The following is a 72,089-nucleotide window of genomic DNA, read 5'->3' on the forward strand; positions in this document are numbered from 1 at the left end:
ATTCATTGTCATTAGCTGGTCTTATCGTCACGGACTGTATCTGCTGGTCATGGCACATGGATAGATGCATCTGTCTAGGCTATAGGGCCGTGTCCACACATGCTGGATAACACGACCACATTCATTGTCATTAGCTGGTCTTATCGTCAAGGACTGTATCTGCTGGTCATGGCACATGGATAGATGCATCTGCCTAGGCTATAGGGCCGTGTCCACACGTGCTGGATCATAACACGACCACATTCATTGTCATTAGCTGGTCTTATCGTCACGGACTGTATCTGCTGGTCATGGCACATGGATAGATGCATCTGTCTAGGCTATAGGGCCGTGTCCACACGTGCTGGATAACACAACCACATTCATTGTCATTAGCTGGTCTTATCGTCACGGACTGTATCTGCTGGTCATGGCACATGGATAGATGCATCTGTCTAGGCTATAGGGCCGTGTCCACACATGCAGGATCATAACACGACCACATTCATTGTCATTAATTGGTCCTATCGTCACGGACTGTATCTGCTGGTCATGGCACATGGATAGATGCATCTGTCTAGGCTATAGGGCCGTGTCCACACATGCAGGATCATAACACGACCACATTCATTGTCATTAGCTGGTCCTATCGTCACGGACTGTATCTGCTGGTCATGGCACATGGATAGATGCATCTGTCTAGGCTATAGGGCCGAGTCCACACGTGCTGGATAACACGACCACATTCATTGTCATTAGCTGGTCTTATCGTCACGGACTGTATCTGCTGGTCATGGCACATGGATAGATGCATCTGCCTAGGCTATAGGGCCGTGTCTACATGTGCTGGATAACATGACCACATTCATTGTCATTAGCTGGTCTTATCGTCACGGACTGTATCTGCTGGTCATGGCACATGGATAGATGCATCTGTCTAGGCTATAGGGCCGTGTCCACACATGCTGGATAACACGACCACATTCATTGTCATTAGCTGGTCTTATCGTCACGGACTGTATCTTCTGGTCATGGCACATGGATAGATGCATCTGTCTAGGCTATAGGGCCGTGTCCACACGTGCTGGATAACACGAGCACATTCATTGTCATTAGCTGGTCTTATCGTCACGGACTGTATCTTCTGGTCATGGCACATGGATAGATGCATCTGTCTAGGCTATAGGGCCGTGTCCACACGTGCTGGATAACACGACCACATTCATTGTCATTAGCTGGTCTTATCATCACGGACTGTATCTGCTGGTCATGGCACATGGATAGATGCATCTGCCTAGGCTATAGGGCCGTGTCCACACGTGCTGGATAACACGACCACATTCATTGTCATTAGCTGGTCTTATTGTCATGGACTGTATCTGCTGGTCATGGCACATGGATAGATGCATCTGTCTAGGCTATAGGGCCGTGTCTACACGTGCTGGATAACACGACCACATTCATTGTCATTAGCTGGTCTTATCGTCACGGACTGTATCTGCTGGTCATGGCACATGGATAGATGCATCTGTCTAGGCTATAGGGCCGTGTCCACACGTGCTGGATAACACGACCACATTCATTGTCATTAGCTGGTCTTATCGTCATGGACTGTATCTGCTGGTCATGGCACATGGATAGATGCATCTGTCTAGGCTATAGGGCCGTGTCTACACGTGCTGGATAACACGAGCACATTCATTGTCATTAGCTGGTCTTATCGTCACGGACTGTATCTGCTGGTCATGGCACATGGATAGATGCATCTGTCTAGGCTATAGGGCCGTGTCCACACATGCTGGATAACACGAGCACATTCATTGTCATTAGCTGGTCTTATCGTCATGGACTGTATCTGCTGGTCATGGCACATGGATAGATGCATCTGTCTAGGCTATAGGGCCGTGTCCACACGTGCTGGATAACACGACCACATTCATTGTCATTAGCTGGTCTTATCGTCATGGACTGTATCTGCTGGTCATGGCACATGGATAGATGCATCTGTCTAGGCTATAGGGCCGTGTCCAAACGTGCTGGATAACACGACCACATTCATTGTCATTAGCTGGTCTTATCGTCATGGACTGTATCTGCTGGTCATGGCACATGGATAGATGCATCTGTCTAGGCTATAGGGCCGTGTCCACACATGCTGGATAACACGAGCACATTCATTGTCATTAGCTGGTCTTATCGTCACGGACTGTATCTGCTGGTCATGGCACATGGATAGATGCATCTGTCTAGGCTATAGGGCCGTGTCCACACATGCTGGATAACACGAGCACATTCATTGTCATTAGCTGGTCTTATCGTCATGGACTGTATCTGCTGGTCATGGCACATGGATAGATGCATCTGTCTAGGCTATAGGGCCGTGTCTACACGTGCTGGATAACACGAGCACATTCATTGTCATTAGCTGGTCTTATCGTCACGGACTGTATCTGCTGGTCATGGCACATGGATAGATGCATCTGTCTAGGCTATAGGGCCGTGTCCACACATGCTGGATAACACGAGCACATTCATTGTCATTAGCTGGTCTTATCGTCATGGACTGTATCTGCTGGTCATGGCACATGGATAGATGCATCTGTCTAGGCTATAGGGCCGTGTCCACACGTGCTGGATAACACGACCACATTCATTGTCATTAGCTGGTCTTATCGTCATGGACTGTATCTGCTGGTCATGGCACATGGATAGATGCATCTGTCTAGGCTATAGGGCCGTGTCCAAACGTGCTGGATAACACGACCACATTCATTGTCATTAGCTGGTCTTATCGTCATGGACTGTATCTGCTGGTCATGGCACATGGATAGATGCATCTGTCTAGGCTATAGGGCCGTGTCCACACGTGCTGGATAACACAACCACATTCATTGTCATTAGCTGGTCTTATCGTCACGGACTGTATCTGCTGGTCATGGCACATGGATAGATGCATCTGTCTAGGCTATAGGGCCGTGTCCACACATGCAGGATCATAACACGACCACATTCATTGTCATTAATTGGTCCTATCGTCACGGACTGTATCTGCTGGTCATGGCACATGGATAGATGCATCTGTCTAGGCTATAGGGCCGTGTCTACACATGCTGGATAACACGAGCACATTCATTGTCATTAGCTGGTCTTATCGTCATGGACTGTATCTGCTGGTCATGGCACATGGATAGATGCATCTGTCTAGGCTATAGGGCCGTGTCCACACATGCTGGATAACACGAGCACATTCATTGTCATTAGCTGGTCTTATCGTCATGGACTGTATCTGCTGGTCATGGCACATGGATAGATGCATCTGTCTAGGCTATAGGGCCGTGTCCACACATGCTGGATAACACGAGCACATTCATTGTCATTAGCTGGTCTTATCGTCACGGACTGTATCTTCTGGTCATGGCACATGGATAGATGCATGTGGAGCATGGGGCGGTCAGGACTGGAGGTGTGTGTGTGCGGCTCTCTATTCATTTCTATGGCAGCTCAGACCATTGCAGAGCTGCCATAAGCATGAATGGTGGCGGCCTATTCCTGGGCCAGATGTGTGCCATGCATTTTCACCCATTGGTGGTAAGACATAACCTCCCCACACAGAACACTCCCTTTACTGTTCAGGACCAATGTGGCTGCCCAGCCCTAAGACTACACAGCCTCTTGCTAGCCCGCCCTGCATAATGGCGCACGAGTGTTTCCATTTCCGGCCAGGCAGGCTACGCCACTCCGCGCCACAGGGCGCAGACACAAGAGCGAGCGCCGCTTGGCTGCAAGAGACAATGCCGGGACTACAACTCCCAGAAGGCGCAGCGGTCTCGCGAGCTTTGGTCGGCGGCCGGGGGAGTGGCCAGGCCTTGTTGTTGGTGTCAGTGATGGCGGCTGCGGCGGTGGTCGCTCCGCAGGCTGAGGCCTCGGAGTCCTGGTACTTGGCATTGTTGGGGTTTGCAGAGCACTTTCGCACCTCTAGTCCTCCGAAGATCCGCCTGTGTGTGCACTGCCTGCAGGCCGTCTTCCAGTTCAAGCCGCCGCAGCGCATCGAGGCCCGGACCCATCTGCAGCTCGGCTCGGTCCTGTACCATCACACGAAGAACAGCGAGCTGGCCCGGCAGCACCTGGAGAAGGCGGTGAGTCCCGCGCAGGGCAGTAGAGGGGGCTGCAGGCCATCCGTGCTTGCCACCCAGCGGGGCTGCAGCTGAGAGCATAGTCAGCAGTGGGCGCCCAGCTCCCCCACACCACTGATGGCCTGGATGGACTCCTCCCTCACCCAGACATGGTGGCTGCTGGGCTCCCTCATGTATTACCACTGTTAGGGGCAAGGTGGAGACGTGGGAGGGCTAAACTTGGCGGAGGGAAGGTACGGCGGCTGCGGCCCTAACGCCGGGCGTCCTTTATGTATTACCACTGTTAGGAGAGGGTTAAACTTGGCTGGTGGCGAACCTGCGGCGTAGAGAAGGCATGGCGGCGGACATAGTAAATTACTTTTTATTACAGATTTGCATCATGCAGGTTGGAATTCCATATGAAAATCTGCAGAAAGATTTGACATGTTGTAGATTTTGACCTGTGGGTCAATTTACTCACTGAGGCTGTGTGCCCACAATGCGTTTTTTAAGCGTTTCTGCAGCGGCAAAATCGCATGTTAGAAGGCCTGCCATGTTCCCCAATGATAATCCGCATGTGCTGTGCACATGCTGCGGAAATTTCCGCTGCAGATTATCATTGCTGAAAAAAACGCAGCACTACCAATTATTTTGCGGAAGTGCTGCGTTTTCGCCGCCATTGACTTGCATTAGAACGCGCCAATTCCGCAAGACTGCATCTGTACTTGCGTAATTGGCGCGTTCTAATGTGCGGATGGTACCCGGGTGGAGAGGAGAGGAGAGTCTCATCCACACCCAGGTACCATTAAAAAAAATCTGTAAAAAAAAATATATATATTTACCTTCCGGCGGCCCGCGGTGCGCTCCTCCTTGCTTCCCGGCACTTCGCGGTGGATGGAAGGACCTGCGCTGACGTCAGTCATGTGACGAGTCACGCGACGCTGACGTCGGCAGGTCCTTCAGTTACCGCAGCCGGGACGGTGAAGCATGACTCCGGGGGCCATCGGAGGGTAAGTATACATTTATTTTTTTATTTTTGGACATTCTTTGGGGTCACACTATATAAATCCATGCTGTTTGCATGGATTTATATAGTGTGACCTAGTTGTCAAGCACTTTCCAAGTGATGCTAAAATCGATTGGAAAGCGCTTGACAACCCGCATGTGGAAATGCATGTGAAGAACGCTTCACATCCGCATGTCCCTGGCGGGAAAACGCATGTACAATCCGCATGTACAATCCGCATGCGTTTTTTTCTGCCAGGGAGATGCAGAAACTCTCAGGAAAAAATCCTGAGCATTTCTGCATCGTTGGCACATAGCCTGAAGGTTTTTTTTTTTTTTCTTCTTTGTATTATTTGGATGAGAGTTGGTAAAATCAAATCCAGGTGGGAAATCCTTTGTTACTATGTCTCCAGCACGTGAATTTATAGCAGTGTTTAAACCAATATGCAAATGAAGCTGAAGTGATTTTGACACGTGGAAACTCTTCCCAACCCTCTGTCACTCCAGCTCTATTATCTGCTCTGTCTCTTCATCCTGCTTGGCTGACAGCTCTTTTGCTGTGTAACTTTTAGAAAAAAAGCGGTCAGTCAAGCAGAAGGAGGCATTGCTGGGCAGGGTATAGAGCTAGAGTGACAGAGGCTTGGGAAGAGCCTCCATGTGCCAAAAGCACTTCAGCCTCTTTTGCATATGGGTTCAAACACTCATTTCTCAGGAACCAACTTTTTTTGTAAAGGTGTGGCTGGAATTGTATAGGGAGAGACCTGTCAGTCATGTGAGGCCACGTTCAGTATTTGGTCAGTATTTGACATCAGTATTTGTAAGCAAAAACCAGGAGTGGGTGATAAATCCAGAAGTGGTGAAGTGTTTCTATTATACTTTTCCTCTGATTGTTCCACTCCTGGTTTTGGCCTACACATACTGATGGAAAATACTGACCAAATACTGAACGTGTGAACGTGGCCTAAAGAGGTGCTGAGAAAAAACTGTTTTGTTTCAGAGAAAAACATACCTGGCTACAATTTTGTAGGCAGGCTCAGATTTACGCTTGCCGTGGTTTGGGCAGCATGTATCGAGTGACAGGTTCCCTTTTAATATATAGTCAGATTTCCAATAACCGATAATACTGCGAGATTTACAAAGCGTATTTCTCTCTACAACGCTGATGTCATTCAGAGACTCTTGTCTGTCTTTAACTCACTTTGTAATAAATAATAAAAAAAAGTTTTTCTTTTTTTTTCTGGAGAGATACCCCTGTACTTGAAATTGGCTCTGCTTTCCAATGCACATAATTAATAGGTTATGCTAGTGAATTATTAGTAATTGTAAGGATAATCTTGGTAAAGATTTGCTACAGGGCAATCTAGGGATGTGTCCAGAAGTCCACTGAACAAAGAATAGAGCTGAAGGATGGGATGTCAACCCTTCATTTATGTTACTGGCCGGTAGTTTTGCCCCTCAGTCGGCTGTGTAACGGTGTCCTGATTTGTGTCTGATGCTTTGTAATGAAGCCGTGTTGGCTTATAGGTATGAGCTGCTATTTATGTAAGTTTTCTTCTCTTGTTTTTCAGTGGTTAATCTCACAGCAAGTATCCTTTTTCTATAGTGAAGATACAGATCTTCTGATGCCGGACGTGGAGAGCATTCTTTCTTCTCTGTAAGCTGTTCCAGTAATCTGTTAGTTCGTGCCATTAAACTTTCAAATTCGTTCTCCAAAAAAGTAATCCTCAAAGTTGTGAAGATATGCACCATTTTGGGGTACAAAATACCACCTGTGGCTGGTGGACTATGCCAGTTTTTGCATCCTATAGCAGTATTGGTAAGGCTAGCACTCCAAAGTGACACTGAGTTGCCTGAGTGAAGCCGATCACTTCAACGAATTTCATAGAGGTTTATTTTTTTGCATTTTTTACGAGGGTGCTTTGCTGGTAGGATACATTTACACTGCCCTATAGATGGGAACAAGCATTCCTAGGTGCTCTCGTTTCCTAATAATCAGCCTGTCTAAATAGGCCGCTAATTACCCAACAAATGAGAAAAGCACTCGTTAGGCAGCTGTGACACATGCAGAGATTGCCTGTTCGACAGGCAATCTCTGCATGTGTCACAGCTGTCGAACAACCGTGACACTTGCAGCTGAGCCGACAGTAAAAGAAATGCAGAGCACACCAAAATACTCGGCGAGAACCCGAGCGTGCTCCCTGAAAGGGTTAATGAAACATACTCGCTGAACACTAGTTACTAGACAATATCGTCTTGCTTAGTAGTGGGTAGCTTAGGGTATGTTCACACATGGTAGACTTATGTAAATCTGAATGGAGCAGTTTCTGAAGAGAGTTCATATATCTGAATGTGAGAAAAAATGGAATATTTGCTGAAATCTATGCACATATTCCTATTGTAAAATGTCACTGGTCTACTGGTTTTGTAATAATTTATCATTATGTACGAGGTATATGGTCACTCGCCTGTTGTCATTAGATTAGACCTTCCACTTATTAAAGGCAACAAGCGAACAAACTCTCCTTACAAGAGATGGTTGTAGAGCAATATCTATCATTCTCTAAATCTCTCTATGTATGGCCCTGTTTAGACTAATGGAAGCCACAAAACAATAATAACTCTTGCCAGGCTACTGATTACTTCTGAGCATTCACTGCACATACACTGGATCATTCTCAGTCCCCTATTTTTATCAAAGCAAAAACTTTTATGTTTTCAAGCTTAACTCACTGTCTTCAGATTCCTCAGTTCGAAGATGTTAAGTTTGAAGCTGCAAGCCTGCTGTCTGAGTTATATTGCCAGGAGGTGAGTTACAAGCATTGCACACAAGCCAGGTTACTGTGTATCACATTATTCTATATTGTTGGACAATAGAATCATTCTATATTATGTAACCAAAGTTAGTAGGATGTTTCCCTAACTTAGGGGATGTGCACATCGGAGATTTGGCCTAAAAGGTTACTATTTGCCTGTTCTCCCCTGCGACAATGTGTTCCCGCTCAGGCTGCTATTCTCTGGCTTCCTTTGACCTTGCGTTAACAGAGCATCTCCTTCTCTTCCGATCTGCTCTGTCTGCGGACTGTCTCTGTCAACATCGTGCCAACTGACAGATGGCTCCCTGCAGTTAGGCAGTGGAAAGCCAGCTGTCCATCACCATAACATCGACAGTGGCGTCCCATCGACAGAGCGGAAGAGAAGCAGCTGCTCTGTCGACATGATATTGCCGGAAGCATTAGAATCGCTGGCAGGAGAGGTCCTTTACTTCTCTTAACTGGGACAAATCGTCAGACAGAACAGGCAGATAGTTAGCAATTACCTGCCGGTAAGTTCTTCACCCCGTAGCCAAAAAAAATGAAGACCTTTTCTGGATAACCCCAGTGAGTGTAGTGTTGCAGGCTCTTCTACTGTGGCCACTGGTGTTTATGAAGTGCCTATGTACTGCTGCTCAACATTTATGGCTTCCAAACGGATGGTGTTACATTTTGAAAAGGGATGGCAGCTTAAATGGGACTGTTGCTTACAAGGTGGATGGTGATCTTGCTTCTGGTATCGCTGTGCACCAAGGTAACTGCCTCTCCTACTTTTTGTAGTAGACCACTGATTCTGGGTGCTGCGGATCCTCCTTGTAGCTTTTGGATTGTGGTTGATCAGGATAACACTACTGCCCTTTGTGTGGCGTTTTTTTTTTTTTTTTTTCTATGCCTCCCAGCTGTTTTTTATGCACCAAAGAGAGAGTGGCGTATCATCTCGAAATATCCTTGAATTTGTGGGATTCCAACAAATCTAACTAATTTCCCCCCCAATGTGTTAGTACTGTCGTCTCTGCCTCCTGAGTCCCTTCCAGTGCCCATCCCCTGAATTGCAGCTTTTCCAGTTTTGTCCTGGAGACCCCTCTTTTTCCACCTTAAATCTCTGAATATATTATGTATTTTCCTGAACCAGTACTTAGAAATCCAGATTTTCATGAACAATTTAATAAATAAAGACACATACATTTTCCCATCTTTATAATTGTATTGTATATGGGAAAAATATGACATACGGATGGTACCTCCCTGTATGTGATCCGTTTTTCCACACACACTGACTTATAATGGGTGAGTCTGATTTGGAATACAATTCACAGTATTGCACGCTGCAGTTTTTTTTATTTTAATGCAGATAATTGGTCCATTTGTGTAAAAGAAGAATAAAAATTTGTGACTTAACACATTGGTCAGTGTGCTGTCCAAATGCTATCAGATTTGCATATGGACAGCACAGTGACAGTTAATATGGTTGCCTGAATGAGCCCTAAAGAGGACCTGTTCCCAGCTTTTGCTCGGATTCCTCTGCACCCCTGAGGTTCCAGAGATACGGGCTTTTTAACTCCTCAATAATTTTTATGGTCTTTACAATGGTGAGTGGCTCACGAGATTCTCTGGGCCCCTTGTTATAGACCATAAAAATTAGCACTAAATATAGAGGCCCATATTTCTGGAACTTTATGGTTTAAATAAACTGATTACTCAGCTTAGCTGTGGTAATAAGAGCAAAATCTGGCTACTTTTAATCTGATAGGTTCTCTTTAGATATATTGCATTATGTAAAGTTATTGAATTGAAGGGGGTGTTGTATATCCAAGCAAACCACAATAAGTTTGACATCATTATATGGCTTGTGGGGACTCCTCTGGTGGGGTAGGTATTCTCTCATGCGCATTACTTAATTTCAAATTACATTTTTGGTGTGTGCCCAAATGTGAATGTTTAGTAGGAATGTAATATTCCATATCTTTGACTATGCATGTGCTGTTGCAGAATTCTGTGGATGCGGCAAAGCCTCTCCTACGTAAGGCAATCCAAATCTCTCAGCAAACTCCATACTGGCATTGCAGGCTGCTCTTTCAGCTCGCGGTGAGTGACGCATATAGATAAAATGAATGCAGTCCTACTGAGCAGCAGCCCACTATTAAATCCTGTTACAATTTTCAGCAACTTCATACACTTGAAAAAGATCTCGTGTCGGCATGTGACCTTCTTGGAGTTGGAGCAGAGTATGCCCGTGTGGTGGGCTCCGAGTATACCAGGTAAAATGTCTACATTATATGTCATAACCACTTGCGTAAATGGGGTATGTACAGCATGTACAGCAAGTAAACCTTTCTGTATTAGTTTTTTTGTTTTTATGACAATACAGTCGCATTGCAGCAGTGAATTGTTTGAGTCATTGCAACTTGCTGTCATGCAACTATTTTAGAGCTGTGATTTGGCTGAAAAAAAAGCCAGATGGCAGACAGATTGCATATGTGTTACATATAACTTCTTATTGCAACCTATATGTGCTGTTTGTCATTGGTATGAGTTTTCAGTTCAGAACCTGGATCTTCATGTTGCATGACCAGTATGACAGTATAGCCATAGCTTAAAGGGAACCTGTAATGTCCCCGAATGCTATTAAGCTTCTGTTGTAGGATTAATCTGCAGGTTAATAGTGTTCAGGTGTGTGCAGACTATCCGGAGCCGGCTGCAAAATTTTCCCGTAGAGATTAGGTCTATGGGGAAAGCTCGCATGCGGACCTGCCAGAGAAATTGACATGCTGCGGTCCGGAAATACGCACTGCATGTCAGTTTCCACAGCAGACGCATAGTGGACATGGGATTTCTACAAATCCCATCCACTATGCTGTAACAGCTGACCGCTGCGGATTGCACGCAGTGCACTTGCGCTGCATCCAATCCGCAGTGAACACTGATCGTGTGCACATACCCTTACGATGCTATCTGGTTCTTTACTGAAAACGTGGCTCTGAAGAGGAAATGAACGTATTTCCTCCTTGGAGCTGCCGCCTTTCAGTCAGAGGTGTACGCATAGTGGCTATAGTCACCGCTTCGTATACAGGGAGTGGCAGCTGTAAGTGGACCCCGGCACTTTTGCAAATCGCTCTGCAACATATCTGCAATTAAATCTGGAGTGTGCTTACAGCCGCTGCTCACTGTATGCTAAGCGGTGATTGTGGCCACTGTGAGCACACCTCTGAGACTGAAAGCTGGCAGCGCCCCTGAGGAACAGTTAATTTTCTACCAGTAGCTGCACTTTCAGTAAGATGGCAAGACAGCTTCATAATACTATTTACCTGCAGATAAACCATAGCTGCATGTTACTGATGTTTGGGGATCTGACCACATTTAATGTAGCCATCACCTACCAAAAAGATAGCTGATCAATGGGATTTCAGTCAGCTGTTGGGGACCCCACTGATATCTAGAAGATACAAAACTGTTCCGTGTTCAAACTGGCTGGAAACACACTGATCTTACGTAGGTTACGGTTATTGTTGGTGACAAAACCATGACTTTTGGGCTTTTGTCTCCAGATTTTTACTTCAAAGACCCTATTTTAGTGTCCCCTGGTGGCTGTGGCACATAGAGCTAAACCTTCAAATGTGGTTTGGATTTTACTTTCGATTCATTCTGTAAAGTACATTTCCATGGAGCTTTTTTGCAGCAGAATTTCCAGAGCAGATAAACTGCAGTGAAATCTGCTGTTGTAAATGTCCTTGTATATCAAACATTAAATCATTTTAATTGTAAAGGCTAGAATCTGCGGTATATCCACAGCGTGAATTGACATTCTGCAGATCAAAATTCGCAGAGATGCTCAGTCTTTCTCAGCAGTGCGCGAGTGACATATTCTGCTACTATAATACACGGCGGCTTTTTCACATGCAAAACTGCAGGTATCTCACCCCTCATACCAATACAAACACACTGCTCAAAAAAATAAAGGGAACACTCAAATAACCCATCCTAGATCTGAATGAATGAAATATGCTCATTGAATAATTTGTTCTGTACAAAGTTAAATGTGCTGACAACAAAATCACACAAAAATCATCAATGGAAATCAAATTTATTAACCAATGGAGGCCTGGATTTGGAGTCACCCCCAAAATTAAAGTGGAAAAACGCACTACAGGCTGATCCAACTTTGATGTAATGTCCTTTAAAGCAAGTCAAAATGAGTCTCAGTATTGTGTGTGGCCTCCACGTGCCTGTATGACCTCCCTACAATGCCTGGGCATGCTCCTGATGAGGTTGCAGATGGTCTCCTGTGGGATCTCCTCCCAGACCTGGACTAAATCATCCGCCAACTCCTGGACAGTCTGTGGTGCAACGTGACGTTGGATGGAGCAAGACATGATGTCCCAGATGTGCTCAATTGGATTCAGGTCTGGGGAATGGGCTGGCCAGTCCGTAGCTTCAATGCCTTCATCTTGCAGGAACTGCTGACACACTCCAGCCACATGAGGTCTGGCATTGTCCTGCATTAGGAGGAACCCAGGGCCAACCGCACCAGCATGTGGTCTCACAAGGGGTCTGAGGATCTCATCTCGGTACCTAATGGCAGTCAGGATACCTCTGGCGAGCACATCCAAAGAAATGCCACCCCACACCATTACTGACCCACTGCCAAACCAGTCATGCTGAAGGATGTTGCAGGCAGCAGATCGCTCTCCACGGCGTCTCCAGACTCTGTCACGTCTGTCACATGTGCTCAGTGTGAACCTGCTTTCATCTCTGAAGAGCACAGGGTGCCAGTGGCGACTTCGCCAATCGTGGTGTTCTGTGGCAAATGCCAAGCGTCCTGCACGGTGTTGGGCTGTGAGCACAACCCCCATCTGTGGATGTCGGGCCCTAATACCACCCTCATGGAGTTGGTTTCTAACCGTTTGTGCAGACACATGCACATATGTGGCCTGCTGGAGGTCATTTTGCAGGGCTCTGGCAGTGCTCCTCCTTGCACAAAGACTGAGGTAGTGGTCCTGCTGCTGGGTTGTTGGCCTCCTACGGCCCCCTCCACATCTCCTGGTTTACTGGCCTGTCTCCTGGTAGCGCCTCCAGCCTCTGGACACTAAGCTGACAGACACAGCAAACCTTCTTGCCACAGCTCGCATTGATGTGCCATCCTGGATGACCTGCACTACCTGAGCAACTTCTGTGGGTTGTAGAGTCTGTCTCATGCTACCACGAGTGTGAAAGCACAACCAACATTCAAAAGTGACCAAAACATCAGCCAGAAAGCATTGGTACTGAGATGTGGTCTGTGGTCCCCACCTGCAGAGCCACTCCTTTATAGAGGGTGTCTTGATAATTGCCAATAATTTCCATCTATTGTCTATTCCATTTGCACAACAGCATGTGAAATTGATTGTCAATCAGTGTTGCTTCCTAGGTGGACAGTTTGATTTCACAGAAGTTTGATTTACTTAGAGTTATATTCTGTTTAAGTGTTCCCTTTATTTTTTTGAGCAGTGTATGTTAAGAGATGTTGACTATATCACAAGGAATTCTGTGCCAGAACTGTTTAATTTATTGACCCCCCTACTGTTTTCAGCTGTAATATTTAAACTGCACAATATGAGGAAAAGGGAATTTTTCATTTTTTACTTTTCTTTTTTTCCCTCTTACGATCTTTCAAGAGCCGTAACTTTATTTTTTTTTACTGTAGATATAAACATCTGAGAACTTTTAAAATTCTTAAAATATTTTTAGATTTTTCTAAACGTTTTAGTACCCTGCTATGGGTTGGACTAGTTGAACTTAGTCTTACTTCAACCTTAAAAACTATGTTACTATGTTAGGGGACTTGAATTTGCAGTTGTTTGATCTCTTGTACTATATACTGCAATACTATGGTATTGCAGTATATAGGACAAATTATGGCTCCGCCTATGGCCAAGTACCAAAATGACAGCTGCCATAGTAACTTATTGGTGCCCCGCGATCACATCACCTGGTTCTGATGGGCTCTGATGCTTGCACACATAAATGGAATAAAGCTTCAGCCATGTGTGGCGCTCCTAACACCCTCTCCACACATGCCTATGCCTTCCCAGGAAGTTATTTCACATCCTAATGCAAGAAGGGGTTAACATGCCCTAAAGATGGCTACCAGTGCTGGAGGTTTTTCTTTAATCCAGAGCTAAGAGGAATCCATGGCAGAGACACATTGGAGTAGACTGGAGCATCTCTTCTCATTACTGTGCTTTGGCTTTCATTACTTCTCATGCTCAGCCCCATGTTAGTTTTGCATATTGGTACCCTGGTGCCTCCGTAATGGCAGCATTTCCAGTGCTGTATGAATTTATCACAACTGCATAGGATTAATGGTGTCCTGGAAGGAAAGATTATATAATATATATACTGGTGGAGAACTCTTCTTTAGTTTCTGAAATGGTCATCTTTTATGGTCCTGAATCCCCAGTGTAGGAATGTCTTGACAAGTGTACAAGTGTACCCCCCCCCCCCCCCCGCACACCCCTTTTTTATTTTATTTTTATATTGATTTTTTTCACTTTATTGCTGGATTCCGTTAGGTTTTCCTACTTGCTGCTGTGACCCAAACTGTTTTGGCTAAATATACAACACACCCTCGTATATAGAAGACCCTTGTATAGTATTACTCCTTTTGCGCACAGTTGTATCTTTTGTTACTTTTTTTCTATCATCCATAACACAGGGGTAAACAATATTTGCTGTGTAACAATAGGTCCCTAAGAATGCTGACTATATCTTCTTTCTTTGCAGAGCCTTATTCTTGCTGAGTAAAGGAATGGTAAGCTTACATGTTCTAGTCAGATATTTTCTTGTATCCTCATTCCTAGCTTGAATGAGTTTAGTCAGTTGAATGCAAATCCTCTGAACACATTACTTATTTGTCACACTAAAATGAAAATGTGAAGTTTGAAAATGAACAATAAGTTTTTAAAATATTGTAAAAAAAAATTTTGGCCAAAGCCATGGACTATTCTTTGTGTATACAGGCCTCTTGACTCTTCAGACAGCAGATGTTAGAGGAGAGGGGATCGGGAATGCTCAATTCCTAGTTCATGCAGAAGATGATCCAGGGTTGTATGGCAGTGGCTTATTCCCCACTTCTGCGAGTTTGAGGAGATGTGAGAGAGCAGGCAGGGTTTTCATTTGTATGGTTTAGCAGCAGGGCTGTGGCTTCGGTAAGCCAAACCTCCAACTCCTCAATTTCCCTGACTCCACGACTGACTCCACAGCCCGGCCTCACTACTGAGCGTGTACATAAAGTGCAGCAGAGATCCATCTCAACTAAAAGCCGAGATCAGGAACAGACATTTATTGGACATTTCATAACTTTCCCAAATTCCTATGAAAACATTTACACAGGGCTCTGGGGTCGGTAAGCCAAGCCTCCGACTCCTCAATTTCCACGACTCCGACTCCCTCACACATGGCTCATGTGTAAGTGATAAATTTACTGTAGCACAGATTCATCTCCGCTAAAAGTCTAGACCCTTAGATCAGGAATAGGACAGACATTTATAGGACATTTCATAACTTTCCCAAATTCTTATGAATAAATATTCCCCATAAACTGCATTGAATTACCGTACCCAATTTATTATATATTTTAGAAGTTGGTCCATTTTATACCGACTCCGATTCCACGACTTCACAGCCCTGAATTTACAGCACATACTGCATTGTACTAATGAACCCAATTTATTTTATATTGTCAGTCGGTCCATTTTGTACCAACTCTGACTCCACCAAAATGGACACCAACTCTACAACTCTTGACTCCACAGCCCTGGTTAGCAGAGAGCTATGGACAGCCACAGCCTGGTAAATTTACTATAATTTATGCCAAAAAGTAGCAGAAATCTAGTCATAGCAGCATCTGAAATGTGCACGACCTAAGTGGGCCACAATCCAACAAGATGGGTGTGGCCTCACTCAATACAAGTGTATTGAGCGAAGCTGCAAACAGTCTAGTTGGAATGTGTCCAGGAGTATGCATATCGTATACTCTCGGTCACAAGACCGCTGCAACGGAGAATCCTCGCAGTGCGCACAGTGTATGGATTCACGTGACTGCAAACTATTGAATTTGGCAAATCTTACTCTACTGGACTTAAAGGTTGGTAGGTGTTGATGACTTGGTTCCCAAGTATAATGTGATACTGGTTTTGCTCTTCTGAACTATATCATTGTCACCAAAGTATGTTAATGTGCAGCTGATGGCCAAATTGTAAAGTTCAATGTATATTAAGCTTTAGTAAGGGATAGCTGCAATCAAGTTTAATGGTGTTCAATGAGTTGAATAGGTGTCAGTTACTGTGATGAAATAACTGAGAAAATCAGCGGAGAGCTGTGTTTTTTAGAAGTGTGATGTGTATGGGTGAAAGAGGGACCTGTCATCAGATAAAAAGTGGCCAGTTCTTGCTATTATTTTATCCCTGCTTCTCCCGAGTATTCATGTATGGCATGGTTTAGAACAAAAGCAATTCTGAAGAGCTGGGACTTTTTATTTAGTGCTAATTTTTATGGTCCTTACCAAGGGCATGTGGCTGACAGGATAATAATGCAGAGCAGCCTAAAGCCCCCCACCCCAGAGTATTCTGTGAGTGTCGCCCCCTTGTAATGATTGTAAAAATTAGCACTAAATAAAATTGCTAAAATATCAGGAACCATTTGGCATATTTATAAAACACTGAATACACTCAATGGAGCGACATGAATAAAATATGAGTAAAAACTGTAATGTGTCAAAGTTTGGTAAGTGTTCCTTAGTAGGTTACAACTAGAATGCTCACATCCTTTTCTGATAATGTACACAACACAGCATGACGCATAATCCAAACCTGACTAATAACATATCCTTTCTCAATTCCTGCCTTAGCTTCTCCTGATGGAGCGGAAGTTACAAGAAGTACACCCCCTGCTGACTTTATGTGGACAGATTGTGGAGAATTGGCAGGGCAATCCAATCCAGAAAGAGTCGCTACGGGTTTTCTTCTTGGTTCTACAAGTCACACATTATTTGGATGCAGGACAGGTATGATTGACAGAACTAACCCCACTAGGCTGAGTTTTCATGTAACTTTTGCGGGGTGGGTAGTGTGCTGCAAAATCACACCATATTAAAAACTCAGACTTGCTCATTTCTAAGATAACTGAAAACAAAGGGCACCAGATTACTTATATAGCATCATCCATGATCATGAATTATTTAGAATTTTTAATGGCGCTAATAAATGTCATGTGATTTATTTTAAAGCTTTAAGTGCAGATGTGCCGTTGCTCAAGTTTTCATACTCTGTCACTGATGGGAAGGATCAGAGGCATAAAGCCATGTCCTGCTCTCCTTGGAGTGTGGGTTAGCCTTCCTACCTGAAATGAGCAGTTCTTAACTTGGCTTTTCAGAGACTTTTTGGGGTCTCAGCACCCACACGGATTAAAACTTCTGAAATGTCAGTATGACATGTCCAATGTTTCTTTTTATTAAGTTACGGTAAGTTACTTTCATAGTTTTGTGTGTGTAGTGTATCCAAATAGTATATGATAATCAAAGAAGTCCTGAATACTTAGATTCCAGTATTGCTATGTAGTAGTATGAAACTGTGAATGTCCCATGGCATTATAAAGTCTGTCACAATTGTGGACCTTGATGGCTACTGGGCTTCTGTCCACTGTATATTACATCAAGCATCTGTATTGCAGGTAAAAAGTGTGAAGCCATGTCTCAAGCAACTGCAGCAATGTATCCAAACAATTTCAACTCTTCATGATGATGAAATTTTACCCAGCAATTCAGCTGATCTCTTCCACTGGCTACCTAAAGAGCACATGTGTGTTCTGGTCTACCTGGTAAGCTGAAATGGTAAAATGTGTATTTGTATTGCTGTCATTGGTAAAAGGTCTGGTTCAGATGGGCATGTTTCTTGGGCCGTTTACTAGCCACAATGCCTGGGCTGACCGTGAGTTTCCCAATCCGAACTTACAGACATATGTGAGGCTGCTGGTTTGGGTCAGAGGACTCCTCAGAAAGGACATTGTAGTCTGTATATACACTAACGTTCAAAAGTTTGGGGTCACCCAGACAATGTTGTGTTTTCCATGAAAACTCATACTTTTATTTATCATATGAGTTGCAAAATGAATAGAAAATATAGTCCAGACATTGACAAGGTTAGAAATAATGATTTTTATTAGAAAAATTTTCTCCTTCAAACTTTGCTTTCTTCAAAGATTGCTCCCTTTGCAGCAATTACCTCAGCAAATTAACAACTAAAATGCCAAAGGTCTGCAATGCTGTAATCTGGAGAAATTTCCCCCCATGCTTCCTGAAGCCCCTCGCACAAGTTGGATTGGCTTGATGGGCACTTTTTGCATACCATACTGTCAAGCTGCTCCCACAACAGCTCAATGGGGTTGAGATCTGGTGACTGCGCTGGCCACTCCATTACAGATAGAATACCAGCTGCCTGCTTCTTCCCTAAATAGTTCATGCATAATTTGGAGGTGTGCTTTGGGTCATTGTCCTGTTGTAGGATGAAATTGGCTCCAATAAACCGCTGTCCACAGGGTATGGCATTGCAAAATGGAGTGATAGCCTTCCTTATTCAAAATCTCATTTACCTTGTACAAATCTCCCACTTTACCAGCATCAAAGCAACCCCAGACCATCACATTACCTCCACCATGCTTGACAGATGGCGCCAGACACTCTTCCAGCATCTTTTCAGTTGTTCTGCATCTCACAAATGTTCTTCTGTGTGATCCAAACACCTCCAACTTTGATTCATCTGTCCGTAAAACTTTTTTCCAATCTTCCTCTGTCCAATGTCTGTGTTCTTTTGCCCATATTAATCTTTTCCTTTTATTAGCTTTTTCTTTGCCACTTTGCCCTGAAGGCCGGCATCCCGGAGTCGCCTCTTCACTGTATACGTTGAGACTGGCGTTTTGCGCGTACTATTTAATGAAGCTGCCAGTTGAGCTGTGAGGCGTCGATTTCTCAAACTAGAGACTCTAATGTACTTGTCTTGTTGCTCAGTTGTGTAGCGGGGCCTCCCACTTCTCTTTCTACTCTGGTTAGAGCCTGTTTGTGCTCTCCTCTGAAGGGAGTAGTACACACCGTTGTAGGAAATCTTCAGTTTCTTGGCAATTTCTTTCATGGAATAGCCTTCATTTCTAAGAACAAGAATAGACTGTCGAGTTTCACATGAAAGTTCTCTTTTTCTGGCCATTTTGAGAGTTTCATAGAACAAACAAATGTAATGCTCCAGATTCTCAACTAGCACAAAGGAAGGTCAATTTTATAGCTTCTCAAATCAGCCAAACTGTTTTCAGCTGGGCTAACATACTTGTGCAAGGGTTTTCTAAACCTCCATTAGCCTTCTTACACAGTTACTGTAGCAAACACAATGTACCATTAAAACACTGGAGTGGTGGTTGTTGGAAATGGGCCTCTATACACCTATGTAATATTGCAATAAAAACAAGACATTTGCAGCTAGAATAGTCATTTACCACATTAACAATGTATAGAGTGTATTTCTGATTCATTTAATGTTGGCTTCATTGAAAAAAAATGTGCTTTTAAAAAAATAAAAAAAAAATTCTAAATGACCCCAAACTTTTGAACGGTAGTGTATAGACCATGAAAGATGCTCATCTGAACTCACCATTCCTATCACCATTGCTCTCGTCTATAGGTTTCTGTACGGTTTCAGGCTCGTGTTTTCATGCACCATTTACAATATACAATTATTTAGGTCGCATTCACACAGTAGGATTTTGGTCAATGTGTCCAGTATTTGAAAGCTAAACTAGAACTAGATTTAAATCTTAAAAACCAGTACAAATCTTTACAAATAGCTTTGGTTTACAAATGCTGATAGAAAATACTGAGCATTTGTATATGAAAGTGGTCTAAGCATCATAAAAGCACCACTTAACTTAGCTTTTATATAACTGATCAGTAGTCGCATAACACCCTTAGCAATTGTAAAAGGCCGAAAAAAAGGATATTTTTGTTATCCTAATTTACTTAAAGTTGAGGGGTTGTCAAAACTAAATTCTACTGTTCTAATTTTCTAAACCCTTGCCACCTCTTTTATGCGGAGTTCAACTTGGCACATTCTGTTATCAACACTTTAACTGTGAAGAAGCAACCAGTTGCCCTCATTGGAGGAGTCAGTTGGGTCCCACTGGTCAGAACCATACCTTTCCGACCATATGAAATCGATATCCATTATTTATAAGACGAAAAGAATATTAGTTTATGGGTTTATTGATGATAGTGTATTGTTTTTATTTGTTAACCAGGTGACAGTCATGCACTCCATGCAAGCAGGCTATCTTGAGAAGGCTCAGAAATACACAGACAAGGCGCTAATGCAGCTGGAAAAGCTCAAAAGTAGGTATATTTGCATATTTCAGCCATTGAATTGTTTTTAAACCCAGTCTTGTATGATCTCTATTAAAGGGAATCTGTCACCAGGTTTTCGCCACCTAATGTGAAAGCATCATAATGTAGAGACAGAGATCCTGATTCTAGTTATGTCAGTTACTGGGTTTTACCTGTAGATTATCATCACTAAAAGACCTATAAACCTGCTGCCATGTGGGCCATGATATATTTATGAGCTCTGTATAATTCTGCCACCACCAATGATTGGCAGTTTTCTGCCTATGTACAGTGTTCACAGAAAGCTGCCAATTAATGGTGAGGACTGGGTTATACAGAGCTCAGCATTCAGAAAACTGGTAGATCTACAGCAGATAATATATTGAGTTTATCAAAACTGCCACAAACAGCCCTAGTAAGTGATGCATCCCTGTAATCAGGGATTATGCTACTCTCAGACGGGGTTGCAATAACCTGATGACAGGTTCCCTGTAAAATATAGGGTTAATTTGCATATATTATTATAGCGCCATTTATTCCATGGCGCTTTACATTTGAAAAATGGGGTATACATAGCACAAACAATTACAATAATCTTGAACAAAACTGTGACAGCGACTGGTATAGGAGGAGAGAGGACCTGCCTGCAAGGGCTCACAATCTACAAAGGATGGGTGAGGATACAGTAGGTGAGGGTAGAGCTAGTTCTGCAGTGGTATGGTGGAGCGAGGGTTACTGCAGGTTGTAGGCTTGTCAGAAGAGGTAGGTCTTCAGGTACCTTTTGAAGGTTTCCATGGTAGGCAAGAGTCTGATATGTTGGGGTAGAGAGTTCCAGAGAAGGGGGGATGCATGGGAGAAATCTTGTATGTGATTGTGGGAAGAGGAGATAAGAGGGGAGTAGAGAAGGAGATCTTGTGAGGATCGGAGGTTGCGTGCAGGTAAGTACCGTGAGACTAGGTCACAGATGTATGGAGGAGACAGGTTGTGAATGGCTTTGTATGCCATGGTTAGGGTTTTGAACTGGGGTCTTTGAGCAATGGGGAGCCAGTGAAGAGATTGACAGAGAGGAGAGGCCGGGGAATAGTGGGGGGACAGGTGGATTAGTCAGGCAGCAGAGTTTAGGATAGATTGGAGAGGTGTTAGAAGGGAGGCCACAGAGCAGGAGGTTGCAGTAGTCGAGGCGGGAGATGATGAGGACGTGCACTAGTGTTTTTGCAGATTCTTGACTAAGGAATGTGCGTATCCAGGAGATATTTTTGAGTTTGAGTCGGCAGGAAGTGGAAAGGGCTTGGATATGTGGTTTGAAGGAGAGATCAGTGTCAAGGGTTACCCCAAGGCTGCGAGCTTCTGTTACTGGGGAGAGTGGGCAGTCATTGACTTTGATGGATGTCAGGTGGGGGAAAGATGATGAATTCAGTTTTATCCATGTTAAGTTTTATAAATCTAGCAGAGAAGAAGGATGAAATAGTGGACAGACATAGTGGGATTTTGGTTAGTAAGGAGTTGATATCAGGTCCAGAGAGGTAGATCTGTGTCGTCAGCATACCAGATAGTGTTGCAATGCTTCCCAGCTACCGGGAGAAAATGAAGTTATTTCCTGCTGGAAGCTGCTGGCTTTCAATCATAGTGGTGGTACAGGTAGTGATTAGTCATGGCTCACATCTCCATTCACCATACTGTGAGCAGCGACTTTAAGCACAACACAGCAGCTTGACCACGTGCTTAGCACAGATGCACTGCAGAACTGTCAATGAAATTTCTGGGGCATGCTTACAGCCGCCTCTCACAGTATAGTGTACAGTGACTGTAATCACTCCCTGTACTACCCCTATGACTGAAAGCTGTTGATTTTCTTCTGGTGGCCTCCCAGCTTTGGAACGCTACCTACCCGCCTTAACCCTAAATCTGCAAGAGGTAGCATGAATCGGAGTCTGGCTGGGTGATTGCAGCCAGCTATTATTCACTCTGACACACTGCAGCGTTTTAGAGAAAACCTAGTCCGAGAATCTGGCCGGACACTATAAAGAGAGGCCTGACTAGTCCGCTGCAGCTCTTCCTTGCCCTCCTCCAGTTGATTGAAAGATCTTGGGTAGCATACTGCATAGGACTAATCAGGTCTCCCTAATTTCCTGGCTGGCTTTTCAAACTATATTTTGTCTGAAATACTTTCGCTTTTTTGTGTACCACATTCCTTGTCTGCGCTCACACAACCAGGCTCTGATCCATGCAGCCCATGGCTCAAGGAGCTGAATCAAATGACATGTTCCCATTTAAAGGCTAATAAACAAGACCATTCTGTATAGCTAGCAAGCCTATGCCATAATACAAGAAGTCTGCACAGCTCTTGCGTATGCTTCAGGAGTGCCATTCCCTCTGCCATATTGGCTCTTTGACTCTGCATTCTGTTCAGGAGGTGGTGTTTCTATGGGAGAATACTGCAATACTTTATATCATGTTAGAGCCAGAGTTTTTTTTTTAACTAATACAAAATTAGTCAAAGGCTTTGTTTGTGAGCAGCTGGAGACCTACAAATGGTATAGTAAAGGTCTGAATTGCCACTTGTTGCAGAGCTGTACACATGGGCATGCATGAACCCTAACTTTATCATTCATAGTGCTGTTCATTGTAGTAAGGAGTAATGGCATCTGCCTCTTCTCACCTTGCAAGAAAAGAATCATTCTTCAGTAACAGAATTGCGTACTTAGATGTATGTGCCAAACTTCAATGAAGAAAATAGTTTTTCCTCCATTACAAGTTTGTGCTCAAAACCTAAAACTCTGCTATGCCTTAAAAATACTTGGCCATGCTTGGTGCCAGTGTCTTCTGTACAGCTAGCCACCAGTTAACGCCTACAGTTCATCCATTACACAGCTGCAATGCACCACAGACTGCCTAACATATTTGCTTTTACACCTTTCTGTTGCAGTGTTGGATAGCAGCCCAATCTTATCCTCCTTCCAAGTAATTCTGCTGGAGCACATAATCATGTGCCGCCTGGTCACGGGCCACAAAGCCACAGCCTTACAAGAGGTAAAGGATGAAATACGGAGGCTTGCAATCATTCTTTGACACTAGTCATATCACAACTGCTTTATTTTGTTTTGTTTCCTTCTAGATCTCTCAAGTCTGTCAGTTATGTCAGCAGTCACCCAGGCTTTTTTCTAACCATGCAGCCCAACTACACACACTGCTGGTAAGTAAGGGCAACTTACGGCTTTCTTTAAATGTTCATGTTAATCCATTGGCATGTTCATTGTAGAAATACTGCCAAATGGACCTGCAGCCTCAGATTTTCTATTTGGGAAGGCATTTTCGCAAATGGATATTTAACATTCCGTGAACAATTTTTCTTCCATAAATGATACAGTGAGCAGTATCCTCTGTTTGGTCTAACATATGCGTTTTTACCACACAGTGCTAAACTGTATGATTGCAGCTTATTGGTAACGACTGAAACTTACTGCCGACCGGGCAGTAGCAGACATTGAGATAGTTAAGTATCCATTTGTGGTTATGCCTCCCCCAAATTATCAAAAATCTAATAAAAAATTTTAAACTATATAGTGCACTATAAATACAGGTGCATCTCACTAAATTAGAATATCATCAAAAAGTTACTTTATTTCAGTTTTTCAATACAAAAAGTGAAACTCGTATATAGAGTCATTACAAACAGAGTGATCTATTTCAAGTGTTTATTTCTGTTAATGTTGATGATTATGGATTACAGCCAATGAAAGCACAAAAGTCATTATCTCAGTAAATTAGAATACTTTATAACAGCTTGAAAAATGATTTTAAAATCCGAAATGTTGGGTAAATGCACTGAATACTTGGCCGGGGCTCCTTTTGCATCAATTACTGCATCAATACGGCGTGGCATGGAGGCGATCAGCCTGAGGCACTGCTGAGGTGTTATGGAAGCCCAGGTTGCTTTGATAGCAGCCTTCAGCTTGTCTGGGTTGTTGGGTCTGGTGTCTCTCATCTTCCTCTTGACAATACTCCTTAGATTCTCTATGGGGTTAAGGTCAGGAGAGTTTTCTGGCCAATCAAGCACAGTGATACTGTTGTTTTTAAACCAGGTATTGGTACTTTTGGCAATGTGGACAGGTGCCAAGTCCTGCTGGAGAATGAAATTTCCATCTCCAAAAAGCTTGTCGGCAGAGGGAAGCATGAAGTGCTCTAAAATTTCCTGGTAGACGGCTGTGCTGACTTTGGTCTGGATAAAACACAGTGGACCTACACCAGCAGATGACATGGCTCCCCAAACCATCACAGATTGTGGAAACTTCACACTAGACCTCAAGCAGCTTGGATTGTGTGCCTCTCCACTCTTCCTCCAGACTCTGGGACCTTCATTTCCAACTGAAAATTGGCACTCTGGGACCTTGTGGAGTGTGTCAATGACTGCCTTCTGGACATCTGTCAAGTCAGCAGTCTTCCCCATGATTGTGGAGCCTACTGAAACAGACTATGGGCCCTTTTTAAAGTCTTAGGAAGCCATTGCGGGTGTCTTTTGGTAATTATTCTAATTTACTGAGATAATGACTTTTGTGTTTTCAGTGGCTGTAAGCCATAATCATCAACATTAACAGAAATAAACACTTGAAATAGATCACTCTGTCTGTAATGACTATATATAATATATGAGTTTCACTTTTTCTATTGAAGAACTGAAATAAATTAACTTTTTGATGATATTCTAATCTAGTGAGAAGCACCTGTATAAACATATTTTAAAATGTATCTTATTTTTTTTTTTTAAGCCAACATGTACACATTGAGTATTTGAGGGTTTTTTTTTAACCTTTTATTACCTTTATATTCTACTTTTCCTCTGATTGTTCCACTCTTGGTTTTGGCTTACAAATACTGCTGTAATAAAGTCACCAACCAAATACTCAACGTTTGCACACGTTGCCTTATACATTTTATATATTTTTTTTATAAAATGTGTTTTCTTTTCTTTACTCTGTATACAGTAACTGCATTAGGCTTTCCTTTAGTATGATTATCAATATTTCCGATGACTGCAACCACATTTTGTTTTCCACAGGGTTTATATTGCATCTCTGTGAACTGTATGGATAATGCAGAGGCACAGTTCACGACAGCACTGAGGGTGAGTATAGTTTCGCCACATGAACATTATCATGATTCTGACCAGATTCCAAGATTTCTGTGGATATAGATCTCATCTAATTTTAATCAAAAGCGCGAACACACAGGTTTTTTTTCTCACTGATGACTTTAGGAATTTAGGAAGAAAGGGAAAAAAAAAAGTCCTGTCGTATCACAGAACATGACGCGCCTATAGGTCCACACTGCCGATCTATATACATTGCCATGTGCTTAAGTATGCTGTGTGTGCAGCATGGGCTTCTTTTTGCTGTTGTAACATGTATACTAATATTTTATAAATATATATCAAATTTCCTGTCAAGACTGCTTTTATTGTAGATTTTTCATTTCTTTACAGCTAACCACACACCAAGAGTTATGGACGTTTATAGTGACAAACCTGGCGAGTGTTTATATTCGGGAAGGAAACAGACATCAAGAGGTGAATAGTCTGAAAAGCAATAACACCTTTTATATTGCAACTCTATATCCTTCATAGACTAGACTTCATTTTGACACTTATAACCCCTTTACAACATATGTATACTTGCACCATATGTTGTGTCCCTGCCTTTGTGAGCCTGCATATGATGGCTGATTAAATGTGCCTCTAGCAGAGCTCCTTCTGTGGTTGTTAAATCCCGCTGTCAATATCTGACAGCGGCATTTAACACGTGACGGCAGCGGGGGGCGGGGCGCTTTATTCCACGCTCCCGTCGGCACTCCCATGACATAATCGTGGGGCGCCGATGGGTTGTCATGACAGCCGGGGGATCTGCTTCATTACGATCCTCCTGATGCACTGCTATGTATAGAACAAGCGATGGCACGATTTGCAGCTTCAAGTCCCCTAAAGCGACTATTAAATACAGTGAAAAAGCTTTTAAAAAATAAACACCCTTTTTTTTTTGCCCATTAAAAGTAAAAAAAAAAAAAAAATACACTCTTCGTATCGCTGCGTTTGTAAAAGTCCAGTCTATCAAAATATAAAATCCGATCTTAAAACGGTGTAACAAGGAAAAAATCAAAACACTTTTTTTGGCCACCACAACATTGCAATAAACTGTGATGGGAGGTGATCAAAACATCATATCTACCCCAAAATGGTATCAGAAAATTGTCAGCTCAGGGTGTGAAAAATAAGCCTTCACATAGCCCCAAACTCAGAAAAATGAAACCATTACTGTTCTTGGAAAATAGTGACAAAAGCAAAAAAAACAATCCCTTATACGGCCATATTGACGGTAAAATATAAAAGTTATGGCTCTTGAAAGAAGGGTAGGAAACGGAATCCGAAAAATGGCAATGTCATGAAGGGGTTAATCAGTACTACTTGGTGTAGACTTTCACATCCAGATAAACCACTTTAGGAGGAAATTCACTTTTTTATGGTGGCCAGACAAAAGAACTTCTATAGACTGCCATTGAATTACAGCTTGCCTATAAGTAAGATAAATATTATAGCTGTGTTTTAATCCGCAATTAAACTTCAATAGTGTTTTATACATGCTCACTCTAGTCGTCCAAAACCTTTGGAATTGTGCACAAACTTGTAAGTGCGGTTTTGTCTCCCTACTAAAATATATAACCAGAGAGTGAATAAAGAGTAAATGATAAGAGCGCTTATAATTTGTCAGGTTTCTGTTCCATGGTCCGAATAAAAGTGTGCTTTATTTGACCCAGGATATAAGTTACATACATCAGGGAGGGAAAAAAAAATGATGCCAGTGTGGACAGTACCAAATGTACTTTACAACACACTGGTACTTTAAAGCAAAATCGGTCACTAGATTTCTCAATACATACTGCATACATAATTATAATTGCTCTTTAAGGCGGTGTGCCCACGATGTGTTTTTTTTAAGTGTTTCCGCAGTGGCAATTCCGCCGCGGAAACGCTTAGTAGAAGGTCTGCTATGTTCCCTAACAATAATCCGCATGTGCTGTGCACATGCTGCGGATTATCATTGCGGAAAAATCCGCAGCACTACCATTAATTTTGCGTAATCGCGGCGTTTTCACCGCCATTGACTTGCATTGGACGGCATGACATCCGCATGACTACATGTGCACATGCAGATATTAAGCGATTCAATGTGCGGATGGTACCCGGGTCTGGAGAAGAGGAGACTCTCCTCCAGACCCGGGTACCATAGAACCTTTAAAAAAAAAAAAAAAGAATTTGAAATAAAAAATAAACATGTATACTCCCCTTCTGATGGCCCCCGCCCCCGGTCTCCTCAGCGATGCTTCCTGGCTCCCCGGCTGCTCGGGATGGTCTAAAAGGACCTTCCATGACGTCATTTAGTCATGTGACAGGTCACGCTACCGCTGACGTCGACGGTCGCGTGACCCGTCACATGACTAAATGACGTCATGGAAGGTCCTTTTAGACCACCGCGAGCTGCCCAACACACCGGACGTACCGGAGAAGAAGACCGGGGGCCATCAGAAGGTGAGTAAAATTTTTTATTTTTTACCATTCTTTTTAACTATTAACTTGGTCACACTATATAAACCAATGCCGGTTGCATGGATTTATATAGTGTGACCAAGTTGTCAAGCACTTTTCCAAATGATTCTAAAATCGCTTGGAAAAGCGCTTGTCAACCCACATGCGAAATCGCATGTGAAAAACGCGGAACATCTGCTTGTCCCTGGCTGGAAATGCGCATGTAAAATACGCATGCAGAATCCGGAAATGCAGAAACGCGCATTTCTGCATCGTGGGTACTTAGCCTTAGTTCTGGTGAGGCTGGGGTAATTGCTTTAAAATCCATGTGAAATTGAATGTCTAATTCTATTTGGACTAGATGGTTGCTTCAGAGGGTGCTCTGTATTGAGCTTCTGGTGAGATGAGGACCTATACTGGACAAGTAGAGGGGTCAACTGCTGTTTCTCTGCCCTTACAGTGGATACATAAGACAGATATGGTTATGATACAGCGCTAGTAGCTGAAGTCTGAGGTCTTGCTCCAGCTTTTGCTACTAGCAAGTCCTTTTTAAATGACAACACTTTAGTATTTTTTTATTCTGTATTCACACATTTTAAAATCACATTTGCAAATTTGTGTAATTTTTTTTCATGCAGCTTTATAGTTTACTGGAAAGAATTAACCCAGATCATAATTTCCCAGTGAGGTAAGACAATGTTATTTTTTTTTCTTTTAATAAACAGTTTTAATATTTTTTTAACAATGTTATAAGCAAGTATTAGAATCTGTAAGATGTCTTTATTAGAGAAATATGCTGCTTCTTCCATCTCCCAGCACTGATCATTCACTCTCAAACTGCTCCAATCTGTCTACAGATCTGCCTTCAGTAAGGGATCAAATTACACCTACTGTCTATAAAACTATCCTGAGAGGGGGGAAAGCTAGAGGGGAAACAAAAGCCAAATGGTACAGGAAACTCATGAGATTTCTAGTGCAGAGGAAACACTGCTAAAAAGGCAGAATACGAGTCATGTAATGACCAGAAAAGGTGTTCTTCCTCATGTCCACATAGGATAGCTTATTCTGAAGTCACCTGAAATGATAAATACACTTTTTAAAGGGGTTGTGCAGGCAAGATTAACATTTTACCAGTGGCTTGGTATATTAAAAAATAACAAAGCTTTACTTACCACTCCTGCACTTATCTGGATCCAGCACAGACTCTGTGGTCTGAGTTTACAAGGGAAGGAAGTCAATAAAGAGGTTGTGTCAATGATCTGTTATCGGTTATACCCCTAGATACAATCTACCCACTAATCCATTACCGGGTATCCCAAACCACCAGGGCTGTGGAGTCGGTAAGCCAAACCTCCGACTCCTCAATTTCCATGACTCCGACTCCCTCATACATGGCTCATGTGTAAGTGATAAATTTACTGTAGCACAGATTCATCTCAGCTAAAAGTCTAGACCCTTAGATCAGGAATAGGACAGACATTTATAGGACATCTCATAACTTTCCCAAATTCTTATGGAAAAATATTCCCCACAAACTGCATTGAACTACTGTACCCAATTTATTATATATTTTAGGAGTCGGCGTTGGTCCATTTTATACTGACTCCACGACTGACTCCACAGCCCTGCAAACCACCTTGGAAAGAGTAGAAGGTTCAATACAGGAAAAGCTCAAATCATATAAGGAAAGTACTCAAGAACCAATATATATAAAATTTGTAACAATGTTTTATTAAATATAAAAATAGATAAAATACAAAACTCACAGTAAAAGTAACAGTGGGAAACCACAATATGGCAGAACTAGCCCACAATATGGAATTGTGTATTAAGTAAATGCTACAATTTCCACATAGCCAGGAGCAGTGATCACATAAAGACCAAAATTCAAACACACTAAAGGTGACCTGCAGAACAATCCGCTAACCCTGGCCCATGAATGAAAACTAAATAGTCAAAAAAAAAGAAATACAATACCTATTTGTGAGCAGTGCTGCCTGCCCCTATGCACGTTTGGTGTAAGCCTTCATCTGGGGGCCAACTGACATACACCATTCTATATTGTGGGCTATTGCTGCCATCTTGTGGTTTCCCACTGTTACTTTTATTGTGATTTTTGTATTTTATCTATTTTTGTATTTAATAAAATAGTGTTCCAAATTTGATACATCTTGGTTCTTGAGTACTTGTATGATTTAAGGGAAGGAAGTCGTCACCGTTCAGTAGCAGGACCGCTGTGGCCTACGATTGACTGACTGCTGCTGGTCAGGTTGCTTCAGCTGCCAATCACCGGCCGCAGCGGTTCAGCTGTTGCCATATCAGTAACATTAACCTTTTCTGTCTAAAATCAGTTCATAGAGCAAATTTCGCTGGATCCATTTAAGTGCCGGTTGGTGAGTGTAGCTTTGTTGCCCCCTGTAAAATTATAATTTCGCCTGGACAAAACCTTTTTTGATTTCTGTCCAAAACTATTACATAATTTCTCCCACTGTGTGTGTGGAGTGTTAGCATTCATGCGGGAAAGCCCAGAATGTTGACAGCAATTATAGCACCAGTGCCAGTTAACCCTCTTTCCTTTGTTTTCCTTTAGTAAATTATGTCAATCAACTGTATCAATAAATGTATGCATTCTTATCCAAATGATGTGTACTTAGTGTTAAAGGAAATCACCGTATTTTTGCTACCTCAGCTGAGACCAGCATAATGTAGGAAAAGAGACCCTGATTCCAGCAATGTTTTACTTAGTTTACTGGGTGCAGCAGTTGTGACATAATCCGAGTTTTTAAATGTAGCAGAGCTCAGAAAGCGAACCCCACCACATCTTTCAAGGTACACTGTTTACTGCTTATCACTGGAAGGGGCATGGTCTGACCAGGAGGTTATACTGAATCCTTTCTTGGGGTATGTGCACACGATGCAGAAATGCTCAGGATTTTTTCCTGAGCATTTCTGCATCTCCCTGGCAGGAAAAAACGCATGCGGATTGTACATGCGGTTTCCTGCCAGGGACATGCGGATGTGAAGCGGTCTTCACTTTCATTTCCGCATGCGGGTTGACAAGCGCTTCCCAAGCGATTTTAGCATCACTTGGAAAGTGCTTGTCAACTTGGTCACACTATATAAATCCATGCAACCGGCATGTAGATTAGCAGAAGTGGCATGCTGGCCTCCGCTGCCAATGAATGCCCAGTTGGGAAGCTCTTTACTAATCACATACAGCCTGTGCAGTGGCACATTTGCTTAAAATCGAAATCATTCTGGATACAAACCTTTTTTTTTTTTTCTTTTTTTTTTTAATTATTAACCCTTTCAAGTAAATCTATGCTGTGTTAGAGATGGATAAACAGATCCGGAAGAGCTAGAGAAGTAACATCCGCAGATTCTAAACCTGTTTCTGGTTATTGAAGCTACCACATAACATCATTTCTCTTCACTCCTTTAGCTCACATTGTCTCCGTGCTGCTGCTTTCTATATACGGGGACTCTTTTCTTTCTTTCAAGGCAGATACAATGAAGCAAAGTAAGTGGCTTTTTTATTTGTTTTTTAATCTGTTGTCTAGTTAGCAGTCCCCCCCCCCACCCCCCCCACCCCCCCCGGGAAGCCTTATATTTTTCATTTTGCTAGTTGTTAATCCCCGGTCGTGTTGCAAGGCTTGTTACTGGGTCTGACATTGACCTATAGGGCAGCTACCTCTCATAGGTGGTACTTGTGGGGGTAAAGTCGTTCATGAGACTTTCTTTCTGAGAACTACTTGGCATAGTTTCAACAGTAATTCCTGTCTCTGTATGTCTGTATATTTCATACCTGTTTTACCATACAACATGGCTGGGTCTTGCAATGTGTGGCACACAGCCATATGATATAGATAAAACTATGTTAAACCTGTTAACTATATGTTAAATGATTCTTTATATTACAGACGATTTCTGCGAGAAACTTTAAAGATGTCAAATGCTGAGGATCTGAATCGACTCACGGCGTGCTCTTTGGTGCTTCTTGGCCACATCTTCTATGTACTAGGAAATCACAGGGTACGATTATATACAGTGTATAAGCTTGCTAATTATTTTATCTAGGTTTTTATATTGCATACATTCAAGGGGTTCTCCAGCTTTTTTGATTTAACCTTACCTGGCAAGCCCCAAATACGCATAGGCTTCATAGATGTCAACCATAAGTTTCTTCATAAATATGATTTTCATTAAAGGGAACCTGTCACCTCAGAAAACGCTGTTAATTTGCATGTAAATAGCATTACAGTGCTTCCTGACCACCTTACTGAAAGATGCAACTACTGGGAGAAAATTATATTTTCCCCATATCCCATGACTGCACCACCTGAGAGAGGGTATCTGCCCATTGAGGACAGGAAACCTACTGAATAAAAGGTCGGTACCTCTCCTCCATATCAATCTTGGTTTCCTGTCCTTGAAGGAACCAGATAAGGAGGATATAAAGGTGTTACAAGCGGTCATCCCTCCCTAAGGTTTGTTCTATATAAATGTCTCAGGTGGTGCTGTCATAGGAGAAGGGGAAAAATTTTAGTTACTTACTGATAACAGCAGGATTTTATAGAGCCCATAACAGCACCCTTATATACCCTCCCTTTTATCACTGGTTGGTGTACACTACATATGGGGTGTATAGTTAGAGATGTTTGATTGGTGATGGTTGTATTAATAACTGTCTTGAGGTCCTCTCATGCTCTGAAACCCAACTGATGTAGTGGAGAGGTACCACCCTTTTATTCAGTAGGTTTCCTGTCCTTGATGGGTGGATACCCTCTCTCAGGTGGTGCTGTCATGTGCTCTGTAAAATCCCGTTACCTTTAAGTAACATTTTCTTTCCCAGTAGCCTGCTGCTTTCAGTCATTAAGGCATGGGCAAAGCAGGTTCAGTCACCGCTCACTATACTGTGAGCAGCAGCTGTAAGCACCAACCTGCAGTTTGACTTCCTTTTATGCATAGATGTGCTGTGTTCCAGGACATGCCTGCAGCCTCCGCTCAGTTTGAAGAGTGGTGACTGAGCTGCTCCGTGCATACTCCCAGAACTGAAAGCCGCTGGCTCCCAGGAGGAAATAAGTCCATTTTCATGCTTTAGATGCACTTTCAGTACAGCAACCAGGCAGCATTTTAAGGCTATATCTGCGGGTAAATATAATTTTCCGAGGTGACAGGTTCCCTTTAAATGTAATGTACTTTACAGCCAACATATAGATTTCATACCACAGCATCATTGCATAATTTGTCCACACTGTCACGTGAGTGTTCATAAAGTGCCCATGGCTATGGGGGCAGGAAGTTCTTAATATTTATTTTAATTGCGACGAACTGGTGAAATACCTAGTCTTGTCCTGAAGTAGTCCTCTATCACTCCTTTGATTAGACCCACCGTTATTCTGAAGTTGGCTTTACTTGTACTGCAGTCTATAATTTTCAAATGTACCATCAGGAGAGCAACAATATGGTGGTTCCAGCCATGCAGCTTGCGAGCAAGATTCCAGATATGTCTGTACAGCTCTGGTCGTCTGCACTGCTTAGAGGTGAGGTTAACCCTTCATTGTTCTTGTAGTCATACCTTCAGCTTTTGTTTCTTTTTTAAATTTAGTGAGTTTGCTTTAGCGTATGTTCTACTATGACCTGGTAGCCATTTCTTTGGAGATGCAGAAGATGGTTAATCAGTTATGTATAAAGCTGATTGACTTTCTGCCAGCAATTTTTTCCAGGTCGGGTAATTTAAATCATTGGGGGTATTTATTGGTGTTATTCCAAATATAAAATGGTCTAGACAATAATGTACATTTTTATAACCTGAATATTGAGAAATACAGTGGCTTGTGAAAGTATTCACCCCCTTGGCTTTTTACCTATTTTGTTACATTACGAGGCATAAATTAAACTTGGGATCAAATAACTAAAAATTGTCACGTGCATATGTATTCACCCCTTTTGCTATGAAGCCCCTAAAAATTTGTGGTGCAAACCATTCCCCTCATAAGTCACATGCTTAGTGAAAGGAAGTCTACCTGTATGCAATCTAAGTGTCATATGGTCTGTCAGTATATACACACCTTTTCTGAAAGGTCACAGAGGCTGCAACACCATTAAGCAAAGAGGCACTACTAACCAAACACCATGAATGTGCCAAAAGACATGTGAGAGACTCACCAAACGTATGGAGGAAGGTGCTGTAGTCAGGTGAGACCAAAGTTTAACTTTTGAACAGCCAATCACAGCAATCGTATTTGCGAGGAGGGGGGGGGCACGACAGGATGACGACAGCATCGGAACTTTTTTTTTTTTAATCGGATAAATTTTTATTAACGAAATTCAAATAAAAAGAGTCCAGACATTACAATGTCCAACAAGGTCACATATTTTCAATTCCAGCGCATCCCCTCCCTCCCCTCCCTTATAAAAACATCAACAGCCAATACTCAGAAGTGCATCCTCCTTTTGGGATCATCGTCTCCGCACCCACGGTGTCCACAATGCATTGAATGTTTTTTCCCTTTTTTATTTTGACATAAATACCTTTTTCCATATTTACAATAAAGTCTGTCTAAAAACTTCTTGTATTGTCGGCGGTTCTTCATTTATCCAATGCCTGGCTATTAATTTATGTGCAATGTATCACAACCTAGCTATCGCCAATTTGAACTGATTTTGAATCTGGATCTCCTCCACATAACCTAAAATACAAACCTCAGGATCCCTCTCAATTCTACCGTCATACACTCCCTCTATAGTGTTAATAACTGCTGTCCAGTATGAGTCCAGTCTGGAGCACTGCCACAACATATGTAAAATCCCGGCCCCATCAGCCTGACAACGAAGGCATTAAGAAGTCTCTCAGTCCTGCCCTATATAGGTGCCGGAACTTTAATGTGATCACCGCGACTCCTTGAGCAGTACTACCTTGAGAAGTAAGCAAAAATCCCAGTGGCAAAATGTGGAAAACTCAGACTTATCCAAAGCAACTTGCAGCTGTAATTGCCGCAAAAGGAGGCTCTACAAAGTACTGACTTTAGGGGGGGGGATAGTTATGCACACTGAAGTTTTCAGTTACTTTGTCCTATTTGTTTGCACAATGAAAAGAAAACCAAATGTTCACAGTTGTAGGCATGTTCTTTACATGAACTGATGCAAACTCTCAAAATAACCAGTGAAATTCCAGGTTGTGAGGTAGCAAAACGCAAAAAATGCCAAGGGAGTGAATACTTTCTCAAGCCACTGTACATACAAGGCCTATTGCACATGGACGAAGTGCTGTGATTAAAAAGATGTGCCAAAAAGTGTACGCTAGCTGTAATTGTGGGGCAAATGTAACGTATTGTCATTTGTGTAAATGAGCTCTGCTGTGATTTATGGATAGACTTTATCATTCACAGTCTGCAGGAGGTTCCTTTCCCAAGGTTTAACAGTATTCTATATATTGAATTAACCCTTTTATTTTGCTAGAACATGTTGATGGCGGAGGGTGCAGGAGTGGTTACCATTAATTTCAGTGGAAAAACAAAGCCATTCTTTGTTAGAATTTCAGGAGCGAATAGCTTTACATGAATGTGTCTTCATGTTAAATTATTATTTTTTTACATACAGACCTGAATAAAGCGTGTGGAAATACAATTGATGCCCACGAGGCTGCACAGATGCACCAAAACTTCTCCCAACAGCTGCTACAGGACCACATAGAAGCCTGCAGTCTTCCAGAACACAATCTCACAACGGTTAGTGTTTTGTTAGCATATCCATTAATAAAGGAGTTTTCTTCATTTTTTTTTTTCTTTTTTTTTAAGCAGTGGTCTCTCATTAGGAAATGCGCTCTGTTTCATATGTGTGGGATTAACCCCCTAGGACCATGGCCGATCGAGAGTGAAAGGGTGCATTACTGTTTTAGTGCTGCATTCCATTCCCTTTTTTTATTTACAGAGCACCTAGGTCATCTCTGAGATATATTACAAAGTTGCTTATTTTCATGTGTACTATTCAATTTTTTTAACTAAAAATTAAAACAGCGGTTACTCTTTAAGCTTTATGCTTCATGGAATAACTATTAATTGGACCTACTGTTTACTAAGCAGCAGACCAGATATGTTGTATTTGGATTCATCAGTGATGGAAGCTGATTGTGTAGTGGGGTCCACTCATCCGCCAGTTACTGGAGCAGAACTAGGATTGTTCAAATTAAGCAACATCTTTTTATCCCCCTCTTATATTTACGTCATATGTCGTGTCCCTGACTTTGATGCGGGCTCACACACTGATTTAATCAGCCATCAAAAGCCTCTTAACAGCCGCAGGTGGACCTGAGATCCACCCATGGATGTTAACCAGTTAAATCCCACTGTCAATCACTGACACAGGCATTTAACATGCGCAGATAGAAAGTGCATCATTGACCCCACCCATCGGCGCACCCGTCATGTGATCGTGGAGCGCCGATGGGTCTTCAGCAGACCACTGGCTGTCATGACGACCGATGCCTGTCATCACGATCCTCCTGTGATCGCCAGGCTGTGGCCTGCATTCATGAGTGATTTCTGCTATGTACAGCTAAGGTAATCAGATGATCGCGGCTTCAAATCTTCTAAGGAGACTATTAAATACAGTAACAAGTGCTTCATGTTTTAAGAAATAAAACAAACAAGCTCAAATCACCCCCCTTTATCCTATTAAAAAATAAAAAAAATACATATTTGGTATTGCTGTTGTTCAGAAATGTCCTATCTATCAAAATATAAAATAAATTAATCTTATCGATTAACGAGAAAAAAATCAAAATGCCAGTTACATTTTTTGGGTTGCCGCAATAAAATGCAATAAGAAGTGATCAAAACATCGTATCTACCCCAAAATGGTATCAGTAAAAACGTCAGCTCAGGGCCAAATAATAAGCCCTCACCCAGCCCCAGATCCTGAAAAATCAGAATGTTATGGGTCTCGGAAAATGGCGACAAGCAATTAATATTTTTTTGACAAATTTCTGAATTCTTTTTCACAACTTAAATATATATTTTATTTTATATTTACCTTGTTCATTAAATGTGAAAACAGACCTGGCAATATGATTCCCCAGATGAGTACGCAGATACCAGACATACAGTTTTATGGTGTGTGGGTTGTTTTTTTTTTATGTTTGGTATCTGCATACTTGTACTCACCTGGGGAATCGTATTGCGAGGTCAGTTTTCGCGTTTAGTGAACATGGTAAATAAACCTTTTTAAAAAAAATTGTAGAATTGCACTTTTTTTTTTTGGGAATTTTCACCACACTTGGATTTTTTTCCCCGTTTTCCAGTATATTATATGGTAAAATGAATGGTGTCATTCAAAAGTACAACTCGTCGTGCAAAAAACAAGCCTCATTTGGCTATACGGCCAGAAAAATGAAAAAAAAAAAAAAAAAAAAATGATGACTCTTGGAAAAAGCGGAGGGAAAAAACTGAAAATCAGCCAGGGGTACAGCAGAGGTTCATTAAGAGTCTTGTGAGCGATTCTTGGGGACCTTGTTTAACCCTTTTCCAACCCATGACGTCTTAGTACGCACATTTGCGTACCCCCGGTTCAGTGAGGGCTGCTGCGCTGAGCCCTCACTGAACCGAGCACATGTCAGCTGATTCTTACAGCTGACATGTGTCCGCAACAGCCGCGGGTGGAATCGCGATCCACCCGCGGCTGTTAACATGTTAAATACCGCTGTCAATCTCCGACAGCGGCATTTAACGCGCACTTCCGGGTTGCGCGTCATAAGCCCCGCCCATCGGCGACCCCGTCACGTGATCGCGGGTCGCCGATGGGCGTGCATGACAACCCAGGGTCTGCAGCAGACGCCTGTGGTTGTCATGATCTGGTCGCTATGAGCGCCACCTAGTGGTCGGCGCTCATAGCACAGGACCATTTCTGCTGCATGCAGGGGATCTGCTCGTCCTCTGTATGTAGCAGAGACGATCAGACAACTGCTGCTTCTAGTCTCCTATGGAGACTATTGAAGCATGCAGTAAGTGAAAAAAAAATGTTTTTAAAAAAAGTTTAAATCACCCCCCTTTCGCCCCATTCAATATAAAAAAAAAAAAAAAAACACATACACATATTTGGTATCGCCACGTTCAGAATCGCCCGATCTATCAATATAAAAAAAGAATTAATCCGATCGGTAAACGGTGTAACGAGAAAAAAATTCTAAACGCCAGAATTACGTTTTTTGGTCGCCGCAAAATTGCTATAAAATGCAATAACGGGCGATCAAAACATCGGATCTACCCCAAAATGTTATCAATAAAAACGTCAGCCCAGCGCGCAAAAAATAAGCCCTCACCCAGCCCCAGATCATGAAAAATGGAGATGCTACAGGTCTCGGAAAATGGCGCTTTTTTTTTTTTAGTTTTTTTTTTTTACCAAATTTTGGAATTTTTTTTTCACCACTTTTAAATATAAAATAACCTATACATGTTTGGTGTCTACGAACGCGTAATGACCTGTAGAATAAGAATAGCAGGTCAGTTTTAGCATTCAGTGAACGTGGTAAAAAAATAAATAAAAAACAACTGTGGTATTGCACTTTTTTTGCAATTTTACCGCACTTGGAATTTTTTTCCCGTACACGATATGGTAAAACTAGTAATGGCGTTGAAAAGTACAACTCGTCCCGCAAAAAATAAGCCCTCACACAGCCATATTGTCCAAAAAATAAAAACGCTATGGCTCTGGGAACAAGGGGAGCAAAAAACGAAAAAGCAAAAACGACAAAACCCAAGGTTGCGAAGGGGTTAAAAATGTTTTGCATATGTGATGGAAGTGGTTCTCTTTTTGCCATAATACTTCAGAGCCTGTGATGAGGTACAGCCTTTTTAGTGGTGTGTTGTTGTTTTTTTTCTTTGAATTTGAGTACTTTAACTGATATTTGTTTCCTCTGCAGTGGACAGATGGGTCGCCACCTGTACAGTTTCAGGCTCAGAATGGACCTACTACCAGCCTGGCTAGCCTCTTGTGAAGATAGTCCTTAAGTATACAATGGACAGACACAGTACTCACTGTAGAGGATTCTTCTCTGCATCCAAAACTGTGGAGGGTTTACAACTGCAAGTAAATGCACAGTGCATTTGACGCCTATGGTAGTGTCGAGAGGATGTTGTGTCCTGGACATGCCAACAGGATGGAAAGGAGCTTTGTCCTCCGTGCAGTGACTCCGCAACTTGGAGACCAATCAATCCACATGCTGCAAAATTTTGACACTCCCTTGCCTGCAAGTAATATTTGCCCCCTCCCCATGTGTACGGTGCGTGGAAAAGGTCAAGCTTTCCCTACAGCACGATAAGGGGTTAAATTACCTTGGAACAATATTTTTGTGCTATATTTAATATCTGCCTTCAGCTTTGTTTCCCTCTACTGAATAGATTTAACAGAGAAGGGCATTTTTTAAATTTTTATATCCATAAATATATATATATATAATACTTAAGTTTATCAATGTTTTAAAACTTTTCTGCACACAAAAAATGCGGTTTTGTTGGGGTAGGGGAGGTTTATTCTTTCCCTCTATCATACCCCCTTTTGGATAAATTATATTTTCACGGGAATGGTTTTGATATTTGATATAGTTTTATAGGCACGCATTACACAGCCCCTCGATGAAACAAAGAGGTGGCCAAAGGATTAGCCATTATGTCTTGTGACTTAAGTAATTTAAACTCATCGAGGCCTGTCCTCTTTTAATTATCATGTAATATTTTACATTTATTTTATTTATCATGCTTATAATTATCCATGAAATGTTTAAATTTATTTTTCAAGCCCTTATGTTCTCCCTGTCCCCCCACAAATATTATTGTTTAGTTATTGTGTTTCCAAAGCTCATATACCCTGGCACAGTGACTCCTGCTTGTTAAAGGGAACCTTTCACCAAAAATGGCGCTGTTAACCTGCAGGTAACGCATGTTAACAGCGTTATGCTGCCCAGCGCCTGCACACAGCCGAATGCAACAGGGAGAAAATGAACTTTATTCTCCCCCCTGCATTCGAATTCACTCACGTGGTGTGGGGGCAGCGCCGGTTCAGTCACCACTGAGTATATAGTGCAGCCTCTGTAATCGTGCCCCCAACACTGACTGACAGCCAGCCGCAATGCAGAGCGAGTGTCAGTCTGCCGGGGGCACGGTTATAGCGGCCGCTCTGTATACTCAGAGCGGTGACTGAACCGGCACTGCCTCCATGACTGAAAACCAAATGCTGGCGGGGAGAATAAAAGTTCATTGTCTCCCTGCTGCATTCGGCTGCGTTCAGGCACCGGGCAGCATATTAACGCTATTAACCTGCAGATTATCCGCATATGTGCAGGTTAACAGCGTTATTTTTGGTGACGGGTTCCCTTTAAATTCAGTGTATCATTAGGACTGTGTTGTATTACTCTGCTAAAGGGATTGTCCAGGATTAGAAAAATGTGGCTGCTTTCTTCCAGAAACTACGCCAACCCTGACCATTCCCTTAATTGGATGAGAGCTGCAATACCGGACACAATCCATACACAGGTGTTGGCCAGTTTCTGTATGAATCAAATATGTTTTTTTACTCCATTACAGCTTAGAAAAGGGAACCTGTCACCATGAAAAAGTGCAGTCCAAGTTGCATGCACCATGTTAAAGAGCAGGGGTTGGTGAGCAGATTGATATATAGTTTTGTGAGAAAATAGTCAGTATCAGGCTATGTGCCCACAATGCAGAAATGCTCCGGATTTTTCCTGAGCGTTTCTGCATCTTACTGGCAGAAAAAAACTCATGCGGATTGTACATGCGGTTTCCTGCCAGGGACATGCGGAAGTGAAGCGTTCTTCACTTTCATTTCCGCATGCAGGTTGACAAGCGCTTTCCAAGCGATTTTAGCATCACTTGGAAAGTGCTTGACAACTTGGTCACACTATATAAATCCATGCAAAAGGCCTGGATTTATATAGTGTGACCAAAAGAATGGTAAAAAAAATCTATCTATAGTTACCTTCTGATGGCCCCCGCAGTCTTGCTTCGCTCCGTCCTGGCTGCTGGCAGATCGCGATACACTGAAGGACCTGCCGTCACATGACTATGACGTCAGCGCAGGTCCTTCAGTCCACCGCCATCTGCTGGCATGGGAGGACGAGCGCAGCTGGGGCCATCAGAAGGTAAATATAACATTTATTTTTTATTTTATTCTTTTTTTCACAGGTTCTATGGTACCCAGGTCCAGAGGAGAGTCTCCTGTCCTCCAGACCCGGGTACCATCTGCACATTGAAACGCGTGGAATTCGCATCTACATATACAGTGATGTGGAATCCATGCGTTTCAGTGCAAGTCAATGGCAAAAACGCAGCACTTCCGCAAAATAATTGGTAGTGCTGCGTTTTTTTCCGCAATGATAATGCGCAGCGGAAATCTCCGCAGCATGTGCACAGCACATGCGGATTATCATTGGGGGACATGGCAGGCCTTCTACCATGCGTTTTTTAAGCGTTTTTGCAGCTGCGGAAACGCTTAAAAAACGCATCGTGGGCACACAGCCTCAGGGCTGTGGAGTCGGTAAGCCAAACCTTCGACTCCGACTCCTAAATTTCCATGACACCAACTCCGACTCCCTCATACATGGCTCATGTGTAAGTGATAAATTTACTGCAGCACAGATTCATCTCAGCTAAAAGTCTAGACCCTTAGATCAGGAATAGGACAGACATTTATAGGACATCTCATAACTTTCCCAGACTCTTATGGAAAAATATTCCCCACAAACTGCATTGAACTACTGTACCCAATTTATTATATATTTTAGGAGTCTGAGTCGGTCCATTTTATACAGACTTCAACTCCACCAAAATGGACACCTACACGACTCCGGTCAGTATAACCTATGTTTTCATCATTTAATCCTCTGGTCTTTGTGGGATTTTAGGTCCAGTGGGCAGTCCTATCAGTGACTGACAGCTTTCTTATATAATTGTGCATACAGAGACAATTGTCAATCACTGATGGGACTGCCCACTGGACTGAAAATCCCAGAAAGAGCAGAGGATTAAAAGATGAAAACACAGGTTATACTGAGACTTTACACACAAAACTATATATCAATCTACACTACTTCCCCTGCTGTATATTATGGTGCCTGCAGATTGGACTGCATCTTCATGGTGACAGGTTCCCTTTAAACCAACTTTATGTTACTTGTACAATGAAATACGGGATAAAATGGGCACTTTTCACAGTAGTATATAATGCAATGATGATTGCAGTCACTCATATATTTATTTTCTTTTAATGAAGATGGTAACATGATAGCAATTACGGTGTATCCTTTTACAACTGTACCTCCAGTTTTTGGCACATTTTATGAAGGACATGTCTTTTTAAACTATGCTGAACTCCGCCTGTTCTGATGCCATTTATTTGACAGGTGTTATTTCCAACAATAATCCAGTGTTGATCTACATTGATATTGAGTAACCATGCAAATATTTAGCTTTACCTTTTTTGTATTGTACCAATTTTTTCTTTTTCTGCATTCATACCCAGAGCTGAGGCATCATTTTGACTATATACCTACACTACAAAGACATTCATGTTGTAACAGGAAGTAGAATTCATTGGAGCTTTGGATGTGACTGAAGAAAAAAAATATCTCCTACAATATGTAGATTTTTTTTTTGTTGTGATTTTCATAAAACCAAATGTGTTGAATAGATTTTAATGGTACAGACCATTACCGTGAATTAAAGGGCAATTCCCATCTTTAGGAGTTATCACTAATCCACTGTGGCCTCACCAAGACCAGGGCTGTGAAATGCTCCATCATGAATGAGCTCTCTATTGGACACTCTATTCACTCTATGGGACTGCCGGAATGAGTACAGCACTCTGCGTTTTCTGCTAGTCCCATACAGAGAGAATGGGAGCGGTGATGCACATGCCTGGCCAATATTCCAGGTAGGGCTCTGTGTAGCCCCCCGTTCTCTGGATTGGTAAGGGTCTCAGCGGTCGGACCCCCTCCAATCAGCAAGTTGCCACTTTATCCTATGGATTGGTTATAACATTTAAAGGTGGCAAAAAGCCTTTAACGTGCCTTTAATGACAGCTTTAGGTACTTTTTAGATTGTAATTAATCCCATACATACACTGCTTTACTGCATTATTTATTACAGCTGCGTCTATTATAAACCATTAGACAATCCCACCTTTTTAAATCCATGTCAATTCAGAATTAAGAGATTTTTACTGGCTAACTTGACTTCCCAAAATCATTTTCGGCACATTCCCAGGAACAGCCACTGTAGACTTTTTTTAAACTTTTTTTCTAGAATAAAATGTGACTGCAGTATTTTAACAAGTTTGACTGTATTGCATTATTTTTAATTTAACTTATGGGTGGTAATGTCAATTTCCAGGATAGTGTTACTGTACAGTGTCTGTAAATACAATCCCCGATTAAGGCCGGGGTCCCACTAGCGTATGGCATCCGATGCGATATGCTAATGACATTCAGCTCCCACTTTGCTGCAAGCAGGAGCCGAATGTCAGTGCTCCGATCCTCTAGCCTCTGTTGCTGGCGTCGGCAGGTATTGCACTGCACTCGGGTGATATCTGATCCGAATGCATCATGCTGTGATTTGTTTCCAGTCCGATCACAATCCAATCGGTGCTGGGGGAAAAAAAGCCACTGAGCACACACTCATGGGATTAAATTGGTCCGAATGCAATTTGACTTTTTATCGGATTGCATTCGCCCGATTTAATCGCAAATGAGAGCGAGCCCTAAATGGCAGAATCAGCAGACACTGCTGGTGTTCTTGCTGTGGCTAGACACCTTAGATTTTGCACATTGGCTGAATTTGCTTATTTCTATGGGACCAACAACTCTTACCTGTTGCTAGATGTCGGGTGGGAAAGAAGGATTGGGCATGTTTGATTTCAACATGCCTGATTGTTTTGGTCTGTCAGCTGCATATTCCTCTCTTCCCATTGAAAACACATACATGTTTGGGTGAGCTTGCTTGTGTAATGGAGGAATAACGATCTGATAAACTTTCTTGGGTGTATGGCCACCTTTTCAGTTATAGTTACCTTGGAGAGTGATCAGGAAGACCTTCCTTAAGTGAGGCATACACTTTAGTCCACAATATAGCGTCTTGACAAACCTGTCCCAATCCTTTTTATAGGACTCTGGATTTAAAGTTGGCAGCTTATAAAAGTTTAGTCCTAAGAGAGTTGCTAATAGTCACTAATGGGCATACATGTTTGTTGATGTTCTCAGAACTAGAAATATGAGACCTTGACCAGACACCTTTCTGAATGTGTGTGTATTGCCTGTGTGAACGGGGTGCTGAGCTCTTGTATGGGTGGATCAATATTAATACTCGGTGGCTAGGAAGTGTGTAGAGTTTGCTGATGAAGGTGTGAGAGGATGTTTCTGTTCTGTCGTCTTATTTACTATCATCCATAAAGTTTGGGATATGTTCCGATGGGGTAGGTCACAAGATACTGTCTAGGTGTTAACCTCAGCTGTCACATTTTATGCCTATGTACATAAAGTAGACTACTGTATATAAAACATTTTTTCATAGGAAATGTATTTTTATAAATTCCTCTTTTATTAGTTACTAATTTTCTTCATAAGAGATCTTACCTTACTGGACTTCACTTTTTGGGTTTGTGATTAATATTGCTGAAGCAGAGTGTAGAATCTTACAGTAAGCATGCAAGCTCTCACGTCTCTATCCTCGGAATGGTAGAGCGTTCCTCTGTGGATAGAATAGGTATAGGTGACATGTAGATCAGATGTTTCAGCTTGGGTAAGGATGCACTTCTTGCCTATAACAGATCTGTTTGCCAATATGTGCAGTCTGAAGATTTCTAAAACACTGCTTCATTACAGGGAATAGTGATGTTTTATTTTACCAACAGTAAAGCAGAAGATAATTGCTAAATTTAATATGTGTAAATGGCCACCTCGAACCAATCTAAACTAACCCACTAATCTGTATGGGAGCGTGTCTATTCTCTGCTGATACCATATATTAGAGGTAAATTAAAAAGATCAGGCATGTTGAAATCAGCATGCCTAATTTGTTGTCATGGGAGATTATCTGCTGAGGTATCTGGTAACAGTTTACTTAAAACACATGCATACGCAGCCGAACTGAGCATGCATGTGTATGGGCGGAGGTTGGGGCTATGGAGGAATAGCTATTGGCTCATTAGGCTGACTGCTTAAGGAAGTTGTCCACTACTATATAAATTGCTCACAATGTATTTAAACTGTGGAGAGAAGTCTTTTTGTAATTCCCTTGCTTGTTCTTTATTGCCTGTGAGTGGCGCTATCGCTGGCCGCTCACAGGCATCACGTGTCCCCCGGCTGCAGTTGGCTCTGACATCCGCTGATGTCACATCAAGTTCCGGCTGCAGTCGGGCGTGACCCAGTGATGCGTTCCCCCTGATTGATGGGCTATGGGTGGGGTTTCTCCACTCGTCACACCCAGCATCCACCATGTGCTTTCCCTCTCCTACATTCATTGGGAAAGCGCTCGGTGGATGCTGGGCTTTGACGAGTGGGGGAAACTTCGCCCACAGCCCATCAATCAGGGGGAGCGCGTCACTGGCTCACACCCGACTTGACATCAGCGGATGCTAGAGGAGGCTGCAGTCGGGGTCACGATGCCTGTGAGCAGCCAGCGATAGCGCCGCTCACAGGCAATAAAGAATAAGCAAGGTAATTACGAAAAGACTTCTCTTTTAAATACATTGGGGGGCATTTTATATAGTAGTGGACAACCTCTTTAAGGTAGTTACTTGTAAGCATGGGATATTGTCAGATCCAACTTATTTTAGGATCATCTGCTGTTGGCATAGACATCTGATTGTTGGCAGATTCTTATATATCTCATGTCTTTGGCCAAGCCAACAGATATTTTAGTTGGTCTGATTGGTCAGAAATCACATTAGGCCACACGTGCATAGATTGAAGATTCAATGGGTTCAAATCAGTTTGGGTGCAATGGCTATGTCCGCTTTTAAGACATTAATTTATAAGACAAACAGGATAGATAGTAGATCCTTAATCATTGGCTATGACTGAGAATTTGCAGTGAATTTGAAACGCGTAGGCTTTTTTTAAAACCATTTTTTTCTTTACAAATATGCTTTTTATGAAGATTAAATACATTTTGGCTTTTATAACATTTTCTATTGGAGCTCGATCTACGATCTATCCCCTTTGTCTGCTGATATGAAATCCAGCCCACTGATCCGTACACTAGTATCAGCTGCAGAAAGACCACCAGCTTATTTTTTGTTTTGAACGGTGAGCTGTATATATATATTTTTTACATGCATTTAAACAGAGATGTTAGCCGCTTTGAAGCTTAAAGCCATTTTTCTGAGTATGTGGATTTGGCCAAGTTCGTTGTCCAGAGTTCCAGAATTATAGTAAGGCTTCGTTCACACATTAAGTATCTTACATCAGAAAGCGAAAACCAGGAGTGGAACAATCAGAGGAAAAGTATAATAGAAACAAGTCACCACTTCTGTATTTATCACCCACTCCTGGTTTTGGCTTACAAATACGGAGATAAAATAATGACCAAATACTGAACGTGTGAATGTGGCCTAATGGCCATACCTCATTATCAGAGCCTTTGAAAATATTTTCCGAACCACTAAAGCTTTTTTGTGAGTTAACAGTGACTTTTTTTAGCTGAAAATGTTGTACTTTCATTATGTTTCTTAATCACACTTACATAAATGGTGCTCTGTACATCTTAAAAATAAAACATTTTTAGATTCAAATTGACATTTTTTTTATACTGTAAAAGATATTCTAGACCTCACCTCAGAATTATGACTGACACCAAAAGTCGAGCCCAGCGTTAAAGCTTAAATGCACATTTTATAGTCATGATTATATTAAAGAATTACATGTGCAGAATGTTTATTGAAGTGTATCCCCGGGCATATTCTCCTGTTGACCTGTCATGGTGCATTGAGAATTGCAACTGCACATTTGGCGTTACAGCTGGTGAGGCACCCATAAGATGTCCAGCCAATATTGTGCAGAAGTCCTATTTTAATTTTAGGAGCCGTGCATTGTAATAGTACCGCTCAGCGTGCAGTTGCATCTGTCTACACCCAGTTTCCTTGTAAACTGATCCAGTCAGGGAACAATTTGACTCTTCAAAGTTATCACACAAAACTTGCCTCCAAGTAATGGCATTGTATGAAACTTGCAGATGGATGACCCCTTTTTGGGGCTGCCTGGAAGATTTTATTTGGTTCAGCAGGTCATTTTCTGTTTTTAAGTGCAATTTACACCCTTTTTGTACTCTAAACCACAGAACACCAACAAACAGAAATGACAGGGAGTAACCTAATACAGTCATAACGTGGAATGATAATGAACTGTTATTCTTATTTAATAAAACCTCATCTATCCCTCAAGTTTCTGTACACTTTGCATTTGTTTTAATTTAGTTCTATTATGGAATGAAAACTATATTTTCTTCTGTAGATAGTGTAAAGATGTTTGTATAGAAAATAAAGATTAAGTTGTATCTTTCATTTGCCTACATGTCTACTTATTTAGCAGTCTGAGAAAAACACCAAAAACAAGCAAAATACCCAAATAACTGGAAGTAAATGGATAGATCTCAGTGCAAAAATAATAATAAATAATAAAGGGTATTTAGTAAACATAATTTTGATCAAAATAATGTAAAAGCTGTCCCGCCACGTCACGGCAACCCTTATGGGACAGTCCTAACTCTAATATTAAAACCTTACCATTTGTCAAGTGACATACATATGGATAAGGGCAGAGAGACTGAACCCCTAGTAGAAGCATGGACCTGAGAGGCAGAATGAACCTTTCAGCTCAGACAAAGGGGGGCCACACCCTTATATGCACTGAAGCATACTGAACTACAAAGAAAAAAAACCTGGAAGTCTGAACTGAAACGTAAATTGATGTGCATGCAAAATGTAAATGCATGTACACGCAAGGCCACTAGACAGAGAAAAACACCAAAAACAAGCAAAATATCCAAATAACTGGAAGTAAATGGATAGATCGCACAGTGCAAATTTAGCAGTCTGCAGCTTTCCAAAATTTGATTACAAACGCCCTACAATCAATTATTAAAATTGTATTGAGAACTGCAGCCCCACCAGTATTTAACCACTTCATGCACATCATGATTGTAGCACATTGGCTGCTGAGCTTCAGTTGTCAGTCGCATACACTTACAAAACTGTGACCACGTAAGCGCATCAGTGTTGCACTGTGATTGACGGCTGCCACCCTGCGGCAACAAACTTTTCAGGTGTGCCATGTACATGAGGTCTAATAGATGGCCTCGAAGTGTAAAGTTGCAATACATAATGCACAGCAATAATTTATCTGTGGGATCATGACATTGCATAGTCTACTCCCCAAATGGGACAAAATAATTGTGTAGAAAAAAAATTGATCCAGATCTGCCTCCAAAACTCACATCAAAGACAATTTGAAGTTGTTTTTGATTTGCATCTGATATACAGTAACTGCTTACCCTATGGCAAAGGTGGGAAACTTCCAGTCCCCAGCTGTAAATGGCCCGCGACCTCACTTGCTGCGGCACTTTTGCAGATTCCCAGGGGCTGCAGTACTTGGGCTCCCGGCCCTTTAATTCTTCTCTAAAGTTTGCACATGCAGTGTTCACTAATGAACGCCGTGGCACAAGCAGCTCTGGATTATGTCCTGACGCTAGCTAGTACCAGCATCAGGATATTTTTTGTGGGCAGAGTTGGTGTGCTCAGTGTTCCCGTGCCCTGCTCCTTATTTCAACTTGTATTGCAGTCTCCTGTAGGATGTATGTAGCAGATGCAGCGTATCCTATGTGATGTATGTACACCAGGAGTATAGTCCCTGTGAAAAGGAAGATTGTAAACAATATTTCATTGAATACAAGAACAATTTCCAACTTTTTGAGAAGGCTAAGTTTTCTAGAACATTTTTTTAACCCATAACCTGAAAGTAAGGCTAATATAACTTTCATTACAAAATCTTCAGTTTTCCTCAAATTAGTTGATGTGAAAATGAATACTCTCCACATTGAAAATTCCTACATCCAGTGTTTTTATATGACCTCCATGATTTTTAAAGACTGCACCAAGTCTTTTAGGCATGGAATGAACATTTTGGCGACATATTGCAACATCTATATTTTTCCATTTTTCAAGAATTCCAACATAATGATCCAAAACACGCATCTGTTGCATTTCTAAGGGAGAATAGGGTGAAAGTGATTTCCGTGGCCAAATATGTGTACTGATCCGAACCCAATTGAACACAGGAATTCTGAGGAGAGAATTTGAGCATCACACTCCATCCAGCATCCAGGCTCTGAAAGAACTCGTTTTTGAAGAATGAAAAAAGATATCGTCTTTTTTGGACTATAAGACGCATCGGACCATAAGACACACCTACGTTTTTCAGGAGAAAAATAGAAAAAAAAATGTAAGCAAAAAAATGGGGTCATGATGCACTGTTAAGTGGAAGGGGGTCTGCTGCTGACACTATTATATGGGTAATGTCCCCCAATTCTATTAATATCTGGATATATATGGCCCCATCCTTCCTGTTATGTGACCCTCATCCCCCATCTTGGTATGCATGGCACCCCCTTGATCCCCCATCCTGGTATGCATGGCACCACTCCATCCTGGTATGCATGGCACCCCATGATACCCATCACGCTACACACACAAAAATAAAGCGCTCTCTAGTGCTGCGTCCCACTCTGCTGCCGACACTGTGTGTGAGCCGGTCATGGCGTTACTGCCATGCGCACTCACACAGTGAAGTGCTGTGCCGGAATAGTCAATGCTCCCCATGCCGTGACTACAACCCCTGACAAAAATTATGGAATCACCGGGCTTGGAGGATGTTCTTTCAGTTGTTTAATGTTGAAAAAAAACAGATCACAAACATGGCACAAAACTAAAGTCATTTCAAATGGAAACTTTAGGGCTTTAAGAAACACTAAAAGAAATAAAGATAAAAAATATGGTACTCAGTAAGTGTAATTTTTTTCAGACCAAGCAGAGGGAAAAAATTATGTAATCACCCTGTAAATTTTAATTTCCAAAACTAACACCTGCTCGTTAGTCTGCATCTAAAAATGAGTGATCACACGTTGAAGAGCTATTGCACCAAGTGGACTGACATGAATTATGGCTCCAACAGGAGAGATGTCAATTGAAACAAAGGAGAGGATTATCAAACTCTTAAAAAAAGGTAAATCATCACCCAGTGTTGCAAAAGATGTTGGTTGTTGACAGTCAGCTGTGTCTAAAATCTGGACCAAATACAAACAAGATGGGAAGGTTGTTAAAGGCCAACATACTGGTAGACCAAGGAAGACATCAAAGCGTCAAGACCGGAAACTTAAAGCAATATGTCTCCAAAACAGGAAATGCACAACAAAACAAATGAGGAAGGAATGGGAGGAAACTGGAGTCAATGTCTGTGACCGAACTGTAAGAAACCGCCTAAAGGAAATGGGATTTACATACAGAAAAGCTAAACAAAAGCCATCATTAACACCTAAACAGAAAAAAACAAGGTTACAGTGGGCTAAGGAAAAGCAATCGTGGACTGTGGATGACTGGATGAAAGTCATATTCAGTGATGAATCGTGAATCTGCATTGGGCAAGGTGATGATGCTGGAACTTTTGTTTGGTGCTGTTCCTATGAGATTTATAAAGAAGACTGCATGAAGAGAACATGCAAATTTCCACAGTCATTGATGATATGGGGCTGCATGTCAGGTAAAGGCACTGGGGAGATGGCTGCCATTACATCTTCAATAAATGCCCAAGTTTACATTGATATTTTGGACAGTTTTTCACCTTCTCCCATGACAGCACCACCTGAGAGGGTATCCGCCCACCAAGGACAGGAACCTACTGAATAAAAAGGCGGTACCTCTCTTCCGCATCAGTTTTGGTTCCTGTCCTTGATGGGAGCCTCATTAGGTGTTACCTCGCATACCTGGCCGTGGGGTCTGGACCGTGGATCCCGGGATCGGTGCGGCCTGGAGGCTGTGAAGAAGCAGCAGATGGCCCTCTGTTCTCAGCCCCATCTGGCTGCTGCCCGGGTCTGCGTGCGGGAGGGGGCTGCCTTCCGGGGTCCTCTCCTCATGTGCCGGGTCTGCGCTCACATGGTGGATGTGACTGAGCACGCCGGCAGGTCTTCCGGGTCTGCGCACGTGGAGGCCGCGTCGCGCCCTGTGATGTAGCGCGCCGGAAGTCCGGGCTGCGCACGCACGGGGTCGTGATGCGCCCTATTACGGAGCGCGCCGGAAGCCGGATCTGCGCATGCGCGGGTTGCGATGCCGGTCATCCCCGCTACAAGCGCGCCGGGTGCCGCTGGGCTGTGCACGCGCAGGGGGGGGGTAAATCCTGCGGTGTAGCGCACCAGCTGGCCTAGTTATTAAAAAAAAAAAAAAGGGGGAGAGAAGAGAGAGCACACTGCTGGAAGGGGAGGAGCCGAAAGAGGTGGAGCCTTTATGCTTATAAGGATAGGAAGCTGTCAGAATGGCGGTGTCTGCATTCCTGTCATAATGAGTGAGGAGCCGCAGTCACCTGGGCAGCAGCTGTCACTGCCACAGGAGGAACAGCAGCAGCCACAGCCGCCAAGGCAGCGTAGACAGTTCAAGCAACCGGAACGTCGAGAGTCTTCCCATCATCAAAGCCACAGCAGTGGGAGTCGTACGAGTGGCGGCAGAACCGGTCAGAAAAAACCTCGTCCATCCACCTCCGCCACAGAGGAGGCTTCGTGTGAACGTCAACCACCGCCTCCGTTACCCTAGTCTGAACGGCAGTGTGGTGAGTGATCTTCATGAAAGTTTACCTTAAATAATATGCTCTTCTCTGTTTTTCTCTCTTTCTCTCCGTTCAATTCTTTCTGGTTGTTAGGAACCAAGAAAGTGCAGTTCCAAGAATAGGAACAAGGAGTGTGCAGTGTGTAAGATTAGCCTTCCCACCTCCTACGCTAAGAACCTGTGCTCGGAGTGTATCCAGAGAACCATAGCAGAGGAGTCCCCCAGTTTTTCTGTAGAGTCAAGGAATTTGATCCAAACAGAGGTCAGGGATTCCTTAAAAGGCTTAACCTCACGGAAAAAAAGGAAGCAGAAACAGGTTTCCTCGGCCTCAGAGGAATCAGTGGACTCCCGTTTTACAAGAGAAATCCCCTCTGATCTCTCCTCATCATCGTCGTCGGAGTCTTCGGATGATGATGGTGGGGGTAGACCTTGTTTTTCGGTGGATAATACTGAGAGACTTGTTAGGGCCATTAGAGTGACTATGGGTATTACTGATACCACGACCCCCAGAACAGTTCAGTCCCTTATCTGGATGATTTCTTAGTGGTGGGCAGATCAAGACAACTCTGCACACTGGCGCTGGAGGAAGTCATGGCCAGTCTAAGGAGCCTGGGTTGGATGCTAAATTTAGAGAAATCAAGATTGGAACCAAGGAAGATTCAATCTTTCCTGGGTCTCATTTTGAACTCAGAAAATCAAACCTGTCTTCTGCCAGAGGACAAGAAACTGAAGATCAGGTCCCTAATATCACGAGTTATCAGCAATCCAAACATGACCTTGAGGAGTGCAATGTCTCTATTGGGTACAATGACATCTTGTATCCCAGCGGTTCAGTGGGCCCAGTTCCATTCAAGACGTCTTCAGCAGGAGATCCTGACAGCAGACAGGCGGCTCAAAGGTTGCCTGAGTGGAAGAATATCCCTGCCAGATGCAGTAATCAGCTCGCTGGAGTGGTGGAGAACTCCGGTAAATCTATCTTTGGGGGTTCCTTGGTCCTCCCAAGTGTCGGATACAATTACGACAGAAGCAAGCGCAGAAGGCTGGGGTGCTCACCTAAGAGATCATTCAGTACAAGGCCTCTGGTCGGACAGCGAGACGGGTCTCTCCTCCAACACGAGGGAGCTGTTGGCAGCCAGAAATGCTTTAGTAAAGTTCAGCTCCTTTTTCCAGGGTCACCACATCCGGATAATGTCGGACAACCGAACGACAGTCGCCTTCATCAATCATCAGGGGGGTACCAGATCTCTTCCTCTGATGTTGATAGCGGATTAGATCTTTCATTTTGCCGAGAGTCATCTGTTCATGCTCTCGGCACTGCATATAAAAGGGGAAGAGAACATAAAAGCCGATTTTCTAAGTCGTCATACCTTGAAACAGGGAGAATGGGAGTTGAGTCCAGCAGTATTTCAGCAGATTGTTGGCCGATGGGGACAACCCCAGATAGATCTGTTTGCAAACAGGCACAATCGGAAGACCAAGGTCTTTTGCTCCCTGAATCCAAAAGAGAGACCGTTTGCGGTAGACGCGCTGCAGATTCCTTGGGATTTTACCCTGGCCTATGCCTTTTCCCCTCTAATGCTGATCCCTTCCATCCTAAGAAAAATCCGAGAAGAACAGGCGAGGGTTATATTGATCGCCCCATTTTGGCCCAAGAGACCATGGTTCACTTGGATGAAGAGAATGTCCCAAGCGGATCCATGGGTTCTTCTGGACATCCCAGATCTCCTCAGGCAGGGCCCAGTCTTCCATCCCCAAAGATCGGGCCTGCATTTGACGGCCTGGATTTTGAAAGGTCACTACTAATGCAGGAGGGGTTCTCTCCAGGTCTAATTACTACTCTACTGGCGAGTAGAAAGCCGGTGACGACTAGGATCTATGGTAGAACCTGGGCTAAGTTTCTGTCTACCTCGGGTCAGTCCGCCAAGGGGAGGGTTCCTATTGGGGCCATATTGGAATTCCTCCAGAAGGGGTTGAGCATGGGATTAGCCACCAGTACCCTTTAGGTACAAGTATCAGCTCTGGGGGCACTGTATAATTGCGACTTGGCGGCGAATAGGTGGATCACCAGATTCATTAGAGCTTGTGGTAGATCCAGAACTATTCCTACTCAAAGGATGCATCTTTGGGACCTTGAGTTGGTTCTAGAGGCACTAACCAAACCTCCCTTTGAGCCCTTAGATAAAGTCTCGGAAAAAATCCTAACTTTAAAGACAGCCATACTGGTAGCTCTAACATCGGCTCGTAGAATTAGTGATCTACACGCACTGTCAGTTAACCATCCGTTCACGCAGGTGTGTGCGGATAGAGTAATCTTAAGACCATATCCGGCCTATCTTCCGAAGGTAGCCTCCAAATTCCATAGGACGCAGGTAATCACTCTCCCTTCCTTCTATCCTAACCCTAGAGCTTCTGAAGAACATAAACTTCACATCTTAGATGTTAAGAGGGTATTGGTCCAGTATTTGGAGGTGACGAAGGCCTGGAGGAAAAGTGATGCCTTATTCATCTCCTTTCAGGGGGCTAGTAAAGGGCTTAAGGTTACAAGGGGGACCATAGCTAGGTGGGTCAGGGATACCATTAGCTTAGCATACTCTTCTAGCAATCTGCCAGTTCCAGAGAACCTGAAGGCCCACTCCACCAGGGTGGTAGCTGCTTCCTGGGCTGAGAAGGCGGATGTGCCCATCGACATCATATGTAAGGCGGCAACTTGGTCATCCCCCGCTACATTTTACAAGCATTATCGGCTTGACCTTTCCTCTTCTACTGATCTATCCTTTGGAAGGAAGGTGTTGCAAGCGGTGATCCCTCCCTCTGGTGTCTGATCTCTATAAATCTCTCAGGTGGTGCTGTCATGGGAGAAGGGGAAAAGATCCTAGTTACTTACCAGTAACGGGATTTTACAGAGCCCATGACAGCACCCTATTAATTCCCTCCCCTTATCACTTTGGTGTGCACTTTTTAGGGTGTTTTATTACAAATGTTAGGTGGCAGTTATGTGTTAACCTATTTTTCGGAGGCCCTCTCATGCTCTGAAACAAAACTGATGCGGAAGAGAGGTACCGCCTTTTTATTCAGTAGGTTCCTGTCCTTGGTGGGCGGATACCCTCTCAGGTGGTGCTGTCATGGGCTCTGTAAAATACCGTTACCGGTAAGTAACTAGGATCTTTCTTATCCCATCAATTGAAAGGATGTTTGGGGATGATGACATCATTTTTCAAGATGCTAATGCATCCTGCCATAGAGCAAAAACTGTGAAAACATTCTTTGAAAGAAGACACATAAGGTCAATGTCATAGCCTGCAAATAGTCCGGATCTCAATCCAATTTAAAATCTTTGGTGGAAGTTGAAGAAAATGGTCCATCACAAGGCTCCAACCCGCAAAGCTGATCTGGCAACAGCAATCAGAGAATGTTGGAGCCAGATTGATGAAGAGTACGGTTTGTCACTCATTAAGACCATGCCTCAGAGACTGCAAGCTGTTATTAAAGCCAGAGGTGGTGCAACAAAATACTAGTGATGTATTGGAGTGTTCTTTTGTGTGTTTGTTTTTTCATGATTCCATAATTTTTTCCTCAGAATTGAGTGATTCCATAATTTTTTTTCCCTCTGCTTGGTCTGAAAAAAATACCCTTAGTGAGTACCACATTTTTTATCTTGATTTATTTTAGTGTTTCTTAAAGCCATAAAGTTACCATTTGAAATGACTTTAGATTTGTGCTGTCTGTGATCTGCTTTTTTTCAACAACATTAAACAACTGAATGAACATCCTCCGAGCCTGGTGATTCCATAATTTTTGCCAGGGGTTGTATGTGTGTGGGGAGAAGTGACCATTCATTCTCCCTAATAGCGCGCACACTGTACCCACAGCTCCTGCCCGCTATTAAAGACCCTGAATATTCACTACAACCCATGGGAGTTGCACACAGACTGCAGAGAGGCAGCAGGAGCCGCACTGCGGGTACAGTGTGCACGCTATTAAGGAAAATGAAGATTCATTGCTCTCCCCGCCAATGGGCGTGGGGAGCAATGAATATTCATCTTTTTTAGCAGCGGCACAGCGTAGGCTGCAGTAGGCGGCTGCTGCCTCCTGTGCCCTGCTGATCCCACGCTGCCGCTCCCCCCACACCACCCACAGCCATATATATTCAGACACCCACAGCAGCCATGTTATATTCGGACTGTAAGACGCACCCCCCACTTTCCTCCAAAATTTTGGAAGAAAAAAGTGCGGCTTATTGCAACATCTACCGTATTGTTCGGATTATATGTCGCCAACGTGTTCATTTCATGCCTAGAAGACTTCGTGCGGTCCTTAAAAATCATGGAGGTCTTACAAAATACTAGATGTGGTAGTTTTTGATGTGTGTATTCAGTTTTGCAACAACTTTAAGACTGTTAAATAATCAAATATTAATTTCTAATCTCAATTCTGTACTGGATAGATTGCATCAGCCTCGTGGTAGGTTTTAGCTGATATAATGTTATGTTGTTCTTGTACACTTATCTCAGGGTAGATGGTTAAGGCCATATATGAAACACAGGTGCTATGTGGGACAGATATACCATGTCAGACACTGGGTGGGGGGCTTTCCACTTCACACTGACTTCGGACTGAGGGTCTGCACACTGAGCATCTGACATGAAGACCCGGACACATGTGCTCGACATAGACAGACACAACCTACCATTCTAAGAATGGACAAATGGACAATTTCTTTATAACTACCGTATTTTTTGGACTATAAGACGCATTTATAGTCTTATAGTCCGAATGTTGGGGGGGGGGGGTGTATATACAGTACAGACCAAAAATTTGGACACACCTTCTCATTTAAAGATTTGTTGGCATTTTCATGACTATGAAAATTGCAAATTCACACTGAAGGCATCAAAACTACGAATTAACACATGTGAAATTATATACTAAACAAAAAAGTGTGAAACAACTGAAAATGTCTTATATTCTAGGTTCTTCAAAGTAGCCACCTTTTGCTTTGATGACTGCTTTGCACACTCTTGGCATTCTCTTGATGAGCTTCAAGAGGTAGTCACCGGAAATGGTCTTCCAACAATCTTGAAGGAGTTCCCAGAGATGCTTAGCACTTGTTGGGCCTTTTGCCTTCACTCTGCAGTCCAGCTCAGCCCAAACCATCTTGATTGGGTTCAGGTCTGGTGACACGGTGGTTGGAACCAGAGATCTCAAATTTGGACTCATCAGACCAAAGCACAGATTTCCACTGGTATAATGTCCATTCCTTGTGTTCTTTAGCCCAAACAAGTCTCTTTTGCTTGTTGCCTGTCCTCAGCAGTGGTTTCCTAGCAGATATTTTACCATGAAGGCTTGCTGCACAAAGTCTCCTCTTAACAGTTGTTGAAGAGATGTGTCTGCTGCTAGAACTTTGTGTGGCATTGACCTGGTCTCTAATCTGAGCTTCTGTTAACCTGCGATTTCTGAGGCTGGTGACTCGGATAAACTTATCCTCAGAAGCAGAGGTGACTCTTGGTCTTCCTTTCCTGGGGCGGTCCTCATGTGAGCCAGTTTCTTTGTAGCGCTTGATGGTTTTTGCAACTGCACTTGGGGACACTTTCAAAGTTTGCCCAATTTTTCAGACTGACTGACCTTCATTTCTTAAAGTAATGATGGCCACTCGTTTTTCTTTACTTAACTGCTTTTTTCTTGCCATAATACAAATTCTAACAGTCTATTTAGTAGGACTATCAGCTGTGTATCCACCTGACTTCTGCACAACACAACTGATGGTCCCAACCCCATTTATAAGGCAAGAAATCCCACTTATTAAACCTGACAGGGCACACCTGTGAAGTGAAAACCATTTCCGGTGACTACCTCTTGAAGCTCATCAAGAGCATGCCAAGAGTGTGCAAAGCAGTCATCAAAGCAAAAGTTGGCTATTTTGAAGAACCTAGAATATAAGACATATTTTCAGTTGTTTCACACTTTTTTTGTTAAGTATATAATTCCACATGTGTTAATTCATAGTTTTGATGCCTTCAGTGTGAATGTACAATTTTCAAAGTCATGAAAATACAGAAAAATCTTTAAATGAGAAGGTGTGTCCAAACTTTTGGTCTGTACTGTAGGTCCATCAAGTTCAACCTTTTCCCCCCCACTGTACTCCCTACACTACCACTACACTAACTAGGCCTCACAAATGAATTATTACCATTTTTATTATTGCTGCACTATTACAATTACAAATGAACTGGTTTATAATTTTTTTAATTCGTTTTATTTTTTGTATTACTCTTATGATTCTAATAATGGTATTACTAAAATTCCTGTGCCTAAATATGTTGATCCAGAAGAAGGCAAAAACCCCAGGACACATTCAGCCAATTTGCATCACGGGGAAAAATTCCTTCTTGACCCTGAGAAAAGACGATCAGTCCAAGAACTCTGGATCAAAATTAATTATGATACTAGTTATGTAATTATGTATTACCATACTAAATGTACTACTATAGGTGACATACCTTGACAAACCACAATCCTTCTGTGAAATTTTTCTGTCGACAGATGAAACAAAAATAGAGCTTTTTGGCAATGCAAAGCAACAACAGTTTCTTTACAGACGGCGCAATGAAGCTTATAAGGAAAAGAGCACCTTACTAGCAGTTAAGCATGATGGAGGTTCCATAATGCTGTGGGGCTGCTTTGCTGCATCTGGTACTGGAGGCCTTAACCATATCACAGGAATCATGAAATCAGAGAACTATCAAGAGATTTTAGAGCGAAATGTCCTACCCAGTGTAAGAAAACTTGATTTAAGTTGCAGATCATTGGTCCTCCAGCAAGACAATGACCCTAAACACACATCCAAAAGTACAGAGGAATGGCTGAAAAAGAAAAAATGGTCCAGCAATTTTAAAATGTCCAGTAATGAGTCCTGACCTCAATCCCACTGAAAATTTTTGGGGTGAGCTGAAATCTACCATTGGGAAAAAGAACCCTGCAAACATTCAAGAGCTTGAACAAACTGTAAAGGAGTGGGAGAAAATTCCACCTGAGAAGTGCAAGAAGCATATAGATGGCTACAAGAAATGATTGGAGGCCAAAGGGTGTGCAACCAAGCATTAATTAGGGGTGCCTTTATTGCTCCACATGCTGTTTATTCTATTTCTTCTTTGAAATTGCAACATGGAGGTTCAAAACAATGTTTTATTGTTGTATTACTTTGGACCACTAGTTAAAAAATCCTGAGGATATAACTGTGGTACATTTCAATTCATTTCTGCAATATTGTATAGTCTATGAAAACAATGAAGGTGTGCCAATAACGATGAGCTGCACTGTACACATATACACTACCGTTCAAAAGTTTAAGGTCACCCAGACAATTTTGTGTTTTCCATGAAAACTCATACTTTCATTTATCAAATGAGTTGCAAAATGATTAGAAAATATATTCCAGACATTGACAAGGTTAGAAATAATGATTTTTATTAGAAAGAATAATTTTCTCCTTCAAACTTTGCTTTCGTTAAAGAATGCTCCCTTTGCTGCAATTACAGCATTGCAGACCTTTAGCATTCTAGCTGTTAATTTGCTGAGGTAATCTTGAGAAATTTCACCCCATGCTTCCTGAAGCCCCTCCCACAAGTTGGATTGGCTTGATGGGCACTTTTTGCGTACCATACCGTCAAGCTGTTCCCACAACAGCTCAATGGGGTTGAGATCTGGTGACTGCGCTGGCCACTCCATTACAGATAGAATACCAGCTGCCTGCTTCTTCCCTAAATAGTTCATGCATAATTTGGAGGTGTGCTTTGGGTCATTGTCCTGTTGTAGGATGAAATTGGCTCCAATCAAGCACTGTCCACAGGGTATGGCATTACGTTGCAAAATGGAGTGATAGACTTCCTTATTCAAAATCCCATTTACCTTGTGCAAATCTCCCACTTTACCAGCACCAAAGCAACCCCAGACCATCACGTTACCTCCACCATGCTTGACAGATGGCGCCAGACACTCTTACAGCATCTTTTCAGTTGTTCTGCATCTCACAAATGTTCTTCTGTGTGATCCAAACACCTCAAACTTTGATTTGTCTGTCCATAAAACTTTTTTCCAATCTTCCTCTGTCCAATGTCTGTGTTCTTTTGCCCATATTAATCTTTTCCTTTTATTAGCCAGTCTCAGATATGGCTTTTTCTTTGCCACTTTTCCCTGAAGGCCAGCATCCCAGAGTCACCTCTTCACTGTAGACGATGACACTGGCATTTTGCGTGTACTATTTAATGAAGCTGCCAGTTGAGGAGCTGTGAGGCGTCGATTTCTCAAACTAGAGACTCTAATGTACTTGTCTTGTTGCTCAGTTGTGCAGCGCGGCCTCCCACTTCTCTTTCTACTCTGGTTAGAGCCTGTTTGTGCTCTCCTCTGAAGGGAGTAGTACACACCATTGTAGGAAAACTTCAGTTTCTTGGCAATTTCTCGCATGGAATAGCCTTAATTTCTAAGAACAAGAATAGACAGTCGAGTTTCACATGAAAGTTCTCTTTTTCTGGCCATTTTGAGAGTTTCATAGAACAAAAAAATGTAATGCTCCAGATTCTCAACTAGCTCAAAGGAAGGTCAATTTTATAGCTTCTCAAATCAGCCAAACCGCTTTCAGCTGGGCTAACATACTTGTGCAAGGGTTTTCTAGGGTTTTCTAAACATTCATTAGCCTTCTTACACAGTTACTGTAGCAAACACAATGTACCATTAAAACACTGGAGTGGTGGTTGTTGAAAATGGGCCTCTATATACCTATGTAGATATTGCAATAAAAACAAGTCGTTTGCAGCTAGAATAGTCATTTACCACATTAACAATGTATAGAGTGTATTTCTGATTCATTTAATGTTAGCTTCATTGAAAAAAAATGTGCTTTTCTTTCAAAAGTAATGAAATTTCTAAATGACCCCAAACTTTAGAACGGTAGTGTATATATATATATATATATATATATATATATATATATATATATATACAGTACAGACGAAAAGTTTGGACACACCTTCTCATTTAAAGATTTTTCTGTATTTTCTTGACTATGGAAATTGTACACTCACACTGAAGGCATCAAAACTGTGAATTAACACATGTGGAATTATATACTTAACAAAAAAAGTGTGAAACAACTGAAAATATGTCTTATATTCTAGGTTCTTCAAAGTAGCCACCTTTTGCTTTGATGGCTGCTTTGCACACTCTTGGCATGCTCTTGATGAGCTTCAAGAGGTAGTCACCGGAAATGGTTTTCACTTCACAGGTGTGCCCTGTCAGGTTTAATAAGTGGGATTTCTTGCCTTATAAATTGGGTTGGGACCATCAGTTGTGTTGTGCAGAAGTCAGGTGGATACACAGCTGATAGTCCTACTGAATAGACTGTTAGAATTTGTATTATGGCAAGAAAAAAGCAGCTAAGTAAAGAAAAACGAGTGGCCATCATTACTTTAAGAAATGAAGGTCAGTCAGTCCGAAAAATTGGGAAAACTTTGAAAGTGTCCCCAAGTGCAGTTGCAAAAACCATCAAGCGCTACAAAGAAACTGGCTCACATGAGGACCGCCCCAGGAAAGGAAGACCAAGAGTCACCTCTGCTTCTGAGGATAAGTTTATCCGAGTCACCAGCCTCAGAAATTGCAGGTTAACAGCAGCTCAGATTAGAGACCAGGTCAATGCCACATAGAGTTCTAGCAGCAAACACATCTCTATAACAACTGTTAAGAGGAGACTTTGTGCAGCAGGCCTTCATTGTAAAATAGCTGCTAGGAAACCACTGCTAAGGACAGGCAACAAACAGAAGAGACTTGTTTGGGCTAAAGAACACAAGGAATGGACATTAGACCAGTGGAAATCTGTGCTTTGGTCAGATGAGTCCGAATTTGAGATCTTTGGTTCCAACCACCGTGTCTTTGTGCGACACAGAAAAGGTGAACGGATGGACACTACATGCCTGGTTCCCACCGTGAAGCATGGAGGAGGAGGTGTGATGGTGTGGGGGTGCTTTGCTGGTGACACTGTTGGGGATTTATTCAAAATTGAAGGCATACTGAACCAGCATGGCTACCACAGCATCTTGCAGCGGCGTGCTATTCCTTCCGGTTTGCGTTTAGTTGGACAATCATTTATTTTTCAACAGGACAATGACCCCAAACACACCTCCAGGCTGTGTAAGGGCTATTTGACCAAGGAGGAGAGTGATGGGGTGCTATGCCAGATGTCACCAGACCTGAACCCAATCGAGATGGTTTGGGGTGAGCTGGACCCCAGAGTGAAGGCAAAAGGGCCAACAAGTGCTAAGCATCTCTGAGAACTCCTTCAAGATTGTTGGAAGACCATTTCCGGTGACTACCTCTTGAAGCTCATCAAGAGAATGCCAAGAGTGTGCAAAGCAGTCATCAAAGCAAAAAGTGGCTACCTTGAAGAACCTAGAATATAAGACATATTTTCAGTTGTTTCACACTTTTTCGTTAAGTATATAATTCCACATGTTAGTTCATAGTTTTGATGCCTTCAGTGTGAATGTACAATTTTCATAGTCAAGAAAATACAGAAAAATCTTTAAATGAGATGGTGTGTCCAAACTTTTGGTCTGTACTGTGTATATATATATATATATATATATATATATATATATATATATATATATATATATATTGTGGCAAGACGACTCGCTCGGCTCTCCCGGAGGCAGACTCAGGCACACGTTCTCAGGTTACCAAACTGCTGGCTTATTATGGCATAAACTCATGCAGGGTTCCACAGGAGAAATAAACAAGACCCCTTTGGGTTAAACGGGAAAACAAAACAAAATATAGCTCAGTCCATAGGTGAGCGGGTTCCGCTTGCTCTCAGTAGCACAATCTGCACAGGCAAAGTCCTTGTGAAAAGCTCTGCAGCTTCCACAACACTGTCTGGAGACTTCACTCTCCAGACCACACTCCAGAGAAAAAAAAAAGGGACTGAGCTTTTACACATTGCTCAGCCACACCCTGAGAGGATGCCATTCCATAAAACCGCACACCCTTTAATAGAGTAAACCCACCAGCATATAACATGCTGGCAGAAATAAACTAGGTCTTAGTTCACACAGGAGAGCATCCTGAGTGACACATACCTCCCCTCACATATAAAACCAGTGACACTGTCACAATTTACACTGCTCAAAAAAATAAAGGGAACACACAAATAACACATCCTAGATCTGAATGAATGAAATATTCTTATTGAATACTTTGTTCTGTACAAAGTTGAATGTGCTGACAACAAAATCACACAAAAATCATCAATGGAAATCAAATTTATTAACCAATGGAGGCCTGGATTTGGAGTCACCCCCAAAATCAAAGTGGAAAAACACACTACAGGCTGATCCATGTGTGGCCTCCATGTGCCTGTATGACCTCCCTACAATGCCTGGGCATGCTCCTGATGAGGTTGCGGATGGTCTCCTGTGGGATCTCCTCCCAGACCTGGACTAAAACATCCGCCAACTCCTGGACAGTCTGTGGTGCAACGTGACGTTGGTGGATGGAGCGAGACATGATGTCCCAGATGTGCTCAATAGGATTCAGGTCTGGGGAATGGGCGGGCCAGTCCATAGCTTCAATGCCTTCATCTTGCAGGAACTGCTGACACACTCCAGCCACATGAGGTCTGGCATTGTCCTGCATTAGGAGGAACCCAGGAGCACCAGCATATGGTCTCACAAGGGGTCTGAGGATCTCACCTCGGTACCTAATGGCAGTCAGGCTACCTCTGGCGAGCACATGGTGGGCTGTGCGGCCCTCCAAAGAAATGCCACCCCACACTATTATTCACCCACTGCCAAACCGGTCATGCTGAAGGATGTTGCAGGCAGCAGATCGCTCTCCACGGCGTCTCCAGACTCTGTCACGTCTGTCACATGTGCTCAGTGTGAACCTGCTTTCATCTGTGAAGAGCACAGGGCGTCAGTGGTGACTTTACCAATCCAGGTGTTCTGTGGCAAATGCCAAGCGTCCTGCACGGTGTTGGGCTGTGAGCACAACCCCCATCTGTGGACGTCGGGCCCTCATACCACCCTTATGGAGTCGGTTTCTAACCGTTTGTGCAGACACATGCACATTTGTGTCCTGCTGGAGGTCATTTTGCAGGGCTCTGGCAGTGCTCCTTCTGTTCCTCCTTGCGCAAACGCGGAGATAGCGATCCTGTTGCTGGGTTGTTGCCCTCCTACGGCCCCCTCCACGTCTCCTGGTGTACTGGCCTGTCTCCTGGTAGCGCCTACAGCCTCTGGACACTACGCTGACAGACACAGCAAACCTCCTTACCACAGCTCGCATTGATGTGCCATCTTGGATGAGCTGCACTACCTGAGCAACTTCTGTGGGTTGTAGAGTCTGTCTCATGCTACCACGAGTGTGAAAGCACAACCAACATTCAAAATTCACCAAAACATCAGCCAGAAAGCATTCGTACTGAGATGTGGTCTGTGGTCCCCACCTGCAGAAATACTCCTTTATTGAGTGTGTCTTGATAATTGCCAATAATTTCCATCTATTGTCTATTCCATTTGCACAACAGCATGTGAAATTGATTGTCAATCAGTGTTGCTTCCTAGGTGGACAGTTTGATTTCACAGAAGTTTGATTTATATTGAGTTATATTATGTTGTTTAAGTGTTCCCTTTATTTTCTTGAGCAGTGTATATATATTTAATGGTAAGTCGACTCACTCAGCTGCTTCCAGAAGTAGACATAGGAACGTTTTCATCTGCAGATTTATTTACAACTGCATAATACACTGCAGGTTCCACAAAATAAACACAGCCTTGCTGTCATAACAGTAAAACAAAAGATAAACGATAGCACAGTCCATATGTCTGTTGGATTCGCCCGCTTAAGTTGCAGCACACTTCAGCTCCTCCTGAGCTGAAGTTCCACACAGCCTGGAGACTTCCTTCTCTAAACTCACAACAGAGAAAAAAAAAACAGTGACTGAGCATTTAACTTGCCCAGCCACACCCTGAGGTGGAGATATGGTGAATGACTTCCCACCCATCTCAATGTCATTCACAAAAAAACACTCCCTTTTAAAATATAAAATAAAATAAAAATAATATGCTGTAGGAAATTTGTAGGTTTAGTTCACTGAAGCTAGTAGCCACAGTGAAACATATCTCCCCTCACATATATCACCAGTGACTATATCACAATATATATATATATATATATATATATATATATATATATATATACAGTTATATGAAAAAGTTTGGGTACCCCTATTAATCTTAAGCTTATTGTTTTATAAAAATTGGTATTTTTGCAACAGCTATTTCAGTTTGATATATGTAATAACTGTTCGACACAGTAATGTTTCTGCCTTGAAATGAGGTTTATTGTACTAACAGAAAATGTGCAATCTGCATTCAAACAAAATTTGACAGGTGCATAAGTATGGGCACCTCACCAGAAAAGTGACATTAATATTTAGTAGATCCTCCTTTTGCAAAAATAACAGCCTCTAGTCACTTCCTGTATCTTTTAATGAGCTCCTGGATCCTGGATGAAGGTATTTTTGACCATTCCTCTTTACAAAACAATTACAGTTCAGTTAAGTTTGATGATCGCCGAGCATGGACAGCCCTCTTCAAATAATCCCACAGATGTTCAATGATATTCAGGCCTGGGGACTGGGATGGCCATTCCAGAACATTGTAATTGTTCCGCTGCATGAATGCCTGAGTAGATTTGCAGCGGTGTTTTGGATCATTGTCTTGCTGAAAGATCCATCCCCTGCGTAACTTCAACTTTATCACTGATTCTTGAACATTATTGTCAAGAATCTGCTGATACTGAGTGGAATCCATGCGTCCCTCAACTTTAACAAGATTCCCAGTGCCGGCATTGGCCACACAGCCCCAAAGCATGATGGAACCTCCACCAAATTTTACTGTGGGTAGCAAGTGTTTTACTTGGAATGCTGTGTTTTTTTGCCGCCATGCATAACACCTTTTTGTATGACCAAACAACTCAATCTTGGTTTCATCAGTCCACAGGACCTTCTTCCAAAAAGAAATTGGCTTCTCCAAATGTGCTTTTGCATACCTCAGCCGACTCTGTTTGTGGCGTGCTTGCAGAAACGGCTTCTTTCGCATCACTCTCCCATACAGCTTCTCCTTGTGCAAAGTGCGTTGTATAGTTGACCGATGCACAGTGACACCATCTGCAGCAAGTTGATGCTGCAGCTCTCTGGAGGTGGTCTGAGGATTGTCCTTGACTGATCTCACCATTTTTCTTCTCTGCCTTTCTGATGTTTTTCTTGGCCTGCCACTTCTGGCCTTAACAAGAACTGTCCCTGTGTTCTTCCATTTCCTTACTATGTTCCTCACAGTGGAAACTGACAGGTTAAATCTCTGAGACAGCTTTTTGTATCCTTCCCCTGAACAACTATGTTGAATAATCTTTGTTTTCAGATCATTTGACAGTTGTTTTGAGGAGCCCATGATGCCACTCTTCAGAGGAGATTCAAACAGGAGAACAACTTGCAAGTGGCCACTTTAAGTAGCTTTTCTCATGATTGCATACACCTGGCTATGAAGTTCAAAGCTCAATGAGGTTACAAAACAAAAAAAAGTGCTTTAGTACGTCAGTAAAAAGTAGGTAGGAGTATTTAAAACAAGAAAATGATAAGGGTGCCCATACTTATGCACCTGTCAAATTTTGTTTGAATGCAGATTGCACATTTTCTGTTAGTACAATAAACCTCATTTCAAGGCAGAAACATTACTGTGTCCAACAGTTATTACATATATCAAACTGAAATAGCTGTTGCAAAAACACCAATTTTTATAAAACATTAAGCTTAAGATTAATAGGGGTGCCCAAACTTTTTCATATAACTGTATATACACACACACACACACACACACACATATATATTTACTGTATCACTAACTTATCATGCACATGCAGTGCACACATACCACTTACATATCAAACAGATGCAGCACACACATGTCATATTTTAAAGACAGCACTTAGGATATATTATTTTTCAAGACAGCAATTAGGATACTTAGGGTATGTAGCATTTTACTATCCTAACAAAGGGAATGAGAGTCTCATGCACACGATGAAGCAGTTTCAAATCTGCAGCATGTCAACTCTTTCAGCGCTTTAATGACTGGGGAAATAACACATCAAAAAGGCACACAAAATGAGTGTTCTTTATGCAGTGTGTTTCCTGCCAAGAGACACATTTTTGATGCACAAATGTCTGCATCAAATATTTATCATGTGCACATACCATTAGGGTAGGTTCACATAAGCATTTAAAAAAAAAAGTTCAGAGATTCATCTAGAAAACTTGGCCAAAATTTTTCTAACTTGTCATCCGTATACAATCCGTTTTACAGCAGCAGCTATTAATCATTTACAGGACCATTTAGTTTCCTATGTTACAGAATTGCAATTTAGCTGTAAAAAATAATCTAATTTTTTTGCATACTCATAGACTAGAATAGTTTGCGGACTCTATGTACAGAACCCATATGTGCCAGAAAAACAGAATACCCCCTCAAGTGACCCCATTTTGGAAATTACACCCATTTGTGAATTTATCTACAGGTATCATGACGATTTTGACTCCACAAATGTTTTCCAGAAACAAGCAGCAGGGGATGTTGCTGAGTGAAAATTGCAAATCTGCCGTTGAAGTGCCTAGTACGTTGTAGTGCCTAGTACATTGTAGTGCCCAGGGCTGCCACCAGGAATTTTGGCGCCCCATACTGGCAATATATTTGGGCCCTCTTGAGACTCCGCCCAGGTTCCACCCCAGCTCCGCCTCCACCCCTTGAACCTTGTACAGTCCCACCACTCCCTCTTGGAAAAACGCTACTTTCTGCACAACATCCTCACCAATCAAACATTAACAGTTCCCATTTAACTCCATATCACATACATAGACAGCAGCTTTTGCTTTGGCCAAAATATTTTTTAAGTCGCCACCAGGACAAGGTAGACTTTTCTGGCCGGTCTCTACTCTACTCTAACCTATTAAAAAACTCTTATAATATCCAATACTCTTTTAGGCATATTTTTATTTATTTTTATTTAAGGGAATGTGTCACATACATTTTTTAAAATGACCAATAATATCACATACAAGCGACTTGCCCCTATTCATAGGTATCTCTCGTATCTTATTTCAAGCACGTAAACTTCTTGCATTTCACTGGTTAGACACACAACCTCCATCTATGGGAGAGCTACAACGAAGGATAAATAATATAATCTGGTTGGAAAGAGGAGTCTATCATAAACGTAACTCTACGTATTTGCAAATTCTAAAAGATATGGAGTCCTTGGTTGGATACTCCAGGGTTGCCCACAAATTTTCTAATTAGAGATAGAATATTAACGATGATATCCCTTTGTTAGTCACTTTTTTATCTTCTTCCCCCTTCTACGAATGCTATACTCCGTTATTCTGGAACTGCTCTGAAAATGGTTCTCTCTGGAATTTGGGATTTGGGTTTAGGGTGGGTTAGGGAACTGAAGTTGAGATACTTTGTTCATGTTTTATAGAATTACTATGTCAGTTATGTTATTTGAAAGATGGAAAATTTGTATTTGGAGTTTTTCAATAAAAATTATTTTATTAAAAAGAAACTCACATACAAGGGACGAATACCGTCACACCATGACCAGACCTCATATTACCACCACATAGTAACAGAGTAATACCACATACAAGGGACAAATACCGCCACATCATGACCGGATCACATATTGCCACCACATAGTGACCAAATAATACCACATACAAGGGACAAATAGCGCCACAGCATGACCAGGCCACATATTACCACCACATAGTGACCGAATACTACAATACTGATCATTAATAAAAAAAAAACCACAATACTAATATTACCATAAGTGCCATTATACACAGGAGCTCTGTACAGGTAACACACTGACTCACCGGTGACGTCTCTAGTTGAAGTCCTTCATCTTCACTTTTCCCCTTAAACCAGCGCAGAACGCCATCACTTCTTCCAGCCCCGACTCGTCTCTGCATAAAATAACACAGTTATCTAGAGCACCGCTTCCAGAGCACATTTCCCAATTTTTCCCCAACTTCTACACTACACCAGATGAAAAAAAAAAAGTGACATATTGCCACCCTGCACAGTAACAGCCCCCCCCCACTGAAAACAGTATCCTCAAAAATAAAATCCATCACAGCAGTAATAATATCCTTTAATTAGCCCCTACAGTGATAATGTTCCACATCCTACCCTCATGTCTCCATCCTGTCCCCATTGTCTCCATGATTAGCCCCTACAGTAATAATGTCCCACATCCTGGCCCCATATCTCCATCCTGCCCCCAATGTCTCCATCCTGCTCCATTGTCTCCATCCTGCCCGTATGTCTCCATTCTGCCCCCATTGTCTCCATTCTTCCTCCAATGTCTCCATCCTGCACCCATTGTCTCCATCCTGCCCCATGTCTCAATTTGGCTCCATTCTGCCCCCAATGTCTACATTCTGCCCTCATGTCTTCATCCTGCCCCCTGTCTCTATCCTGCCCCCATGTCTCCATTTGTCTTCATCCTGTCCCCTTGTCTCCATTTGTCTCCATTCTGCCCCATTGTCTCCACCCTGCCCCATTTGTCTCTATGCTACCCCCATGTCTCCATTTGTCTCCATTCTGCCCTCATTGTCTCATCCTGTCCCCATGTCTCCATTTGTCTCCATTCTGCCCCCAATGTCTCCATTCTGCCCCAATGTCTCCATTCTGCCTCCAATATCTCCAATCTGCCCCCCAATGTCTCCTTTCTGCCCCCCAATGTCTCCATCCTGCCCCCCATGTCTCCATCCTGCCCCAATATGTCCATTCTGCCTCATGTCTCCATCCTGCCCCATGTCTCAATTTGGCTCCATTCTGCCCCCAATGTCTACATTCTGCCCCATGTCTTCATCCTGCCCCCAATGTCTCCATTCTGCCCTCATGTCTTCATCCTGCCCCCATGTCTCCATTTGTCTCCATCCTGCCCCCATGTCTCCATTTGTCTTCATCCTGCCCCCTTGTCTCCATTCTGCCTCATGTCTCTCCATTCTGCCCCCAATGTCTTCATCCTGCCCCCATGTCTCTCCATTCTGCCCCATGTTTCCATTTTGACCCCAATTTCTCTCCATTCTGCCCCCATGTTTCCATCCTGCCCCCATGTCTTTCCGTTCTGCCCTATGTTTCCATTCTGCCCCCCATGTCTCTTCATCCTGCCCCCATAGTGCGACTTTACAAAAAAAAAAGTAAAAAAAAAAGTTTCTCCTTACCTTGCTGCGCTCCAGGAACTTTCTTTCTGCCAAGGGCCATTTGGATATTTAAGGCATCCTTAGGGGGCCGTACAAATTGTGTGCTAACTTCACCCACAAAGTACGTCCTGACGCTGGTGTCAGGACGTAATTTTTCATTGCACATGCCTCAGCATGCAATAGTGAACACTCACAGAGCAAGAAGAAATTAAAAGGCCGGCGGTCGTCAAAATGCAGCTGCCAGTCCAGGCACTGAGGTCCCTGGGAATCTACACGGCGGGCCGGATAAAAGGTCATCGAGGGCCGTAAATGACCCTCGAGCCTGAGGTTCCCCACCCCTGTCTTATGGGTATCAACCGCTGGACCGTCCTCCCTTATGATCGTCAACCGCCAGTCTGTCCTCCCTTATGAGTGTCAATCATCAGATGGTCCTCCATTATGATGAATCATACTCCCTTATGAACGATAAGAACCATATTATCCCTACTTCAAACTGCCCCCTCTTCATTGTTTCCCGGCATGCTGTTTCCATCTCCACATTGCCTTCCCATGCTGCCACCTCTTCACACTGTCCACCCACAGTGTACGCCTCATGCTGTCACCTATCTATACTATCTTCCCACACTGCACTCCACCCACATTGACCCCTCTCCATACTGTTCCCACTTTTCACACTGAACCCCTTAATGCTATTTCTATCTCCACACTGTCTACCCCACCCACCCCATGACCATAAGGTTCACCTTTTCACACTTCATCAGATTATATTTTATTGAGGAAATTTTACAATAATAGGGGAAGGGGCAAAAAAAGATAAAACAAAAAACAGCATATATCAAACAAACAATATATATAGAAAGGGAGGAATGAGAGTCTTTTCACACTTCCACCCTCCATGTTTCCCCCTGTCTATATTTCATCCATCTTTTCTGACTGTGACTATACTTTACCCTCACATTAACACCCCCTCTCCCACCCCCAATAAAACTTTCTTGTTTCTTTAGCTACTTGGAATGCTTATTGTCCCACTGTGTTCGCCACCCATGTAGTTAGGGCCGGCTCCAGGTTTTCGTGGGCCCCGGGCGAAAGAGTCTCAGTGGGCCCCTTTAACACATACCACCATTCATGATGCACAGTTACCACAGAGAAATATAGGTATACAACACAAGGCCCAGGCTGTCCCCTCATCCTTCACATGTGCAGACATGCACACACGCACACTAGACCGACACGCAGACACACAGTATGCAGACATACATGCACACATGGTACGCAGACATGCACACACACATGGTACGCAGACATGCACATACACACACAGTATGAAGACATGCGCACACATGCAGGCATGCGCACACATGCACATGCAGGGTCGGTCTGGGCTGGCGGGATACCGGGAATTTTCCCGGTGGACCCCGCCCCCTGCTGCAGAAGAGAGGGGGGAGAAGAGAGCAAAAAAAAAATCCTGCGGTTTTAAGGGGCATGGGCCCTTTAAAAGCGCAGGCACAGTGTGTGCAGGGATGCGCGCACGTGGCGTTCATTACCTGAACCACCGCGGCGCACGTCACTGTGAAGCAGCTGAAGCTGCGCGTCTCCCTTCGCCGGCCGGCGTATGACGTCATCGTCATGCGCCTGCTGTGAAGGAGGCTCGCAACTCAGGAGAAGGAGGACACCGCACGGGAGCGCAGGAAGGTAAGAGGTGTGTGTGTGTGTGTAATGGTCTGGGCCCCTGGCTGGACACACAAGGGGGGGCCCAGCTGGACACACAAGGGGAAGCCCAGCGGGACACACAAGGGGGGGGCCAGCTGGACAGACACACAAGGGGGTAGTCTGACTGGACACACAAGGGGTTAGCCGACTGGACACAAAAGGGGGGGTCCTGGCTGGACACACAAGCGGGACCCAGCTGGACACACAAGGGGGGCCCAGTTGGACACACAAGGGGGAGCCAACTGGACACAAAAGGGGGGAACCCTGGCTGGACACACAAGGGGGGAACCCTGGCTGGACACACAAGGAGGAACCCTGGCTG

General features: G+C 42.8%; 1 protein-coding gene across 1 annotated transcript; it reads left to right on the forward strand.

The window, feature by feature from the left end:
* The first annotated feature begins 3,692 nt into the window (after positions 1–3,692).
* MAU2 (MAU2 sister chromatid cohesion factor) lies at positions 3,693–47,437 on the forward strand. The gene is made up of 19 exons (XM_073661051.1): positions 3,693–4,115; positions 6,665–6,682; positions 7,836–7,901; positions 9,896–9,991; positions 10,070–10,164; positions 14,666–14,693; positions 16,791–16,946; positions 17,612–17,758; positions 20,219–20,309; positions 23,227–23,330; positions 23,416–23,493; positions 25,357–25,422; positions 25,780–25,863; positions 28,512–28,561; positions 31,316–31,393; positions 31,794–31,905; positions 33,326–33,416; positions 35,476–35,603; positions 38,792–47,437. The coding sequence occupies exons 1-19, from the start codon at positions 3,771–3,773 to the stop codon at positions 38,864–38,866; spliced, it is 1,908 nt and encodes a 635-aa protein (XP_073517152.1). The 5' UTR covers positions 3,693–3,770; the 3' UTR covers positions 38,867–47,437.
* The last annotated feature ends 24,652 nt before the right edge of the window (positions 47,438–72,089 follow it).

Source organism: Phyllobates terribilis, unplaced genomic scaffold (genome assembly GCF_046119375.1).
Source record: "Phyllobates terribilis strain yellow unplaced genomic scaffold, ASM4611937v1 Scaffold_1__5_contigs__length_1240528914, whole genome shotgun sequence".
Classification (NCBI taxonomy): domain Eukaryota; kingdom Metazoa; phylum Chordata; class Amphibia; order Anura; family Dendrobatidae; genus Phyllobates; species Phyllobates terribilis.

What these genes read in the sequence shown, in the direction of transcription:
- MAU2 (XM_073661051.1), top strand. Translation starts at nt 3,771, where the DNA reads ATGCCGGGACTACAACTCCCAGAAGGCGCAGCGGTCTCGCGAGCTTTG. An exon ending in GCAGCTGGAAAAGCTCAAAA is followed by an intron (nt 20,310 to 23,226) that starts GTAGGTATATTT and finishes TTTCTGTTGCAG; the next exon opens with TGTTGGATAGCAGCCCAATC. An exon ending in GGCAGATACAATGAAGCAAA is followed by an intron (nt 31,394 to 31,793) that starts GTAAGTGGCTTT and finishes TTTATATTACAG; the next exon opens with ACGATTTCTGCGAGAAACTT.